The 72,089-nt window shown below is 34.9% G+C and overlaps 2 protein-coding genes and 1 non-coding gene across 4 annotated transcripts; all 3 read right to left on the bottom strand.

The window, feature by feature from the left end:
- Positions 1 to 15,857: 15,857 nt before the first annotated feature.
- Positions 15,858 to 15,964, bottom strand: LOC133820759 (small nucleolar RNA R71). The gene has a single exon (XR_009887159.1). It is a non-coding gene; the product is annotated as a small nucleolar RNA R71 (small nucleolar RNA).
- A 17,733-nt stretch (positions 15,965 to 33,697) lies between these two features.
- LOC133817419 (prohibitin-1, mitochondrial) lies at positions 33,698 to 37,657 on the bottom strand. 2 transcript variants are annotated; one of them, XM_062249931.1, is made up of 6 exons: positions 37,532 to 37,657; positions 36,745 to 36,927; positions 36,332 to 36,448; positions 34,920 to 35,090; positions 34,511 to 34,723; positions 33,698 to 34,259 (listed from the first exon to the last, which is right to left on the bottom strand). In XM_062249931.1, exons 2-6 carry the CDS (start codon positions 36,916 to 36,918, stop codon positions 34,065 to 34,067), a joined length of 870 nt encoding a protein of 289 aa, XP_062105915.1. In that variant the 5' UTR covers positions 36,919 to 36,927; positions 37,532 to 37,657; the 3' UTR covers positions 33,698 to 34,064. The 2 variants fall into 2 exon arrangements, with proteins under 2 accessions (XP_062105915.1, XP_062105914.1); XM_062249930.1 differs by having other exon boundaries at positions 36,745 to 36,942; positions 37,532 to 37,638.
- Positions 37,658 to 50,221: 12,564 nt separating this feature from the next.
- LOC133817418 (fasciclin-like arabinogalactan protein 13) lies at positions 50,222 to 51,241 on the bottom strand. The gene has a single exon (XM_062249929.1). It carries the CDS (start codon positions 51,138 to 51,140, stop codon positions 50,409 to 50,411), a length of 732 nt encoding a protein of 243 aa, XP_062105913.1. The 5' UTR covers positions 51,141 to 51,241; the 3' UTR covers positions 50,222 to 50,408.
- Positions 51,242 to 72,089: the final 20,848 nt, after the last annotated feature.

The raw sequence follows: 72,089 nt of genomic DNA, 5'->3' as shown, positions 1-72,089 counted from the left end.
TTTGAACAAGCCAGTCCTTTAAGAAGGGCTGTTTATTGATAATACTTGCGCAGGTGTTCTCCATTCCAGTAACGCGGAACGAGATCTCCGTTTTAGCGTGCAAGTTTGTAGGTGCCTGGGTGAAGGACTTCTTCAATCTGGTAAGGTCCTTCCCAGTTAGGTCCGAGCACGCCAGCAGTGGGGTCGCGGGTATTCAAGAAAACTCGTCGTAACACCAAGTCTCCGACGTTGAATCTTCTTTCTTTAACTTTGGAGTTAAAGTACCGGGCGACTTTTTGCTGATAAGCAGCAACTCGGAGTTGAGATTTTTCTCGTATCTCGTCAATTGAGTCTAAGGACTCCAGCATTAGCTGGCTGTTTTGGTCTTGATCATACGTTAAGCGCCGATGTGAGGGGGGATCTATCTCGACGGGTAACATGGCCTCATACCCATAAGCTAAGGAAAATGGGGTACGTCCTGTGGCTGTTCGATGAGATGTTCTATACGACCAGAGGACTTCAGGTAGTTGTTCTGGCCATGCTCCTTTAGCTTCTTCAAGTCTTTTCTTCAGGGTGTCCTTGAGGGTTTTGTTTACATCTTCGACTTGCCCATTCGCTTGGGGGTGTGCGATTGAAGAAAAGCTCTTAATTACCCCATGCCTCTCGCAGAAATCGGTGAACAGGTCGCTGTCAAATTGGGTTCCGTTGTCTGATACTATTTTTCTGGGCAAACCATACCGGCACACAATGTTCTTGATGACAAAGTCGAGAACTTTCTTGGTTGTGATGGTTGCGAGTGGTTCAGCTTCGACCCATTTTGTGAAGTAATCAACTGCCACAACTGCGTACTTTACTCCTCCTTTTCCTGTTGGCAGTGATCCAATTAAGTCTATTCCCCATATTGTGAAAGGCCACGGGCTCTGCATCTGCTTTAGCTCGTTTGGAGCTGCTCGTGGGATTTTGGAGAACCTCTGACATTTATCACACCTTCGTATGTACTCCATTGAATCCTCGTTTATCGTTGGCCAGAAATAGCCCTGTCGGAGAATCTTTTTCGCCAAACTCTGCCCCCCAGCGTGATCTCCGCAGAATCCTTCATGCATCTCTTTCATGAGTTCCTTAGCTTTTTCTGATGTAATGCATCTAAGCAGTGGCATTGAATATCCTCTCCGGTACATAACACCGTCGAGCAGTATGTACCTAGCAGCTTGTCTTTGCAGAGTTCTGGCCTTGTTCCTATCTGCTAGCAATGTCCCATTTGTCAGATACTCCAGGTAAGGTGCCATCCATGTATTTTCTATTCGAATTTCCATGCTGGCTTCGGCTGTATCAATGCTTGGTTCACTTAATCTCTCTACTGGGACTATGTTCAAGGTGTCGGCATCTTTAGCACTTGCAAGTTTGGCCAAGGCGTCTGCATTCGAATTTTGGTCTCAAGGAATCTGCTGGAGGGTGTATTTTGTAAACTGTGCTAACAAATCTTTTGTTTTGTTAAGGTAGGCCATCATTTTTAACCCTCGCACTTGATATTCTCCCAGGACTTGATTCACGACCAGCTGAGAGTCGCTGTAAATATCGAGCACTTTTATATTCATATCCCTGGCCATTCTCAGTCCAGCGAGGAGTGCTTCGTATTCCGCTTCATTGTTTGACGCTGCGAAGTCAAACCTGATTGCGCAGTGAAATCGATGCCCTTCGGGCGTTATCAATATCACTCCCGCTCCAGCGTGAGATTCATTAGATGATCCATCCGTGAATAGCTTCCACGAAGAAGTCCTGTCTTGAGGCATGGGTGCTTCAAGCTGTTTGCACAGCTCGTTGCTGGGGAGTTCGGTGAACTCGGCAATAAAATCGGCTAAGGCTTGCCCTTTTATTGCTGCTCGCGGTGAATAAGTTACGTCGAACTGTCCCAATTCGACCGCCCATTTTAACAGTCGTCCAGCCGCCTCAGGTTTTTGGAGGACTTGCCGAAGGGGCTGGTCGGTCAGAACCGTGATAGGATGGGCTTGGAAGTACGGTCGCAACTTTCGGGAGGCTAGAATTAGGCAATATGCTAATCTTTCGATCGGTGGATATTTCAATTCTGCACCGATAAGCCTTTTGCTGACGTAGTAAACAGCTTTCTGCACGCCTTCTTCCTCCCGTATCAGTACTGCACTAGCAGCAACTTCGGTAATCGCCAGATAAATATACAAAGTCTCTCCTTCGATTGGTTTTGATAGGATGGGAGGTTGCGACATATGAGCCTTTAATGTCTGGAATGCTTGCTCGCAGTTTTCCGTCCATTCAAACTTCTTATTTCCCCTGAGTAGATTGAAGAATGGAACGCACTTGTCAGTTGATTTTGAGATGAATCTACTAAGGGCAGCTATCCTTCCGGTCAGGCTTTGGACATCCTTGATCTTTTCTGGCGACTTCATATCGATCAGGGCTTTTATCTTGTCGGGGTTGGCCTCGATTCCCCTTGAATTCACTATAAACCCCAAAAACTTTCCTGACCCGACTCCAAAGGAACATTTGAGGGGATTCAACTTCATATGGTACTTGTTTAACACATCAAAGCACCTTCGCAAATCCCTCACATGTCCTTCAGCCTTCTTGGACTTTACCAGCATGTCATCCACATATACCTCCATGCTTACTCCGATCAGCTCCTTGAACATGTGGTTGACCAGTCGTTGGTAAGTCGCACTTGCGTTTTTTAGTCCAAAGGGCATTACTTTGTAACAATATAAGCCCGTATTGGTCCGAAAGCTGGTATGATCCTCATCAGGGGGATGCATGCTGATCTGATTGTAGCCTGAATATGCATCCATGAACGAGAGGGTCTCATGCCCAGCAGTTGCATCGACTAGCTGGTTGATCCTCGGGAGTGGGAAGCAGTCTTTTGGGCAGGCTTTATTGAGGTCTGTAAAATCCACACAGGTCCGCCATTTGCCGTTAGGCTTGGGGACCAGCATCGGATTGGAGACCCATGATGGATAAAACGCCACCCTGATGAACCCATTTTCTTTAAGTCTTTCGACTTCTTCTTTCAAGGCTCTTGATCTGTCTTTATCGAGCAGCCTTCTTTTTTGTTGCATCAGTGGAAAGACTTTGTTTATGTTCAGGACATGGCTGATCACTGCAGGATCTATTCCGACCATGTCTTTATGCGACCAGGCGAAAACTTCCTGGTTCTCTTGCAAGAATTCCACCAGCGCCTGCTTTGCGGTAGGTTCTAAATTCTTCCCAACCTTTATGATTCGGGTCGGGTCCTTTTCATCGAGCTGGACCTCCTCTAGGTCCTCGATGGGTCCAACATTTTCTTCAAAATCCCCAAAGCGAGGATCCAAATCTATATCCTCACTTTGGGCAACACCCTATTTGGTGACTTTTCCACCTGATTGGGTTTGTCTGTCTTCCATCATCTGCAATCGTTCTGGGGTAGCGCTCCTCGATGCTCCACTTTTTGCCTTTGTGATCGAGGCGTTATAGCACTCCCTGGCTTCTCTTTGGTTTCCCAAAACGCATCCTACCCCTGCGTCCGTTGGGAACTTCATGGCTAGGTGCCACATGGAGATGATGGCCCTCAGTTCAACCAGTATGGGCCTTCCAATAACGGCGTTATACGCTGAAGGACAATCGACCACTACAAAAGTGGCGAGTAATGTCCTTGAGGCAGGCGCTGTACCCGTTGTCACTGGGAGTTTGATCATTCCGGTTGGTGCGAGTCCTTCTCCAGAGAAGCCGTATATGGTTTGATTGCAGGGCTCCAAGTCCTTCACGGACAGCTTCATGCGTTCCAGCGTTGATTTATACAGGATGTTCACTGAACTTCCTGTATCGACCAGTATTCTTTTTACCATCATATTGGCCATTTGGATATCCACGACCAGCGGATCGGAATGTGGGAACCGGACGTGTTGGGCATCGCCCTCAGAGAAGGTTATCTCGCACTCCTCTGAGCGGGCCTTTTTCGGCGCTCGGTCCTCCACAGTCATCATCTCGATATCCTGGTCGTGGCGTAGAGTTCGAGCATATCGTTCTCTAGCCTTTCCGCTATTTCCTGCGAGGTGCGGGCCTCCACAGATGGTTAACAGTGTTCCAGCTACGGGGGCAGGCTGTAATGGTGGCGAGCGTTGACGTGTGGACGTCTGCTCGTTGCCACCTGGAGCTTCTCGTTGGGAAGTTCCCGAGGCCCGTACGTACCTTCTCAAGTGTCCTTGTCTAATGAGGAACTCAATTTCGTCTTTTAGCTGGTTGCATTCATTAGTGTCATGTTCGTAGTCGTTATGGTAACGACAGAATTTGGTAGTGTCTCTTTTTGAAATGTCTTTTCGAATGGGCCCAGGTTTCTTGTAGGGCACACTAGAGCTTGTGGCCTAATAAACCTCTCCTCGAGACTCAACGAGGGCAGTGTAGTTAGTGAACCTAGGTTCATAACGATTACCCTTGGCTCGTTTATTGTCGGAGGTGGAAGGCTCATTGTGTGGCCGTTTCCCACCATTCTTGCCATTACTGTTACCGTTTCCGTTGCCCTTGCCGTTGCCATTTTGTTTGGTGCCATTGGCGGCTTTGGCGGGTTCGGCAGCCTTCTTACCCTTGTTCGAGGGTTTTCCATCATCGGCAATGGCTTCTTCGAGCTTGATATACCGATCAGCTCGGTCTAGGAACTCCTGGGTGGTTCTAACCCCATCCTTACGAAGACTTTTCCATAGGGGCGAACGGCGCCTCACTCCCGCGGTTATACCCATCATTTTTCCTTCGTCCCTGACTGTCTTTGCTCCGGCTGCCGCTCGCATAAAGCGCTGGATGTAATCCTTCAGTGATTCTCCATCCTGCTGGCGGATCTCGACCAGTTGGTTCGCTTCGGTTGGGTGGACACGGCCTGCGTAGAACTGTCCGTAGAACTCCCTTACGAACATTTCCCAGGAAACTATGCTTGCAGGTGGGAACTTAAAGAACCATTCCTGTGCGGCTTCAGAAAGTGTTGCAGGAAAGATCCTGCACCGAGCGTTTTCAGACACTTTCTGAATGTCCATCTGGATTTCAAACTTATTCACATGCGAGACGGGATCCCCGTATCCATCAAAGTTTGGGAGCGTAGGCATCTTGAACTTGTTGGGAGTCTCTGCGTTGGCTATTCTTTGGATAAATGGAGTGCCTTTTCTTCTATCGTGATCGATGTAAGAGGTCCTTCCTCCGACCAGCTGTTGCACAGCCTGATTTAGTGCGTCTATCTGGGCTTGCAACGCAGTAGGAATAGCTACGGTCTCTGCTGCTGGGGGGATGTTCTCACCATGCTTCTCTCGACGATCATTGAGTATGTCTCTTAGATCTTCCTCTCTTCTCCGTTACTCGCTACCTCCGAGCCGGTTGAAGACATTATTTTGCCTGGGTTGCCCCCCAGCATCTTGTCTATTTGGTTGATCATCTTGAGGTATTTGGCTCCTGCTCTTACCTCTATTTCCGTTCCTCCCATCAGCATTGTCCTTGCCTGAGTCAGCCTCATTGTAGCTGTGGCCATCTTTGAACTTTGACTGGCTGTGGTAAGACTGGTTGTTCCCTCTATTCCCGTCTCTGGCAGAAACACCCCGAGCGTTAGAGGGTGGCCTGCGCTGGTCGCGATGTCCCCGTGCATTATCATGTCGTTGGGATCCACGGACCGCAGAGCCTAACTCCGAGTCTCTCATGTTACCAGGAGGGTAGTGACCCCTGTTCGCTTGGTGTGGCCCATCATTCCCGCGGCGTCTAGGACTACGAGGCTGTCGCTCGACCCTATTCTGCCTTTGCTGCGGGGGATTACCTCGAGCAGCGTGGGATGGTGGATCTGCCTCTGGGTCCAGTGGGACGTCGTCATGGGGCATCTGGGGCTGTTCAGGCCTTTGCGGACTTGAAGGATGGATCGGTGGGCTAGGATTGGGACCTCCCTGGGGTGGCCCATTTTCAGGTTGGTTAGGCTGCGAGGCAGGCGCGGCCTGATTTCTGGCCAACAGCAAGGCCGCTTCAAGGGCTGCCATGGCCTCGGTCTGGCGGCGATCCACCTCCGCTTGTCTCTCGCTCAACTCCGCCCGCTGACGATCAAGTTCCTGCTGCTGCCTTGCCATAGCTTCTGCGGCAGTCTCTTGATTGGCTCTCAGACTAGCCAACTCTTCCTGCAACGTGCCCAAGGTGCTCCTCAAAGTCGCATCGTCCATTTCCTCCTCTTCAAAATCTAGTTGCGGCTCATCTTCCGCCATGCTTGCAGGGGGAGGAGGAGGTGGCGGATTCGACGGTGCAGCGGCGGCGGTCTGAGCAGCTTTCTTCCCTGCTTTCGCCATTAGTTTTATCAACAACGATGAATCGTCCTCTCAATGAAAGCACCAGAATGTTGACCCACGATTTAGCCAACTGACACGGAGTCAAAATATGAATGATATAGACGAATAACGTAATGACAAAAGTAAAGGAAACACAGTAATTTATAGTGGTTCGGCCCCAGGATCTGGTAATGACCTACGTCCACTTAGAATGATATTGATATGGGATCAAAAGCGTGATCAGAGAACTTGGGTTCAATGAGTTTCAACACTTCTCCTAAACAATACAAGTTTACTCAGATAGGGGCTCCAAAAGTCCCTTCCCATGAGCCATCTCCTGCTATTTATAGGCTCATGAAGGGTTGCCCAATATTGTTACAGATATTATCCCCTGAATCATGGGATATTCAGAAGATTTCATAAGATAAATTCGGGATTCATAAGATCTTCCCATAAATATTGCTTTGTTACGGAACCATCGACCAGACTGTCGCGAGTCAGGCGGGCTTATCTTACATCTGATGTGTCTCCTGATCGATACTCTAGCAGACGCTCCAGGTGTCAGCCATGTGTCAAGAGATTATTCGCCACATCACAAATGCTAATTTATTGGATAACAGCAGGGTTTACAAAACTTAAGGAAGCCAGTGGGAAGTGAGCGAAACATCTTATCCGGAAACAAGATGGGCTCACATGTGGAGGCTATTGGAACATGTCATTTAGTTTTAAGTAGTGGTTTTATTTTAAAATTAGAAAAGACTTTCTATGTACCAAGTTTCTCTAGAAACCTGATTTCAGTTTTAAGACTTGTACCTTTTGGATTTTCCTTTACATTTTCAGAAAAATCTTTTAATTTATATAATAAATCTGAATGTGTTGGAAATGATATTTGTTTGATGGTCTTTACTGCCTTAATTTACAAAACAATATCGCTTATAATACTGTGTATGTTCACGCTGGCAATAAAAGATGTGTTATAAATGTGAATTCCTCTACATTATGGAACCAGAGATTGTGACATATCTCCATTGAAAAAATTAAAAGATTAGTGCAAGATGGGGTACTCAATACCTTAGAATTTACTGATTTCGATACTTGTGTGGATTGCATTAAGGGAAAGCATACCTCCAAGTCTAAGAAAATTAGTGTCCATATGAGTTTCAAACTATTAGAAATCATACATATTGATATATGTAGTCCAGACATGGACTCATATGGTCAAAAATACTTCATCTCCTCCATAGGTGATTACTCACGCTACATTTATATCTACTTACTTCATAACAAAAGCAAAGCATTAGATGTCTTTAAGATATTTAAAGCTGAAGTAGAGAAACAATGCAACAAGCAAATTGAGATAGTGAGATCAGACAGAGGTGAAGAATATTATGGTAGATACACTGAAGATGGACAAGCACCTGGCCCTTTTGCAAAGTTTCTTCAAGAAAATGGAATTATTGCCCAATATATCATGTCTGGTACACCCGAGCAAAATGGTGTTGCAGAAAGAAGAAACCGAACATTGATGGACATGGTGCGAAGTATGCTTAGAAGCAACCCTAATCTTCCTAAATCCTTGTGGACTGAAGCTCTAAAGACATTCGTGTACATATTAAATCGAGCTCTAAGCAAGACAATCTCAAAAACTCCTTTTGAATTATGGAAAGGTTGGAAACCGAGTTTGCAACATGTACGCATTTGGGATGCTCATTTGAAGTTAGGATATAAATCCACAAGAAAAGAAATTGGACCCAAGGACCATAAATGGATACTTTATTGGATATGCTGAAAGGTCTAAAGGTTACAAATTTTATTGTCCATCTCATAACAATAGGATTGTGGAATCAAGGAATGCAATATTTCTTGAAAATGCCTTGATTAGTGGGAGTGATCAATCCATGGACTTAGGTTCTGAGAAAGATCCGTCATAACCCTCCACCTTAAGAGCAAGATTGATTGTGGTTGATAACACCCCTGAAGTCCAAATGGATGTTGAACCACCACAACCAATTGTTGAAGCTCAAATGGATCAAGTTGTCCAGGAGTTGCCTATAATTGTTGACCAACCAACTGAACCACGCTGTAATGCCTCAAATTTCCTAATAAGGATTAAGACCTTGATTAGGAGGCCGGGAGGGCCATAATTGATTTAATATGTTATAAAATGAATATATGCATGTTAATGTGAATTATATTATTATATGATGATAAATGCATGCATATGGGTGTACTTATAATGATAAGGGCATTTTGGTAATTTGGCCTATTGGGTGCATATTGTAATATGTGAATGATATTTCATTATTATGGAGATATATTCGAGCTATTCGGCATGAGACGGTCATATATAGTGAGTTAGCAGTTTTATCATAACGGGGTCAATTTTGGGGTAATAGAAATGTTTATTTGGTGATAGATTGGGAATATTTGAGATCAGGGTGAAATTCTGGAAGTTTCGACTATAGTGTCCCCGGGGGTGTTTTCGGGACCCCGAGCACTAGGTTTTATTTAAGGTTACTTAAGCTTGAAGTAGCTTGACAGATAAGAACATACGTTAGAAACTTCTCGTTTTCTCTCAAAACAGTCCGTTTTACCGTTTGAGCCTTTTTGAGGGAATCTTGAGTTCTGGGAGTCGGAATCAAGCGAGGGTCGAGGCATAGCGATCCTAGGAAGGATTAGAAGCTTCTTAGCCGAAGGATTTGATGAGAAACAACCCAATCGAAGGTAATCTAAGTTTGAAGTTTTAAGTTTTTAAAGTTTTTAAGCTTAGAATTGGACTTTGTTAATTGTTGAGTTTTTGGTCGGTTTGAGCTTTGGGTTTTGAGGGTTTTGGAGTATTGGGAAGCTTGGGAACTTTGATTTGATGATTGGGGAATGTTTGGGTATGTTTTTGGAGGATTTGGAGTGCTTGAAACGCGTTTGGGAATGGCCCAGGGTTGGGGGCCGCGGCCCTGTTCTTGTGCGCCGCGGCCCTGGTTCGAAGAAGCAGGTGTCTGGAAGTGAGCCTTGCTGGGCGCCGCAGCCCTTGATGGAGGGCGCCGCGGCCCTTGCCTCAGAGAACCCTGGGGGCCGCGGCCCAAGGTGCTAGGGCCGCAACCCTTGCCCTGTTTTCACCCCGTTTGCTCGTTTTGACCTCGGAAACTTAGCTATGGGCCTCGGGAGTGTCCCTACTACTTGGAATAGTTTGGATTGATCTCTTGGGGGCTAGATATTGGTGTGAAACCTTTGATTATCATGTTATTGATGGTGTTTCATACTTGGTTATGATTAGGTGACCGCTAAGGGCTTAAAGGTTGATCGTTCTCAAGGATCGTTCTTATATTGGTACTAGCTCGAATCTGAGGTAAGAAAACTGCACCCTGTGTATATGTGACATGCATGGCTATTATGGATGCATGTTGGTTGATTATTGAGTATGACATGCATGACTATTATGATGCATGTTGATTGACTATTGAGTATGACATGCATGGCTATGATTGATGCATGTTGGATGTTTAAATGTAAACATTGTTAGCATAATGAATGCTTGGCAAATCTTGCCCATTTGCATATGACTGTTGTTGAGGCATGCTGGATAATTAAGTGTGATGCATGTAATGCACGAGAAACATGTGATAGGGCATGCCATGAACGATGAATATGAGATTGGTCAGAGCTTGAGTCTCTGAGTTTGTGCATGATCATGACTGTGCTAGAAACTGTTTAGCAAGCATGTTGAATGCCCTATTCTTGGATAACTAGCATATGATACATATTGATAGCATTGCTTACTTGTGTATGGTACTGACTAACTAGTCAGATCGACAAAAGTGTTAGTATCAGCTGTGAGCTGTGACTTACTTGTCAGGTTCGGCAGTGATACTGGACACAGGTCAGGAAGCGCTGACTTACTTGTCAGAACGGCCTTAGCGTGAATCACGCAAGCCAACAGAGATTAGATCTAATCGATTACTAGCATTGAATGACTCAAGGAGCATTAATGCCTGACCGACCCTGAGGATCGATGAATAAACAGAGCTTGAAGGCTAGTGGCTTACCTATCAACCACTCTCTTGCTAGAAAACAGAGCTTGAAGGCTAGTGGCTTACCTATCAGCCACTCTCTTGCTAGAAAACAGAGCTTGAAGGCTAGTGGCTTACCTATCAGCCACTCTCTTGCTAGAAAACAGAGCTTGAAGGCTAGTGGCTTACCTAGCGGCCACTCTCCCGCTAGAAAAGAGAGCTTGGAGGCTAGTGGCTTATGTAACAGCCACTCTCCCGCTAGAATCATGTGATGTGCACCCATTGGTTTGAAAGCTTTATATTCAGTGTGATTATAATGATAATCATTTGATAATGTTTATGAAAAGTGTTATGTTTTCTTGCTGGGCTTCGGCTCACGGGTGCTATGTGGTGCAGGTAAAGGCAAGAGGAAGCTAGACCATCCTTGAGTTGGAGGGCTTAGGTGATGATGTGTACATATGCAGCTGCTCGTCCGTCACGACCGAGGTTTAAAGTGGAACTAGGGTTGAACCCTGTTTTGCCGCTTAGAACGGCCTGTTGTAAATATTTTCTGTAATAAACTCTGAATTGTATTTTCGGGATCCCAATGTATATGTTAAACGTTCTAGTGAAACATTATATCTTAACCAAAATGTTTAATCCCTAAACCGCTAATCATACTTAGATCACGATTTTGGCCAAATGACTCGATTAGCGAGTTTAGCACTATTTACAAGGCACACCGTAACGGTCCCAGGAGTTGGGGCGTTACACACGCGCTCCCCAAGAGCCTGCTGGTGTAGCCTTAAGAAGATTCACTATGACAATAAAATCGGCGATACCTAGTGACTACGTTGTGTATTTGCAAGAATCTTACTACAATATTGGAGCCGAAAATGATCCAGAAATGTTTTCACAAGCTATGAATAGCAAAGAATTGGAACTGTGGTACAATGCCATGAATGAAATGGAGTTTGGGATCTTGTTGAGTTGCTTAATGGGGCAAGGACTATTGGGTGTAAATGGGTTTTCAAAATAAAGAAAGACTCATTAGGCAACATTGAGAGACACAAAGCGAGACTCGTTGCTAAGGGATTCACTCAAAAAGAAGGAATTGACTACACGAAGTCCTTTTCTTCGGTATCTAAGAAATATTCCCTCAGCGTTATCCTAGCTTTAGTTGCTCATTTTGATTTAGAGCTACAGCAGATGGATGTGAAAATTGCTTTCCTGAATGGTGACCTAGAGGAGGAGGTATACATGAAACAACTAGAAAGATTCTCCTCTAGTGATGGTGAGCATTTGGTGTGCAAGCTTAAGAAGTCCATTTATGGTTTAAAATAAATGTCCCACCAATGGTATTTAAAATTCCATGATGTCATTTCTTCTTTTGGATTTGAAGAAAATGTCATGGATCAATGTATATACCAGAAGGTCAGTGGGAGTAAGTGTTATTTTATTTTATAATATAATGTAATATTATATTATAATATAATGTTTTAGATTAAATAAATGTGACAAAGAGTGTCACATATTGTAACATATAAAAGAGAGTTACAATATTTAGATATATGTGATATATCCAAATATGTAACATATTTGGTGTTACAAATTTGTAACTTCCAAATATTACCCTTTATTGTGTAAATTTGGTGTTACACAATATTGAGATGAATTTCATAAAACTATATGTGAAATGGCTTTTAGAGATGTGATTTTAACCCCAATAATGTGTTTTGGGGGTTACAAAATCAATTGGGAGGGTTTAGAACCGTTTGGAAAACAGCACAAAAATGTGTGCTGAAAATGGTCAGTGGCCGCGGCCACAGGAAGTTGGTGGCCACGGCCTGTGGGACAGAGAGCAGTCGCCGCGGCCACTAATGTCCCTGGCCACGACCACAGGTGCATTTCAAGCCATTTTTTCAGTTTTTTCAATCTTTGTTGAACGGCTCAAAAAACCCAAATAACTCCCAAATCTCATTTTTAATTCCATATTAATCCAATTAAACATTGGTAACAGCCATGGGGGTTGGTGGAATTTGAAATTCAAAGGGTGTCTCTAAACTCTATAAATAGGAGCCTATAGCTCACTAGAAAGACATAACATTTCTATCCATTAGAGCACTTGGCTAGAAACACCTTGAGGCTTGATAATTCCATAAAGCATTTCCTTTAATCTGAGAGAGATCCCTTAGTGCTTGAGTTAGGGGGAAATAAGTTTTTGGACAAAGGTTTTAAACCTTGTTCAAGTTGGTGATCCCCAACCCTCTTCACTTAGGTTGTGTAAGTGAGAGTTTACTTGTGTTTCTGTTCTTACATTTTATTCTCTTGTTCTATTTGCTTGTAACTTTTGTTTAGAGTTGTAATCTTCTCTTTTGTTTCAAACACCTTTACTTTACTTGTAATTTTTTGCTTAAAGTTGTATTTTTCACTATTCAATTCTTCTTCTCTTCTTCTTCTTCTTTTGTTTATTTGTACTTTCAGTTACAGAGTTGTAACCTTATTTAATCAATCTATATTTATTTGTAATATATTGCCTAGAGTTGTAAAATTCTTACCTATTTCCATTGAAGCAAAAACTATTTTTCCTAACATTCAAAAGCTTATCCTTTGTTTGTTTCAATGGAAGGTGAGACCATCAAGATAATGAATCAAGACCTAATGAGGTTGGATAGGTTTGATGGGTCCAATTTCACTAGGTGGCAAGACAAGGTGAGATTCCTTTTGACCACTCTCAAAATTGCCTACATTCTAGAATCCACTCTAGAACCTCTCCCAACGCCATCCGACAAGGACACCCCCGAGGAGGTGGAGAAAAGAAGGAAGAGGGAGGAGGATAATCTCCTTTGTAGGGGTCATATCCTCAACGCCCTTTCCGATAGGCTCTATGACCTCTACACCGAGACCAAATTAGCCAAGGAGATATGGGATGCACTTGAGACAAAGTTCAAGGCAGAAAGGGAAGGTACCAAAAAGTTTTTTATATCTCAATACTTTGATTTCAATTTTTTTGGTGATGAACCTATTCTTCCTCAAATTCATGAATTGTAAATAATTGTTAACAAATTGAAAGTGTTAAAGATTGAGCTTCCCGAGGCCTTTCAAGTTGGTGCTATAGTGGTTAAATTACCACCAACTTGGAAGAGCTATAGGAAAAGAATCCTTCATAAAAAGGAGGATTATTCTTTGGAGAGATCCAAAAGCATATTCGAAACGAAGAGGAATCGATCTGTAGAGATAAACTTGTGGAGGGGTCTAATGGAGAGACTTCCAAAGCAAATGCGGTGTCACAACCAAAACATCCCAAAAACAAAGGGAAAAAGGGTAATGAGAAACCTTTGGGTCCAAAAACCAACTCAAACAAGTATAAGGGCGAGAAAGGTCCTTGCTTTGTGTGTGGGAAAAAGGGTCACTATGTTAGAGAGTGTAGACATAGAAAAGACCAACAAGGACCTAAGGTGAACGCAACTCAAGAGGAAAACATAGTTGCTACCCTTAGTAAGGTGAATGCGGTCCAAGGCAAAGTGAAAGGGTGGTGGTATGATACATGTGCCACTGTCCATGTCACATATGACAAATCATTGTTCAAGACCTTTGAAGAGTCAAATGGAAACCATGAGATTCAAATGGGCAATGAGGGCAAATCCAAGGTACTTGGCAAAGGTATCATTGAAGTATTTTTCACCTCCGACAAGAAAGTTACATTAGAGAATGTACTTTATGTTCCCGAAATGAGTAGAAACTTGGTAAGTAGTGATTTGCTTGGCAAGTCCGGCATTAAAGTCATTTTTGAGTTTGGTAAACATATACTTACCAAATCAAATGTATTTTTGGGAAAGGGGTACTCTTGTGAGGGTATGGTTAAACTGTGCACCAATGATGTAACTTTCAATGTTATCAATAAAAATGTTAATTCTGCCTATATTGTTGAGTATGATTCTTTATTTTTGTGGCATCTTAGACTATCGCATATAGGTTTTTCAACCATGAAAAGTGTTTAACGCCCAAACGTGACTTCCACTTAGCAGTAGTCGTAGTATAGATCGGGCGGTCGATTCCACAAGGAGGCAAGGAAATAAAGTTAATCAATAAATAAAGTTTAAGAGATAAATAATATGCGGAAAATAGAACAAGTGATATTTTTGTTGTTTTTGAATTCAAAGATTAGAAATAAAGATAGATTAAAATGTGATGTAACAATAGGTAACAAGTAGAAAGGATCAAGAATCACCAATATGCATACTTATTTATTTGGATCTTTGATTCACAAAAGTTACACAAATGGATAGTTCACATCCCAACTATTCATTTGGAAGATTTAACATTGAAGCACAAATATATTTCACAAAAATGTATTCAAGTGATTATTATTCTTTACCATGGAAAGATGAGATAAATCTTATGAGAAATCTAAAAATGACATTATACCATTGGCAATAATGCAATAAAAGATTGGACACAAAACCTAACACAAATATTACTTTTACCATTTATAAAATACATAGAAAGAGCATGACTAATTCTAGATATATTTTAGCAGAAGTAAATATATATGGATGAGATGGAGAAAATGATAAAGATATTATCTATATTATTTTCACTAATTTGATAATGGGAATATACTTATTTGGTACCCTGTATTTTTGCAAAGTATTATTTTGGTACCTTCTGTTTTTAATAATGCTCATATGGTACCCTGTATTTTAAAATCGTATATATTTGGTACCCTAAACTCAGATTTGATAGATAAAATTTTGTTAATATGATCAAACTGTCATCAGTTATATGTAATTATGTAATTAAATTTAAATTTGTAACTTACATAATTGACAGCAGTTTGATTAAATTGACAAAATTTTATCTATCAAATCTGAGTTTAGGGTACCAAATTAATTGGTGATAGTGTAATCAAAATCTTTATTAAATTTGGTACGCCATACGACATGCATCAAATTTTTTGGCGCCGTTGCCGGGGAACTATTTAATTCTTTTTATTATTCATATTGGTTTACTTTTACTAACTTGATTTCTCTTGGTATCTCAGAGTTATATGTCTGACGAAGACACTCAGAACAGGTTGGAAGCAATCAAGCAGTATCTTGAGTCTTCGTCAGCTTCTCGGTCTTCAAGAATAATTACTAATAATCCGCTCTTTCAACGTCTTGCTCCGCAAGAAAATCCTGTTAAAGTGCCATTACCGTCTGACAAAGAATCTGATTCTGACGATTCAGTTCGATCCTATAGAACAATGGCTCAACAAAGGACATTGAAAGAGTTGGCAGCGCCAAATCTTGACCAACAACCACTATGCATCCAATATCCACCGTTGGATCTAAACTTTGAGCTGAAGTCGGGCCTCATCCACTTATTGCCTTCTTTCCATGGGCTGCCTGGTGAGGATCCGAATAAACATTTGAAGGAGTTTCATATTGTTTGTTCTAGTATGAAACCCGCTGCAGTGACTGAGGAACAGATTAAGCTGCGAGCTTTTCCTTTCTCTCTAAATGATGCAGCTAAAGAGTGGTTGTACTATCTTCCACCTGGTACTGTTGAAACTTGGAATGGTATGAAGACTATGTTCCTAGAACGATACTTTCCGGCATCTAAAGTTGGAAGCATCAGGAAGGAGATCTGTGGTATAAGACAGAATACAGGAGAGTCTTTGTATGAGTATTGGGAGAGATTTAAGAGGTTGTGTGCTAGCTGCCCTCATCATCAGATAAGTGAACAGCTCCTCATTCAGTACTTTTATGAAGGATTACAATCACTGGATAGGAGTATGATCGATGCAGCCAGTGGGGGTGCACTAGTTGATAAGACTCTTGCTGCAGCCAGGAGCTTGATTTCTAATATGGCTGCTAACTCACAATAGTTTGGCATTCGTCAAGATCCTGTTCCACCGCCTAAATCAGCTAATGAAGTGAGCACCTCTAATGCTAATCAGCTGGGTCAACAATTGGCTCAATTAACTGCAGTGGTACAACAACTAGCTTTGGGCCAACAGGTGCGGCCATGTGGAATCTGTCAAGTAGCGGGGCACCCTACTGATACGTGCCCCACTCTAGTGGAGGGAGAAACTGAAGGTGTTAATTCTGTGGGAAATTTTCCTGGCCAATTACGTCAGATGTATTATGAACCATTTTCACAAACTTATAATCCTGGCTGGCGTGATCATCCAAACCTTCGATATGGGAATCAACAACAAATAGCTCCACAACCAACAGCAGCAAGACCACCTGGTTTCACTACACAACAGAGGTCTCAAAATAATTATGTACCTAGACCATCACAACCACCGCAGGCTGCTCCACAACCAAGTGCCAAAACTTCTACTAAGGATTTAATCAATGCACTTGCTACAAATACTCTTCAATTTCAGCAAACCACCCAAGCTTCCATCAAAAGTTTGGAGAATCAGGTGGGACAATTAGCAGCATCATATAACCGGTTGGAGGCTCATCTGTCAAATAAATTGCCTTCACAACCTGAGATGAATCCCAAGGAGAATGCTAGAGCAGTAACTTTGCGCAGTGGGACGCAATATGATCCACCTAGTCCTCCAATGCCCAGTAAATTGCCATCCAAGCCACAAGTTGATTGCTTAGTTAATGAAGATGTTCCTCCAAAGCCAACCACCCCTACACAACTCAGCCCTAAGCCTACTATTGTCATTCCACCTCCATTCCCAAGCAGACTGAAAAAGACTAAAAAGAAAGAGGTTGACAAGGAAATTCTTGATACATTCCGAAAGGTAGAAGTGAATATTCCTCTTCTTGACGCTATTAAACAAGTGTCGCACTATGCCAAGTTTCTGAAAGAGTTGTGCACTAATAAGCGTAAGTTGAAGGGTAATGAAAAAGTTAGTGTGGGGGAGAATGTTTCCGCAGTTCTACAAAAGAAGCTTCCACCAAAGTGTAAGGATCCTGGTACTTTTACTGTCCCTTGCACTATTGGTAATAAAAGAATTAAGCGGTGTATGTTGGATTTGGGAGCCTCTATCAATGTCATGCCATTCTCCATTTATGCTTCATTGAATCTCGGTCCACTTGAAGAAACTGGGGTGATTATTCAACTTGCTGATAGGTCGAATGCTTATCCCAGGGGTGTAATAGAAGATGTTTTAGTTCAAGTAAATGAATTGGTGTTTCCGGTTGATTTTTATGTTCTTGATATGGAAGATGAATCTATTCCATGCTCCACTCCAATTTTGTTGGGGAGACCATTCATGAAGACTGCGAGAACTAAGATTGATGTGCATGACGGTACGTTGACCATGGAATTTGATGGGGAGACAATTCGATTTAATATTTTTGAGGCTATGAGGTATCCAAGTGATGTACATGTTGTTTACTCTCTTGATGTGTTGGATATTCTTTCTCAACGAGTTTTAGATTTGCATAGTGAAGATGATTTGGAGGTTGCGTTGAGAGAGCATCTTGTGTTGACCGATGAAGATTTGTCTCATGAGATCATGGATGTCATAACCACACTCAATAGTGGTTTTGACAAGACCTTTAAGAAGGTCGCATTTCTTAATTTGCCGATTTCTAATGAGAAATTGCAGCCATCAATTATTCAAGCTCCTACACTTGAATTGAAGCCTCTTCCGGAGCATCTCAAATATGTTTACTTGGGGAAGAACGAGACACTTCCTGTTATAATTGCAAGAAATCTTAACCAAGGTCAAGAAGAAAAATTAATGAGAGTACTCCGAGAGTATAAAACAGCCATTGGTTGGTCTATTGCAGATATTAAGGGGATTAGCCCTTCCATGTGCATGCACCGAATTTTACTTGAAGAAGGGTCTAAACCAACACGTGAGGCGCAACGGAGATTGAATCCACCTATGATGGAGGTTGTGAAAAAGGAGATATTGAAGCTCCTTAGTGTGGGTATTATTTACCCAATTTCAGACAGTCAATGGGTGAGTCCTGTTCAGGTAGTGCCAAAGAAGTCTGGAATCACAGTGGTAAAGAATGATGAAAACGAGCTGGTACCAAAAATAATGCAAACCGGGTGGCGAGTTTGTATAGACTACCGAAAGTTGAATGCGGCAACCCGTAAAGATCACTTTCCATTACCGTTCATTGATCAGATGCTTGAGAGGTTGGCGGGTCATCCTTATTATTGTTTTCTTGACGGTTATTCAGGATATAATCAGATTGTTATAGCTCCTGAAGATCAAGAGAAGACAACCTTTACATGCCCTTTTGGTACATTCGCTTTCCGACGAATGCCGTTTGGGTTATGTAATGCTCCGACCACATTTCAGCGATGTATGATGAGCATTTTTTCAGAATATATTGAAAACATCATCGAGGTTTTTATGGATGATTTTAGTGTTTATGGTGACTCATTTGATCGCTGCCTTCATAATCTCACTTTGGTACTCCAGCGGTGTATTGAAACTAACCTTGTGCTCAACTGGGAAAAATGCCATTTTATGGTAAGCCAAGGTATAGTTTTGGGTCATGTGATTTCAGTCAAGGGAATAGAGGTTGATAAGGCAAAGATTGATTTAATTCGTTCTCTACCATCTCCGACTAGTGTGAAAAAAGTAAGATCATTCCTTGGGCATGCAGGGTTTTATCGGAGATTTATAAAGGATTTCTCTAAAATTTCTACACCACTATGCAACCTTCTCCAAAAAGACGTAAAGTTTGAGTTTAATGAGAAGTGTTTCGTGGCTTTCAACCTATTAAAAGATTCTCTAACTACAGCTCCTATAATTCAGCCACCGAATTGGGAGTTACCATTTGAACTCATGTGTGATGTAAGTGACTATGCCGTGGGCGCTATTCTTGGGCAACGAGTTGACAAGCTTCCTCATGTTATATATTATGCTTCTCGCACTCTTAATGATGCTCAACTTAATTATTCCACCACTGAAAAAGAGCTCTTGGCAATCATTTTTGCATTGGAAAAGTTTCGGTCATACTTGATTGGAACTAAAGTGATTGTGTATACTGACCATGCTTCTCTTCGCTATTTATTGGCAAAGAAAGAAGCCAAGCCTCGGCTAATCCGGTGGATTCTACTTCTTCAAGAGTTCGATTTGGAGATAAAAGATAAAAAGGGTTCTGAGAATAGGGTGGCGGATCACTTGAGTCGTCTTATTCGGGATGAAGATAATTTGCCCATAGAAGAAAAATTTTCGGATGAGCAACTCCTCGCCATGCAAGAAGCTATTCCTTGGTATGCCGACATTGTAAACTACCTTGCTTCAAAGGAGTTACCAAGTGATCTCACACAAGCACAACGGAACAAGATTAAGCATGATGCTCGCCACTATATATGGGATGAACCTTATCTTTGGAAGCATTGTACTGATCAAATCATTCGTAGGTGTGTACCGGAATCTGAATTTCGTTCCATCCTTGCTTTTTGTCATGCTTATGCTTGTGGTGGACACTTTGGACCTAAGAGGACAGCTCGTAAGATATTTGACAACGGTTTCTATTGGCCCACAATTTTCAAAGATGCTTATGCTTATTGTAAGGCATGTGATCGTTGTCAACGAGTTGGTAACATAACGGCCAAGGATCAAATGCCCCAAACTCCTATTTTAATTCTTGAGATTTTTTATGTTTGGGGTATGGATTTTATGGGACCATTCCCCTCCTCTTTCGGCTATGAATATATTTTATTGGCGGTAGACTACGTGTCTAAATGGGTCGAAGCAATTGCAACTAGAACGGATAATTCAAAAACAGTAGTGGACTTCATTCGCTCCAACATTTTTGTGCGTTTTGGTACACCTAAGGCTATACTTAGTGATCGAGGCACTCATTTTTGTAACAAGAGTATAGAAGCATTGTTTCGACGCTATAGTGTAACTCACAAGGTGACAGTTGCTTATCATCCACAAGCCAACGGGCAAGCGGAGGTTTCTTATCGTGAAATTAAATTGATTCTTGAGAAAAGTGTAAATCCAAACCGGAAAGATTGGAGTACAAGGCTTGATGATGCCTTGTGGGCGTATCGAACGGCATATAAAACACCTATCGGTATGTCACCTTATCGGTTGGTGTATGGGAAACCTTGCCATCTACCGGTGGAACTAGAGCATAAGGCGTGGTGGGCTGTAAAGAAGTGTAACATGGACATGGTTGCTATAGGACAACAAAGAATGCTTCAATTGCATGAGTTAGAAGAAATACGCAATGAAGCATATGAGAGTTCGAAAATCTACAAGGAGAAAACCAAAGCTTTTCATGACAAACATATTCTTCGGAAGAGCTTTGTGGAAGGTCAGAAAGTTCTCATGTATCACTCTCGCCTTAAACTCTTTCCTGGGAAGTTGAAGTCTCGCTGGTTAGGTCTGTTCATTGTTACCAAGGTTTTTCCTCATGGAGCGGTCGAAGTTGTAATTCCAAGTACCGGAAAGTCATTCAAGGTGAATGGTCAGCGATTAAAGCCATACTATGAGTCAATGGAGGAGGATGAACAGGTTCATGTGATGTACCTCGAAGACCCAGTTTATGTGGGCGAAGATTGAAGTTCACAGTCGAGCTAGCGACATTAAACGTAGCCCATTTTTTTATGTTTTTTTTTAGTTTTAGTTATTTTATTTTTATTTTTGTTTTTAAGTTGAATATTTAGTTTATTTAAAATTTTATGTATTTAGTTGAACCGTGAAAAACGTGAAAAAAAAGAGGCAAGGCAGAAAAAGGCAATCTGGCCGCGGCATAGAAAAAGTCTTGCCGCGGCACACAGGCAAAGAGCCAAACCCGAGACCCACTGGCCGCGGCACAGAAAAATAGTTGCTGCGGCAGGAAGCCAGATCCCCAAAACAGAGAGTCTCCTGCCGCGGCACGTGAAGAACCCTCCAAGTCCGAGACCCCCTACCGCGGCACATAAAAACTCCTGCCGCAGCACGCCTCCCAGAAAATGCCTAAATACCATTTTTCTTCTCCTTTTCTCACCCATCACTCTCCCTCTTACCTTTTCAACAATACCCACCGATTTTGCCATCCCCATTCTCCATCTTCATTCCTCTTCTCTCAATCCTTAGAAACAATAACCCCATTCCTAAATCCCTCATCTTCCTCATCAATCTCCACCATACCCATTCCTCATTCTTCCTCATTCTTCAAAGATCACCCTATCATTTGCCACCCACTCTTCTTCTCCTCAATTCATGGTCATTTGGAAGTTTTTGCAAGGGATCAAAGCGTAATCAAGCACACTTTCACAATTTTTTGATTGGATTCATCAATTCAAGGTATTATTCTCACTTTGCAACCTTTGCTTGAGACTTATTATCTTTCGAACCAATCTTAGAGTGGACGGAATTTGTCGGGTCTATCTCCTTCATATTGAATTTCTGTGGTGAATGTGCTTGTCTATTGAGTGTATCTGCATATTGGGGGTAATAGTTCAAGCCACAAGCTTTTGATCTCTTTGTTCTACATTCTGCACTCTACGTGTTTGATAAAATGTCACATCAAGTTGACTCTCCAGAATTGAGAGTGTAGAATATTCTACTTTGTGCTGTGACCTTAGTTACTTCTCATAACCACTTTGAAGGAGTGTCTCATCAATTATTGCCATCGATACAATGGCTAGCAAAATGGCATTAGAGGGGCGCGGTGGAGGACGACTGAGAATGACACCGCTCATAAACTTGAGTCCAAATATATGGACTATGAACTTAAGGCTTGGCACCGTTTTGTTGGGGCAAAATTATTCCCCAAAAAACATTTTGGAACAGTGGACTTGGCTTGTGGGAACTTGTTGTATGCCATCGTAACAAACAAGTCTATAGACGTTGGCAAGATCATTCATGCATCAATCCTGAAGAGTATGTCCAGTACACAGAATGGGTTCTACCATCCTTCATTAATCACAGACCTATGCAAGAAGGCTGGTGTACGATGGAATGATAATGAGGAGGTAATAAAACCAATGCATATCATTGACAGGAATACTATTCAGCGGTTTGATAAACCCACAGCCACATCTTCTGCGCAACCTGCATCTTCTTCACATGCACCTGTTCAGCCTCACACTGGCCGTAACAGGACACTTACTGATCGGGTTGCCACTGTGGAGAATGAACTCTATCATTCTCGTCTTGACATTCGAACATATCATGAAGAGATGGTGGCCCACAATCAAAGAATGATGGAGTTTGCTAGTTATCAAGACTTGTGCTTCAGGATGCAGCAAACCAATTTAGGGGCGGATATGTCTGGATATCCACCGGCCCCAATGTGGTTGCCACCTTACCCTCCATCTGTTCCGATGCTTCCTAGCCATACCAATGACTATGATGATGATGATGGAGAGGGTAACACAGAAGAGTTTCAATACACTGATGCGGATGACACCTACAGTCGAAATTGATGAGGGAGTTTTTTTTTTCTTATTTTCTTTTCTTTTCTTTCATTTTCTTTTGTTTCTTCTTTTCTTTTCTTTTCATTTTATTTCTTTTCTTATCTTTTTTAAATTTGTACTTATCACCATTGAGGACAATGTTTAATTCAAGTGTGGGGGATGGGTAACAAATTGTTTGTTTGTTTTGTCTGTCTCATTGTCTGTGTTTGTTTATAATTGTTTGTGTTGTTGATGTTGGTTTTGTGTCTTGTGCCGGTCTTATTGAATGCAATGGTCGATGATGAGTATCTGAATGATACTAAACTTGAATGCTAGATGATGATGGATGGATTGTGATTCGTGTGCTTGACTTTTGTTTTGATGACTACTTGAATTTGTGCTTTAAATCTTAACGATTTATTACAGTTAGATTTGCTACTTACTGTTTGAGAAATAATTTTATGCATGTCGAAAAAAAAAATATTTAGATATATACAAATTTAGTCCCCACCACTCTAGAACACATTGGTTGATTGCTTGAGGCGAAATCATAAGTGCACAGAATTAGGGAAATGATAAAGGCAATTTTCTTTGGATCGTTTGAGCCGTTCAAGCCTACCATATTAATAATGTATCCTTAGTTCCCTGTTTTTGAGCCTTATTGACCATATATTTTTTCATTGAGAACTCATTACTTAACCCTAAACTTCTTTATTTTTCTTTATCTATGTTGATAACCCATTGCACCATGGCTTAGCTAGTTAATTTTCTACTATGGGATGAGAGGTTATATGTAAAAAAAAAAAAAAAAGAGAAGTGTAGTAAGAGTTTTTGTACATGATGTACTGATAAGTGTAAAGATCTCATATTTATCCCCGAGGAATATCTTAAAAAGAAAAAGAAAGAAAAAGAAAATTTTCTTGCATAAAAATAAGTGTGGGGGAAAATAGAGAGATCAATAATGTATGAAAAGTATGTGGGAATTGTTGAGGAAGATCCAAAGTAGAAATAGAGAAAAAGTATATATTGGGTATGCTATGGTGCAATATGAGCCTAAATGTATCCTTCTCATCTACCCTGCACCTTAGCCATACATTATAAGCTTATAAAGACCTTTTGATTCTTGAATCTGTGTGTTTATATTAGTGGAGAGTAATTAGTTAATATCTATGGAGTGGTTGATACTTATATATACATTTTTTTTTATGAGGGGCTAGTTTGCTTTTATGAAAAAAGAACATTAATAAAACGACATGTATGGATTAGTCTTGATTCAAGTAAACTGGTAAATATGACTGTTATAACTCGTGATTTAAGATGAATTTCAAGTAGTTCATCAACTTAGGAGTTGAAAATCTGATGATTATGAAATTCAAAGTTATTATAGCATAATATTTTAGTGTAATTCTCTGAGACAATCATCGTATTCAATAAGACCGTCTGTTGTGTTAATTTTCAATTTTGTTCAAAGTTTAGTTGTTTGCTAAGGGACTAGCAAAGTTTAAGTGTGGGGGAATTTGATAAGTCTATTTTTGTATAAAGTTTATTTCTTATTCTTTAGGGTTTTATGTTAATAAGTAGTGTGTTTGAGGATGGTTAGAATCGTTTTGCTAATTTGTTTCATTTAAACTGAATCGTCATTTTTGAGGATAATGTATATATTTTAATGAGTTTTTGGTTTGATGATAATATTGTAGGGTTCTAATCATTGGAGTAAAGTTAAAGAGGAGAAAAAAATCGAAAAAGAATGAAAGCATAATCAAGCAGAGAGCTCGCCGCTACAAGGAAAAATCCTTGCCGCTACGAGTAAAACAGAGAGATTCTTGCCGCGGCAAAGGAAAATGCTTGCCGCGGCACGAGAACCCAGAAGTTGCCATTCGTAATTCTTGCCGCTACAAGGGAAAATGCTTGCCGCGGAACGAGTTTAAATTTTGAATTCTTTTAGATTTTTCTGATTATTTTAAGAGAGATATACAAGGGGATTAAGAGGGGAATCGGGAATTGAGTTTTTATTTTACGTTTTTAGAAAGAGAAACTCAGAGAGAGCCTTAGAGGGGAAGGAAGATCGCAATCAACATCTCAATAGTTTTCTTCTTCCCCTACTCTATTATTCTTTATCTATGTTTATGTTTTTAATCATGATGAAGATTATTGGCTAGTTTCTTTTAGGTTAAGGGTTATTCAAAACCCAGACATGATTGTTTGACTTCAGTTATGAGTATTATTTCTTGATTTCCTTCATATTAAATTGATTCTATTCTTCTATGCTTATCTTATGAATTTTGTGATTCCTTGTTAGGGTGTACAACTAATTAGGGTTTACATTATTTCATTATCATCTTAGAATTTCTATTCACCTAATAGTTTAGGGTTCTAAGTATTGGTGATAAATTGCAATTGATGATATGGTCAAATATGTTGTTGATTGTGATGAAGGATAGAATCTAGGTTAAATGAATTATATGCTAAGTTGATTTATTGCCTAGATTAACCTATCTCCATTGTTCTTAATGCTTTTACTAAATTAAATGAATCATATGCTTCATAGGTTTGTTATTTGGTAAAAAGAGTTAACTATTGAGCGCTTCGCTGTGATTGATTGTAATAGGGAGATTGGGATAATTGACTGCTTAAGCTTTATCTACGGGGTTCATAGTTTAATTGGGAATCGGAATAATATTCAATATTGATATTCATGCATGATTGTTTGAGGTGGAGAATAATTCTTAACTGTTCTTTAAAAATCGTTATAAATCCTTATTTGTTAATCGTCTTATTAGTTTTAAATTTCAAAATCCCCTTTTCCTTTTAACTTTGTTAAACTTTGTGAATAATAAATTGAATATAGTTCCCTTGGGTTCGACCTCTATTTGCCATTGTACTAAATTAATTGGTGATATTGTAATCAAAATCTTTATTAAATTTGGTACGCCATACGACACGCATCAGGCTGCTGGAGTTGTTTGGGCCGTTGGACTTGGAGGGCCTATGGGTCTTTGCAGCTGGGTCAACGCAGGTGGGCACGGGCAGTAGGGAAGGAAGATTACATTGGGCCGCTGGATGAAGCTGAAGAAGGCGAGTTAGGCTCGGGCTGGAAGCGTTGGGCAGATGAGGGAGGACACGTGGCACAATGGGGTGCGGACAACTGGCAGCTGGGCAAGGAGACAAAAAGATAGATTTTGCTGGGCTTGGGCCTTTGGATTGGGCCTTTTGGCTTCAAGAATGCCATTTTTCAATTGATTTTCAAATTCATCTCTTTGTTTCTTATTTCTTTTTCTCTATGCCAAAACCTACAAAATAACAATAAATTAAATCATAATCAAATATTTTCATTTATAAAATAAGTGATATTAATTCCATGAAAATATTAATTAAACTTGATTTATTTTAACCATTAAAATCAATAAATATGCATTTTTCACCACTAATCAAAAATAGTAGTAATATGTGGTATGATTGCATGCAATATTAAAAACTATGGTAAATGTGAAGCATGTGTTAAGGCAAAAATGATTAAGAAACTATTTCCTAGTGTAGAAAGATTATCTAATTTACTAGATTTAATCCATAGTGATCTTTGTGAATTAAATGGTGTTTTAACTAGAGGTGGTAAAATGTATTTTCTTACTTTTATAGATGATTTTAGTAGATATACCTATGTGTTTCTTTTAAAGCATAAAGATTAAACTTTTTATGCTTTTAACTTGTATAAATTAGAAGTTGAAAATCAACTAAATAAAAAGATTAAGGTGCTATAAGAAGTGATAGAGGGGGAGAGTACTTCTCTAATGAATTCAATACATTTTGTGAAGAAAATATTATAATTCATGAGTGCACCGCACCTTATACACCACAACACAATGGTGTTGCCGAAAGGAAAAATATGACTTACCTAAACATGATAAATTCTATGTTGGTATTTTCTAAGTTGAACTTCAACTTATGGGGTGAAGCGTTATAAACCGCTTGTCACATTCTTAATAGAATACCGATGAAGAAAAATAAGATATCTCCATATGAGTTATGGAAAGGAAGAAAACCCAACATAGGGTACTTCAAAGTATGGGGGTGTCTTGCATATTGCAAGAAAAATGAACCTAATAGAACAAAGTTAGGTTCAAGAGCCATAAAGTGTGCTTTTGTTGGTTATGCCAACAATAATAAAGCTTATTGGCTATTAGACTTAGAGTCTAATATTGTGATTGAATCTAGAGAAGTTGAATTTTTAGAGAATATGTTATGTGACAACAATTCTCAAGCTTCAACATCTCTAAAGGAGAATTTGTTATATGAGAACAATTCTCAAGCTTTTACATCCAAAGTTGATTCTCAAGAGGAGAATTCTCAAAAAGATGTAAAGCAGCCCTTTGAACCTAGAAGAAGTCAAAGGCTTAAAAATCATAAAAGTCTAGTAGTGGATGAGATAGATTCTCAACGAATTTCATTCTACATGGTAGAAGGAAATAGAGAGGAAGTCATTAGGAAAATTCTTATTGTACTTCTCGTTGAGGATGATCCTAAGACTTATATAGAAGCTATGCAATCGAGAGATAGTGCATTTTGGAAAGAAGCCATCAATGATGAGATGGATTCCATTCTTTCCAACAACACTTGGGAATTGGTAGACCTCCCATCGGGATCTAAGCCAATTGGGTGTAAGTGGGTATTTAGGAGAAAATACCACACTGACGGCACTATCCAAACCTTTAAAGCTAGATTAGTAGCTAAAGGGTTTAGGCAAAAAGAGGGTATCGATTATTTCGATACCTATGCGCCTGTTGCAGGAACAACTTCTATAAGAATTGTGTTCGCTTTAGCTTCCATACATAGCTTGTATGATCATAAAATGGATATCAAAACAGCATTCCTTAATGGTGACCTCAATGAGGAGGTCTATATGGAACAACCCGAAAAGTTTGTCCTACCAAAATATGAACATAAAGTGTGTAGACTTGTAAAATCCTTACATGGATTGAAACAAGCTCCTAAGCAATGGCATGAGAAATTTGATCAAGCCATCATGTCTAATGGGTTTAGACATAACAATGGAGACAAGTGTTTGTATTCAAAAACGTGTATGGGATATATGATCATTGTTTGCTTATATGTGGATGACATGCTTATTCTAAGTGATAGCATGAAAGGGATAGAAGAAACGAAGAGGTTTCTTAAAATTATCATGAAAATTATCATGCTTATTCTAAGTAATAGTGACTCAAAATTATCATGAATGATAAGGTAATTAAAATTTACTTAAAATTTATAGGCCAGTTTTTTTTAAAAGTTGAACTCAAACAAAAATAAAAATATTTATATAAATTGATGAAGTAATTTAGAAAAAAATACAAAATAATTATAATTATAATAACATGATGTATGGCCCGGTGCTTTTTCATCTAGAAAAAAAAGGTTTCTGCTAAATCAAATAAAAAGAAACACAAGATAAAATAATGATGATGATAATAATAATAATCAAATCGCAACAAATAGTTTGTGAAAAAATATTTCACAAATATTTAATTGCACATTTATTGTTGAACAATAAATAAGTAACAAATGTGTTTAAAATATGTAAAACAAAATTATAATAGTATGTTCATATAAATAAATAATTAGATTTTCTTTCATATTTTAGAAAATTATTTGATTTTATTGATATACCTAGTGTATATTCAATTTTTTATATAAAAAATAGCAATAAGTTCACTTACTATTTGAAACTAAAAGGATTTAAATAATTTCTCACAAAATGTAATATATTTTCAATTAATTAATAATTATAAATTATTGAAAATTTGAAAGTTGATTAAACAATACATTTTGATTCACTTTGCGTGTTTAAACAAAGCATAGACTATATTTTTATGTGTTTCAATAATCATATATTTTAATTTGACTTATATATATATATAACATAGTATAAATTTTTTTTTATGATTATATACAAATATGAAAAATAAAATCATTTAAGTATGTACAAAGTAAATTCAAAAAGGAGTACTCTATGGTTAGGCTTCAAAAAGGGCCACATCGGTGGGAATTTTTTGTATTTCCAACTCGTGAACAATTTTCAGCGTGATTTTTTTTATGATCGTGTATATTATAGTTATTTAAAGCATTATGTAAATTTTCAGAAAATTTCGAATAATTTACAGTAGCGAAAATTAGGTTCAAACATGCTATTTTCTACGCTCATAAAAAAATTAGTCATGCGTGCAACAATCTGTTTTTAAACTAGTTTTCGGCACTGTAAATTATTCAGAATTTTCTGAAAATTTACAAGATACTCTAAATAACTACAATATATATGGTCATAAAAAAATCGCGTAAAAAACTATTCACAAATTAAGCATACAAAATAGTCCTACTGGTAGGGCTCTTTTTAAAGCTCCTACCATTAAAATTTCCAAAAAGATAAAAATAAATGTGTTTTTGTTGGTAAATTTAATTAGTTCAGGAAAATATATATAGCTTTTAAAAAAGTGAAAAAGACAAAAAAATAATAATAATAAAAGTAGAGGTATGGAAGAGATTAGTATTACATATAATTAATTGTATTTCTCTAGTACTATGAAAATGACAAAATAGGGAATAATTAACAAAAGTTATTCACATTTGTATAGATATAATGAGATCATTTCTTCATGTTCATTCTTTTAGATCTACAATCAACAAAAGACAAAATAAGTTAGAATACATCATAAATCCACCTTATTAACAAATAAATTGATAGATATCTAATTAATCGTATTAAATAAATCATGCTTAAAATAGTTTAAAATATTGTTAAGATATCTCTTTCGTGGGTACACAATTAATAAGAAAAGATTTTATAATCCAAAAGGACGAAAGGAATAAATGAAACTAAGAAAGATTTTTGATAGCTGAAATAAATATTACAAATCTTTAATTTTGAATGACTAAATTACACATAGTTTCACTCGATTAAGTAGAATTAAATAATTTTGTTATTAACCAATTTAATAATCTTCCTAAAATAACTTAATTTTATTAAAAAATGTGAGATAATATAATTTTGTTTAATATCTATCTTTATGTAATCAGTAATTTTATGGGAAGAAAAAAAATGTTATAATTTTGCATTTAATTTATTGTTAGTAAAAGATCAATTCATCAATTTTCATTATTTTTTTAGTAATATTTAATGTAATCCTATCCAATACTTTTTCAAACGTGAACAATATGTATCTATACACATGAAAATATAAATAAAATTGTGAATAATAGGTATTTATATATAGCCAAATGATAGATTAATTGGCACCGTAGATACATTTGGCTTTTCATTTTCGTTTTCCAAGAATAAGAGATGGATATATTTATATAGTTTTTTCTTTTGGAATAGTTGTCATTTAAATAATACTAAAATAGAAAAAAAATCAAGAATGGGGAGTCAAATTATAACACCGCGAGGTTCTTTTTTTTATTATTATTATTTAACTAAAAATTGAAGAAAAAATGAAAAGAATATGGTAAATTTATTTGTTGGAAAAAATCAAAAGTAAAATAGGAATATTACGTGTGATATACTCATATGAAAATTTGGAACAATATAATTCGAATCAAGAATAGTAACAATCATATAAGATAATTTATTTTTAAAGTGAAAAGAAAACGGAGATCATTTTGAGTTATTGGTTGTTAAAAATAAGTTGTGAACAAAATAACAAACAAAGATTCAATTGGTAATAAGTATGTATTTTGTTTTTATTGTATAATGCTATGACTGATTTGGAATGAGTCACAACATCCAATCAAAATAAATATCTCAACTAGAGCTTTTTTTTTTCAAGAATGAGACAATAAATAAATAGAAAAAAGTGGCCAAAAGAAGGCGGGCGATGTATGCAATGGATATGGAAGACAAGAAAAGGAAGCGTATGAGCCAATTGGCATTGGCAGCCACCGACGTAAGCTAAACTAAAGGATATGTTTTCCCAATATAACATATCTAAACTGGTCTTTGCGTCATATCTAATCCATTTTTTTACACTTTTCCTTGATTCTTCTAATATATATCACACGTAATGCGGATAACATAGCTCATATATAGTTGACATTATATTTTATATCATACTTGTTTTATTTATATATATCTATACACTCATTGTAACTAACTTTGTCGCATGTGATGTATACTTCTTATCCTATTTAGTCTCCAATAAATATATATATTTTTTTATAACCAAACCGGAAAGTGAGGAAAGGAAGAATTTCATTTTAGTGAATCGATTTTTATAGACTATGGTAGAATTTTATTTGTCTCCTATATATGGTAGATTATACATGCATGTTACGTTTAATATTTGAACGCATTTGATTGTTTATTGTACGGAATAAAATTATGAAACAAAAAATAATCTAAAATATAAACAGAATTGTTCATAAGTTACCTCTCTTCAAAAAAAAAATCCTTATATAATTAGAAATAATAAACGAATATAATTTTGTTGTTTTCCATTTGGCACAATCATGTTATGGAATTTTGCATGATTCGATAAACCTTAATTCATCTTAATTAGTGCCAGCTGTATATAAAATATATTAATCTATCTATTCTGCAGTCGAAAATATACTTTATAGAGACTTTTGCATTAATTAAAGATGATAAAATAAAACAATTATTAAGCAAGAGTCGAGGGTCAGAACTGGGCACTGCTGTAATCAAATCAAACTATTACTTTAAAATTTAAATGAAGGCAGCACACAGTATCGTGACATTTTTTTTTTCTAAATTATTAATATTAATTAATTAAGTAAGAAAGAAATTAAAATGTGTCAAGATTTAATTAATATTTGTGAAAAAAAATAGAGAGAAAAAGAGAAAGAAGCCGCGGGAAAGAAGACTAGAAATAGAAAACACGTTAATAAAGCCGACACAGTGGCCCAAATTCATCATCAGCGTGAATCACAGACATCACTAATAAATGCCATGCTGAAAAAGTCTTTTATTAGCCGAAGACTTGTGATTTTATTTATTTATTTTATCATGATCTGCCGATCTTCGTATTTGAACTCAACAACATTAAAGTTCAAATGGAAAGATTGTACTATTAAAATAAGAGCCAACCACGTAATATTGACTAAAACTTTTAACGTACCACTATTTTTTGTCCTCAAAGCATCAACCCATCCCATGATCTCCTAACCTTTTTTAAAACATATTATTTATGCGGTTTTAATTACGAGAAAATTATATTTTATATGAGATTTTTAATAGTGTGAGCAAAAATATGGTTTTTTTTTTAAAGAAAATGTTAATCTATGGTTTTCTTTTAAGAATTTTCAATTTTGTAGATTTATTTTCCCATATTTTTGTATAAAAATTGGTTAATGTCATCGTTTTACTCTTAATCAAGTTTTATTATTTTGATAGAGTATGTTTATAATTTGATTATTATTTTTTTAGCTTATTTGTTTTTTTATATTAAATTTTTCTTTGGTTGTTTTGCAATATTTTTTTTTTGTAATATGAATTGTGTTTACAATTATTTTTTATTTATTATAAACATTTTTTTCTTTTTTTTTTAGATTTTAGATTTATATTTTCAAATACTGGGTAAGGTAACCAGTTACTTGATTGATCTTTGACAGTTATGTAAATAAAATCCTAGAGCTAGGTTAAATAACATGTACCAGGAGGGGTAACCAGTTATCCAGAGATGAGTAGTTTTCTGTCATAGAAGGGGTAACCAGTTACCATGAAAGGAGTGACGGGTTACTCATATTAAATATGAAAAAAAAAAACATCAAATTTGAAGGAAAAAGATGAAGAACACTTCATTAAAAAAAGAAATAAGAAGTAACTATGATTTTAGTAACATAGATAACCAGTTACCATAAATACACACACATCAAAACATGCAGGTAACCAGTTACCCCGATAAATATACACACAAAGAACATGAAGGTAACCAGTTACTCCCAGAAATATGCACACAAAGAACGGGAAGGTAACCAGTTACCACAGATCTGAAGATTAAAAAAAATCATATCCAACCCCTTTCCCTTCTCTCTCATCTTCTTCATATAATTTTTTTTCCTAGATTTGAATGTTCCCATCAAGGTAATTGGTTACCCATTCACCTTTTCATATTTTTATTAGTTTTATTTCTAAATTTTGGTGTTCCTATAAGAGTTACAGTAAAAAGAAAATGCTGAAAAAAATTGATTTGAATTTTTTTACATATAGTGAAAAAAACTATAAAAAAAATTACAATAATAAAATATAATAAATAAATAAAATAGTAAAATAATTATGTAATGTTAAAATATGTGTGAAAAAAGGAAAAAAAAAGAAAGAAAATAGAATGATAAAAGAATAAGTACAAAAAACTGAAGAAAAATGAAGGGAAAAAAACTTAGGAAAGAAAGCTAAAAACATATGGAAAAAAAACAAAACAAAAGAAATGATGAAAGAAAAAAAAACAGATGAATGAATAAAAATAAAAATAAAAATAATGAAAAATTAGAAAGAAAAAATATATGAATGAAAAAATTAGTAGAAAAAAAAAAGAAAAAAAATTCATGTGTGAAAAAAGAAAAAAAAAAGAAAAGAATAAATACAAAAATGAAGAAAAAGTAGAATGAAAAAAATGAAAAAAAAAATAAGGAAAGAAAACTGAAAAAATATGAAGAAAAAAAAACAATACAAAAAAAAATAGATAAATGAAGAAGAAGAAAATGATGGAAAAATGGAAAGAAAAAATAAAGATGTTAAAAAAAAATAAGGAAGGAAAAAAAGAAAGAAAAAATAACTAAAAAAATAATTAAAAAATGATGGAAAAAAATAAAATAAAATTACTTTCAAAATAAAAAAAAACATAATTATGATAAAAAAATATAGTATTTTCATATTTTAGTTTTTATACTTTTATTTTTTCTTTAATAAATTTTTCCGTACAAATTAAAAAAATATAATTACCGTATTTTTGCAATGGTATAAAATCCATATTTTTTAAAAAATTCTCTTTAATTATAAAACTACTTGTGCATAGCCATGTAAGAACCATATGTAAATATACAAGGCATTTTGTTTTCTTTGCGGGGCATGAAATTTTAGTAGAATGTTGTTTAACAACATTTACAGAAGATTGATTGTTTTAGGAACCAAAGTAGAAGAAAAATTCCAGCTGTGAAGTTGGCTCTCTCTAATATTATTATTCATTTAGTTTTTATCTTTACCCTTAAAATGGCAAAAATAATGTTTTAAACCGGATTGTCCGATTACCCATCAAAACAACTAAAACGAAGAGCTGAAAACAATGATGAAATTGATCTCCCAATGGAATGTCATCGAGTTCCATAGTTACTTTTGGGTTCTCTACTCACAGTAGGGTTGGTGCCTTGTAAACTTGATTCCCTTTGTTTCACACTGTCCTTATAAAATGCAAAGTAACATGTTCACCTTTACCAAATTGAATTTGATATTCGCATGAACAGTATTGGAAACCATGGAAATTACACGTTCAGGCCGGTTTTTCTATTTCTTCCCCGCGCTCTCCAGATTCATCCCCTGAAGATTCAACAACAAATCTTCCGAATTCAAGAAAACTTTGTTGCCGGAGTTGGAGATAGTATGTGCAATTTCCCTAGCAGCTTCTATCTTCCTAAGTGTGATAAATGCCGGATTGTTTGAAATGGCTTCACCAATCAGCTTGGCACTCGTGGCTTCTCCCTATACAAGAGTCAAAGTCAAGCACATTGATTTTGGAGAAAAAAGGAAATGTTCTATAAACCAAGAATTAGGAGACACGAATGTCATGTTCATGCATAAAAAGCTTGAAAAGTACTAAAGAAATGGCAAGGCCGATCGAGTAAATATTTCATGTAAAAGCTTTAGCGCTCCAGAAAACTTTGAGCCCCTTGACCATATCCAAGTAAGTAGAAAAAGAAACGAGGGCATCGAGTAAGATTTAATAAACTGACCTCTGCTCTGATAATAGCACTTCTCTTGTCTTGTTCAGCTTTTTCCACAACAAATTTAGCCCTCTCAGCTTCTTGTGCGGCTACTTGTTTAGCTTCAATTGCAGCAGTAAATTCCTTTCCAAAAGTTAGGCCAGTGATTGAAACATCATCCAATGCCATGTTGAAATTGGCTGCCCTCTCAGTTAAAACCTTACGTATTTCCCTGCTAACAGCCTACAATCAGCAAAATGTAAATTTAACCATAGATCAGAGCATTTTAAAAGCCTCAAAGCTTAGAATCCATGAATAGGAACAGGAGCGCTATTATCAAGTGAAAAAATGGCTTTGCACCAGATCAATGTCCTGATCATTTTATCATCTCTATTAATATTTACAACATATTAATTTAGGAATATTCACTGGTGCCTACCTCTCTCTGAGTAATGAGCTGGCTAGCATTGTATTGTGCAACAACAGTTTTCAAAGTTTCATGAATGATTGAAGGCAGCACTCGTTCATTATAGTTTTCTCCAAGAGTTCGATACACTGTAGGCAATTGGTCTGCGATAGGACGCGTAAGAACTCGAAGACCAATTTTTACCTGTATGAAATTAATAAAAAATCTTTATTAGCTAAAATTTAGGAAAGAAAAATTTAAAAACAGAAACCAGTCTAATAGTGGACTGGAGGGGCCAGTACTTGCCGATGAACAGCGAAGGCCACATTCAAAAAGAGATCAGAGTAATAACTATAAGCATTAGCTAAAGAAAAATGTCCTCCAGATGAATAAGGAAGATGGAATTAGGAAAATAAAGTTCGGAACAAGCACCAAAAAACTTAACTACGATGTCATTCAAAATAGTGAGTATATATTGAGGGCACACCAACCACCAAGAGAAGAAAAATTATAGTTCAAAGAACAAAAAACTTTACTCAATAGAATTCTCTGGCATTATAAAATGAATCTACTCTAATTGGTAATATACAAAGCAGAAAGTATGAAAACTAATAACAGAATCTAGTTTTTATCAGCAACCAGGTGCCACATAGCCCAAAAATCCTGAAAAGTTCTTCATAAATTACTTAAATGGCATAGTGACATATTATAATGTTATACAGCTTTCATTTAAATTTTCATTAGACTTGATCAAGCTTACCCCTCAAGAATTCAAGTAAGCGTCTAGAAGTATCTTAAGAGTTAAGATATCAAAACACATAAGCTAAATAATGCTATTAAAAGCAAAGAAAAGTAATAAAATTAGTGAAATCCCTTAGGCCCCGTTTGGTTGGGGAAAGGATTGAAATGGAAAGAAACACATAGCCCAAAATTAGTATTGGAATGGTATTATAATGGAGTGGTTTTTCCACCATTTTGGTGAAACAGCTATTCCAGCCAAAAATAAAATCTCACGCACAATTAAAAAAAGTATTAATTCTTTGCAACTGTATTAAATTTCATTCTTTTCCCATTCCCATTGTTTTTTTTTAATCTAAGTTCCACGCCTAACCCTACAATATTTGAAGAGTAAGAAACTATAACAATTTGCTATGTAGGTACCAAGGAAGAACTCGAACCTACCTTGTGAGAGTGTACCACATGCCTGACCATTTAAACTACTGCACTAGGGTATTCCCATTTCCATTCTCATTCTTCTATTTTCATTACTCCCAACCAAACATACCAAGTATCCAGGGAATGCAAATGATTTGGCACACGAGTGAGTGATATGTAATGCTCTTTTATGATAACTCAATACATTAATAGATGTAACCATGGCAATAAGAAAATGTCAAATATCTTATAGCAGCTCTCTGTAAAATAAATGTATAAAATTCACTAACCATTTGGAGATCACGGCTTCCTGAAGTACTTTCCACTAGATGAGGTCGGGCTCGGACGTCATAAATGACTGGCCTCTCAAACCATGGAATTATAATGTGGGTCCCTTCTGGATAGACCTGCATGCCCAATATAAAGTTAAGTACTGTAATACTAGTATTTAACAAAATAAAAAACTAGAAAAATATAATCAAAGGAATACAAGTATAACTGAGCACCGATAACAGGTATAAGGCCTAAACAAAGAAGGAAAATAGTATCGAATATGAGGTAGAACATCCAACCAATAAAACATAACTGTTTTTTCTATTCAACAATCTCTATTTTTCTTAAAGAGTAAGTTTCAGCATGAAGCAACCTACTAAAAGAGAATAATACCAAATAGAAAAACGAAAAACAATGGAAAGTTAACAACCTTGTCTTTGACACCAATTATACGGTTGAAAACAATTGCTCTGTGCCCTCCCTCAACATTGTAGAGACTGTTAGTTGCTACATACAGACCAATTCCACCAATAATGCCAATCTTAAGCAAAGCTGAAGCCGCACCACCTGGAACCTTAGGAACTTTAACGTTCTTCAAGTCCATCTCTTGTTCCTGTATGTAAACAAACTTCAATATTTTCGCATTACAAGTTAGAAAAACAAATTTGTTAAATAAATACCCAAATTGCAGCTGCTGAGCCCTTAGGAGCTGTTAGTTGCTCCTCCTGGGCTCTTACTACGACCATCAGAAATATGTTCTCAGAATTGAAAAACCCAATCCTTTCTAAATAATAATGATAAACTTTAAATTCTAATTCATAAGAAATTAATCAAAACTTAGTAATCCCGGCCTATATGTACATCATTTAAACAATGTGGACTTGTAACTACCATCATTTGAACTCCAAAAGGTTGTAAAATCATAGGGAATATGTCATATAATCAAGGGTTCGTATCAATAAGGTTATTTATCTACTGAAACAGACCCAAATATTAATTGGTTTTGCTTTCCAACACTAACACCAAAATCAAGCATAATAACAAACCTAACTTGAAATTGTCGAATTATGTCCCACAATAGCGCATAAGACACCTAAAACTTCATATATTCAAAAAATAATTCTACAGCTTTCGTATCATTAGATCCAACAGATGAAGTAGATGGCTTTTCAGAAAAATGAATAGGGAAGAGAGTGGCAATGAAAAGAAAAGATTACCTTCCAAGTCTCAAATGCTCAAATTGTCGGAGACAAAAGGGTTTAGGTCGACGGATTACAGGCACGGCAAGAAAGCGAAATGAAAGGGTTTAAGGTACAGACAGAAGGACTGGAGGGAAAGAAGAGGGCTTTAGGTCGTTTAAGGTTCTAATGGGCCAAACGGAGCCTTGTCCAGAAATCTCATTTTGACCAATCATAATAGGCCCATTTAAAAAAGGTAGAAATTTACACAAACACCTTAAAAATGCAAACTTATTCCAAAATAACTTATTTACACATATATATCTATACGTTAGTATAGTATACCAGATTTTGAAAAAAATTGGGAAATCCTACTTCTCAAATTTTTTTTTTTATTTTATGTTTTGTAAAAAATTACAATTTGATTACTTACGATACCGATAAGATATCAATTAGTCACTTTTTTTTTTTTTATAAAAAGCTTTATTTTTATATCATATTATTTCAGTAACTTTTGGTTACCTCCAAAACTTATTTGTAGACATCATACCAATTAGTTATTTTTAGATTATATTATAGTATTTTATTATTTAAGATACATTTTGGTAACCTTCAAGTTTATTTCAGAAACTAATAAGTTGTCATACAGGATAACGAGTTATCATATAGTTTATTAATAAAAATTAATTTAGTATAATACACAATAGCTTTTAAATGAATATTTTTAATTAACTTTTTTAGTCACTCGTGTAATTTACACGTCTTATTATTTAAGATACTTTTATGTTACATTCAAGTTTATTTTAGAAACTAATTAGTTATTATATAGTATAAAAAGTTACTCTTATAATTCTAAGTTACTATAAATTATTATAAAATGATACTATTTAGTATACTGTATACTTACTTTTAAAAACTACATTTTGTTGCTTTTAAAATCATTTAAGATATTAATTGGTCACATTTTGATATATGACTAAATTTTGGGGTATGACACAAGTTTAAAGCAGCCAACAAACTTAGTGAGTTACCAAAAAGAGTATTCTTATATTTTATTTTAAAGTTATCAAACAATATCCTAAAGAATATTTTTAAAAAAAATTCTTGAAATATTTCTAAAATAGCTTTAAAATTATTTAGAATACTATATAGTATCTTTTAAATGTAAAATATGAATAAACTTTTTGGTATAATGAACTTTGTTTTAGTTTAAATTTAGTTAGTTTTTTGTTAACAAAATATAAAAAAGAAACTGAAATGTTGCTTTTTATTTCGGTCATTTTCTCTAGGGATGGCGAAAAAATATATGCTTCCAAAATATCAAAATGACCACATTGAGGTCATGATGGTACTATTATTGAGCCCAACTGACTAACGGTATAGCCATAATTTTTCTTTGAAGTTAAGGAGAAGAGAGAGAAATTGAGAACTCAGTAAACGTGAAGGAAACAAAAGGCAACAAAACCTGAAAAAATAGCTAAAAAAATGGCATTAGTGTAAATTAAAAATATCACGATATTTTTGTAAATAAGATACAAAATATGGTGCTAGATGTAAATTTTCCAAAAAAGAAAAAAGAACTTTTGGCAATTATTATTAGGGATTTTATTTTTATAAATCTAGAATTTTTAATAAGGTTTTACGTGGATTTTTTTAGAAAATTAATTGAAATATGGAAATAGAAAGTAAAGATTATAAATCTGGAAAATTTTGGACTCCTTATATAAGTAACTTTTTCATAATGCATAATGAATTTAAACTAGGAAATTAAGTTAGTTTCATCATCCAAAATGAGAGAACCCCAAATTCTCATCCTCTCATCAAAACACAATCTCCAACAACTCCATTTTTTTTTTATTACTGTCTGAAATTAGTTCAACATTGTTTTTTATATCTCCAGCTCAGCTCCACCCTCATCGCAAGATTAATGGTTCCTTCACCTTTGTAAGTCCACTAAGCAGCTTGTTTTATATATATATATGGTATTGGATTATATTACGTTCATATAACGATTCAGTAAAAATAAGTCAAAGTGGGCTCCAATTAATAACACTATTTTGTTGACATTGTAACACTATTTCTGTTAAAAAGTAAGGCTAAATAGTAAAGTTTGTCCCATCGCACAATAATTATTATTGTTCAAGCCACCGGGTATAACCGGTTTTATACTTTTTTATGTGAATAGTTACATGATGTAGCTGATTTTCTAGTAATTGTACATCTTTAACTTTTGATCTTTGGGTAATTTACAGCTACAATACATAATTATTATTTTTTTACATTGACTCTAGATTTGGCACATTGTTTATGAGAATTTGCAACACACACAGCTTAAAACAAGCTCATGGGGTCGTTTGAGTCCATGGGCATGACCCAACCCAAAAGGGTAGAGTACAGTGAAATAAATCATAAAATTGACACATTTTTTAAGCTATGTAGGATTTTTGTCTCCCTAATACATTATTGTGCCCTGTAATTTTTTCGAGTCGTTAAAAATTACCCTCGAACTATACACAGTGTTGTAAAGTGAGACTTTTATTAAGTTTTATCCTATGTGGCTAATAAATTGATGACATGGTTATTTGGTCATTGCCACGTCAACACTATGTGTATAATTTAAAATTAAAAATATATATTTCTTTAAAAAAATAAAATTCAAAACAATTCAAAAAATATATTTTTTAAATTCTTAAAAGATTAATTTTTTTGAATAAATTCTTATTAGATTAATTAAATAAAATTTTCATAAATTTTGAAAATTTTATTTAAGAGTTTATTAAAAAAATTAATTTTATTTTTTTATAAGAAACATATATTTTTTAATTTAAAATGATTTTTTACTTTAAATTATGCACATGGTGCTGACGTGGCAATGACAAGTCAGTGGTCAAATAGCCACATCATCAATTCGTTAGCCACATGAGATAAAACTTATCAGAAGTCTCAATTTACAACACTCTGAATAGTTCATGGATAATTTTTAACTGCTCAAAAATATCATGGGGCACAACAACTCATTGGTTATAGTTTGGGGGACAAAAATTCTAAATAACATTTTTTTATTAGGTCTAAATTTATGTTTGGGTCAACTAAGATATATGTTTGTAATGAAGATATTATATTTAATATAGAGAATTTGTTTTATTTTTACAACAATCAAAATATTGATCAACTAATATATTAGTGTACGTAATATTAAATATTGTAGTCAAAATTTAGTAAAACAATGAACACTTATTTTATTTCCTGATTAACAACAACGATAACAATATTATTAGTTTACGCAATAAAAAAATATTGCTCAATTTATAACAATAATAAACATGTTTGGTGAGTTGTAGTAACAATGATGTTTTTGTTTTTTTATTCCTAATTAATTACATAATTCATATTAATATTATGCTTTAAACATGGTTAAAATGATTTTGTGCCTATTTGGTGACAAGCACATATATTTTAAGCAATCAATTAAAAAAAACTAATAAAGTTACTTACTATTAAAATCCCTTAATTATTGATAGTAGATACAAATCCACGCGATATGTATTAAGTAATTGTAATTGTTTTAAATTTTTTTAATCTTTCATTTTAATTTTAAAGATGACTTTTTTTTATGAATTTATTTGTTAATGTACAATTAATGAAATTTGAATAATAGTGATACACGTAGTATATAATGAAGAGAAAGTGCACAAGATGATTACAGTCAATTTGTTATCCAATTTTTTCAATTAGAGTGAAGCGTCGCTAAAAAAAGGAACATATATTTAGCATTGGTCATTTGATCAACATTAATCTACCTTCTTTAAGACATTACAAATATGATTGAACTATGTCATAATCATTAGTTTTTTTACCATTGAAACAAATCTACTATGTAGCTGCTCTTAGCCACTTACATTAATGCAATTGTTATACTAATTCAGTAGCCTAAACCATTACAAAACACTTTAATTGTTAAGTAGGACAGGAAGCCTACGAAAATAGACACTTAGTCACTTTCCACTATCATTCTGTCAGAAAGTTCGATGGTCATCTAGGTTTGTCGAACTTAACCGAATGTTCTGTTCTCTTACTTAGTGAAGGCTCTTGACTGTGAGAAGGCAGTAGACCGACCAGCCGGGGGCATGTTCTTCAATTGTGGTCGGCAGAATAATAGTTCGAACACTTCTTTTTAGTTTTAACGGCTCCATCCGACATTTCTATCGAAACATTGTCCTTAGTGTTTCTTGCATATGCTGATCCTTTAGTTCTACAAGGTATTGGGCCTCTGGTAATGTTTTCATTTTCTTGATAGGTTGGAGATGGTCTCGAGTCGTTACTAGTGTTTGATTCCAATGGAGTGCTTCCTTGAACATTGCAGTTAGTCTTGCCACTTATTGTTTCGCTTTGGTATAAGATCGCTCACACTTGGAAGCATAATAGCTTAGCAAGTTTGTATCAAAAGCGAGGGATGTTTGCCTATCCATTTCAAATAATTGTTACTTTTCGGTGGAGTGTTGATTTAGTTCGAGAAGTAGGTCTGCTTTTGCATTCTTACTCCACCATTTTAGCAGGAGAGACTGTGGTACTATCTTCATCTGATAGTATTTCATTACAACCCAAATATGTCTACACGGATAGTCGTCTTTCTCAAAAAGCAAGCAATGGCATGTGAATTTCTCCTCTTGTGGCTGGTAATGAACATTGTACACTCTATCCTCATGTTGGAACTTTGAAAAACTGTACGAGAATGATTCGCCGTTGTCTTCACAATTGTTGACAAAATACATATGTTCTGCTTTTATTTGATGAGCCACTTTATAGTACATATCTCTTGTGTAGAATTTGGCTCATTGCTCATGGTATGTCGTAAGAGCATTTTTGGGACCTAGTATTAGAGGACTACTGTGTCGACTATTGTAATCATCTTTTCTCTCCACATGCCTCAACTTTGTCATAGCAGTGTCAATCGAGGTAACGAATTTCACAGAGACTATAACTTGCATGTAGGAATTTTTTCATACTTGAATTCATGGACTCACATCTTTGGTTTATCCTCATTCCGCCCACAAATTTCCCTCTTAGGTATGTCTCTGCCCATGAATGACCACTTTTATAAGTGTCGGTGCACCATTGGCTAAAATGGAGGTCAAAATTGTGCATTAACCCCCCCCCCCCCCCAATTTTTTGAATGAATTTCTCTATTGCGTAATAGTTGTACATGACATCTCGAAATCCTTCTAAGAATCGCAGGTCTTTTGAAATTTTTAAAGCATTGGTACACAGGTGCCACACGCATAACCGATGAGTTGCATTTGGGAAGTACTCCAAGACAATATTTTTGATAGCTCCATCTCCATCTGTTACCACAACTTTTGGTGTTACATGATTGTGGTATTCAATAAAAATTTTAAGCAACCAAAAGTAAGTTAGCTCATCCTCATAGTTAAGCAACGCCATTCCAAATATTTAGGTCTTGGAATGATGATTGACGCCCATAATAATTGTCAGAGGTTTATTATATTTGTTTGTCATGTATGTTGTGTCAAATCCAATAATCTCACCGAATGTGACGAAGTCCCGTCGAGAAAATCTGTCTGCCCAAAATAGGTTCCCTAATCTATTCTCCATGTCATATTGATATTGAATGAATAAATTTGGATCCCTCTTTGACAAACAATCCAAATATCTCAAAGCACCTTCTAAATCTGTACATCTTTTCTCTTTCCTTTTGACGTGGGCGACCTTATTGTAAACGTTTCGTAGTTGGCAAGACATCATTTCGTACCCACCAGACTGCATTACCAAGTGAGAGATGATGTGTAAATTTCTTATCCCAACTTGGTTCATTGACCTCACTTGAGCAACTAGGGATTCTGACACAGAACAATTTGATCTCAGAAATTGCAACTCATCTAATGCGGTCGTGTCATGGTTGTGCAAAGTTTGGAATTCCTTGCTAATCCATGGACCAACATCTCCCATCACTACCACCTGAAAACTAGCTTGGAAACCTGTCCTAGTAATAGCAATTTTTCGTTTGCTCCTACTGGCCTTGTCAATTTTCGTGTCTTTGCGAAAACCTTCTTTTGAACATACCCATTTTCACATGGTGATGTTCCCATTTTTTCCTTACATTTGCTCTGTGGACGTTGAAGCCTACCCACAAAGAGTATATGTAATAAAATTCCTCCCACTCTTCAAGGGATTTCAAAACCTTCCCCTCGACATCACTTGTCTCAATATCACGTGCGAGTTTCTCAATCCCCAAAGATTGTAGTATATTTTCCCAATTTGATGTTTCGAGCAAACTTTCTATGTCGTCCATATTTCAGTTTAATATGAAAAAAAAAAAACTATCTTTTAGGCAATATATTATAAATAGAGTTATTGTATGATTTTCATAGCCCATTATACATACACTTTGATATTTAAACTAAATTGTTGTTTTTGACAAGCTTCACATTGCAAAGGTGTGTAAAAACATGGCACAAATGTGAAATTGCATTTTCAAAATATGCTAAATTCCTATAATTTTAATTCTGATGTATTTGGTTCTCATAGAAAATAAGAGACATACTCAAATTAAAGGAAATGTGAACATAAATAATAAAGACCAATGCATTTTCAAGTGTAAGAATTCTTTTAGGTCTTCCATTCGTCAAGAAGAAATATAAGAATAGACCCAATTGAATGTGATGTATTATTTTTTTCTTTCTTTCTTTATTTTCGTCCTTCTCTTTATTCTTATTTGAGTTTATACCATTTTATGCTCCTAAGTTTTTGTTAAATACCATATATGACCCTAAATTTTTAAAAATTACACAACAGATAGACCCTGTGAGTCCTAAAATGTATAAGAGATAACCTTTAAAATAAATTAAAATTCAAGAATAAATTAAAATTTACAAATATAAAACCATATTATCATTTGGTTATAATTCGATCAAAGAGTAATTTAGGATTTTAATAAAAAATCTTATAATTTTTGTTTCTCTAGAATTAGGTCCAATGTTATCGCTAGTTTGTTTTGACAATCACAAAGTCTGTTGTGGTATTTTTAAAAATACATAGTTATATCTGGTATTTAGTTAAAACTTAAGGGTTTTAAATGGTAAAAACCCTTCTGATTTCCATTTCTTGACATTCTTTCATATAAACATGCATTTACAACTTCTAAATATATTATAAATGTAATTTGGTAGAGGAATCTTCACTCAAACTTGCACTTAGAATAGTTGTTCTTTGATATCGAATCTAAGATATGTAATTCTATGTTTTTGAATCACAATTTTTGATCATACATAATTGTTGGATTAGTTTATACATTATTGTTATGCGCTTGTTGAATACATTATATGGTGTGTATTTTTACTATTTTAAAAAAAAATTATACATACATTTAATGTTAATTTCAAACTACAATAATCAACATTAAAAGTGGGGCTATTACATCGATTTTAGTACAAAATTGATGTAATAACCTAAACTATAACATCATATTACAGTAAAAATCGAAGTATGACGAGCTTTAAGAGTTTTTTATGTCACTGACATAAGTTTATGAAAAATAACAAAAAATCGATATCTTTTCAACATAAAAACCGTGGTAAATATCCTTTCTTTTTTTGTAGTAATGATGCTAAGTAATTCATAGAAATTTTTTACCATGCAAAATAATTATAACATCTTTTAATAAGAAAATTACAATCAACACTGTTCACTTCTACCACTTTCATGTGTAATAAGAGAAAATACATTCTTTCTAACAAAGAAAAGAGATGAGTATTATTTAGGAGAAACATCACTTTCAGTACTCTCTAACACTTTGTTATTTGCTGTAAATAGTATCATGGCAGTGATTTCTTGGCTGGAAAGAATACATCTTAGTTACCCCCTAAGAAAGCTATGAATGAGTTGTAAATCAAAGACTAATATATATTCAAAGTCTTGATGAGCAAGCAATAATGCTTCCTCAATTAATTGCCCTGGGCCTAAATTTAATTCAAAGCCCAAAAATACTAGTGTCATATATTTTTTTGGGATTTTTTTTTTTTCATATTTACAATATTTTAAAGTTTTTTTAAAAAAATATATACATTTAATTTTTTATTTTTTATGTCTTTTTAATTTGAAAGTTCATATTTATGTAATTTTTTTCTCATAAATTTTAAAAAATATATAATTATGCCATATTTTTTTATCATAGTTATGTTTTTTTTCAATTTTTTTTCTTCCATTTTTTTCTTTTTCTTTTTTTCGTTTTTTCTACCAATTTTTTCATTCATTTTTTTTTTCATTTTATTTTTCCATTCTTCTTCTTCTTCTTCTTCTTCTTCTTCTTTATTTATCTATTTTTTCCCTTCATTTGTATTGTTTTGTTTTTTTTTTTTCATATTTTTTCAGTTTTTTTTTTTCATTTCTTTCCATCTATTTTTTCTTCTTCCATTTTTCATTTTTTTTTTCATTTATTTCCTCTGTTTTTTTCCATCATATTTTTTCTTTCCACTTTCCATTATTTTTCTTCTTTTCGTTTTATTCATTTATTTGTTTTTTTTATCTTTTTTTCCCTCATCATTTCTTTTATTTTTTTCATCATATTTTTTTAGTTTTCTTTCCTCTGTTTTTTCCTTATTTTTTCTTCATTTTTCCTTCAATTTTCCTTCTTTTTTGTACTTATTCTTTTCTCTTTCCATTTTTTTTCACACATATATTTTAACAATACATATTATTTTACTATTTTATTATTTATTATCTTTTACTATTGTAATTTTTTTATAGTTTTTTCCACTATATGTGAAAAAAATTCAAATTAATTTTTTCATAATTTTATTTTTACTGCAACCCTCATAGGAACATCCAAATTTGAAAAGAAAAATAATAAAATATGAAAACATGAATGAGTAACCAGTTACCCTGATGAGAATATTCAAATCTAGAAAAAAAATTATATGAAGAAGTGAATGGGTAACCAGTTATCCTAGTGCAAACATCCAAATCTAGAATATATGTAGATATATATTGTTATCCCCATTTCCTGGAAGGGCTTTGGGCCTTCGCCCTGGCCCGCGGTCAGTGGTCCAACTCGGCATTTGGGCCTGGCCCAGGAACTCCAGATTGGGCCCGTTTGGAAGGGTCCGGGATGTCCCTCCGGGTTCATCTTCAGCTTGGAATGTCCCGAGGATGTCCGGGGCGCCCGGAGCGTCGCGGGTTACGCGTCCCCGTCCCGGAGCCTGGAATGATCCGGGCCCGAGGTAAATGTAGCAGGCCAAAGGTAAACGGACCTGGATCGCCTCCTCCCCAGTTGAAGGCCCGGGCGCCCAGGATCCTGAGACCGCCTCAATTTGCGTGGGCCTTGTCCCCCCACTTTTCGCCTGCAGAAAAGGCAGCATTGGGATTGTCCATTGATGTGTCAGGACTGCGCAGCCAAGTACTCTGACCGGTCTTGTCTCCTGAATCAGCCTCGTGACTCGAAGTGATCAGAGCCCAAGCGCAGTTTTTTCGGGCGAAGGCTTGTGTCTCAGGTCAACTAATTGGGCCTTAGCTGGTTTGTATTATGTGCATTGTATATCTTTTTGTATTGGGCCTTCACTAGAAATGGCCCCTCTACACTTTCCTCTGATGGGCCTGGGTCGGATGCGGCCCAGACCCGATGACCCCCTCAGCTTATAAATATAAGCTGAGGACAACATGAAAGGGGGAGAGAAAAAAAAGGGCAGAGACTCTGTCCAGATATAGTTAGAAAACTCCATTGTAAAAGCTTCTTCTCGCTCTAATATATGGACTCGTGGACTAAGGCTAGTTAACGCCCCAACCACGTAAAAACATCGTGTTGATTTCCCATTTTCATTATTATCACTAGCAAATAGTATTCATTAATATAGTTGCCGAAAATATCGGTTAACATATATATATATATATATATGAAAACTTGAATGGGTAACTAGTAACCCTGATAGGAACATCCAAATTCAGAAAGAAAAAAATAGATATGAAAATGTGAATGGGTAACCAGTTACCGTGATGGAAACATTCAAATCTGAAGAAAAAAAAATGACGAAAATGTGAATGGGTAACCAGTTACCCTAGAGGAAAATCCAAATTTGAAAAAAAAAAAAATTAGATATGAAAACTTGAATGAGTAACCAGTAGCCCTGATAGGAATATTCAAATTTGGAAATAAAAAAATAGATATAAAAAACATTGATGGGTAACCAGTTACCCTGATGTAAACATTCACATTTGAAGAAAAAATTCTGATATGAAAACGTGAATGGGTATCTGGTTACCATGACGGGAACATCCAAATTTAAAAAAAAAAAATTATATATGAAAATGTGATTGTTATTAATTACTTAACCCAAACAAGGAAAAAATAGTCATGTTCTTTAAAAATAATGTAAAAAAAAAGTTAAAACAAAAAAATTGATTTGATTTTTTTAATGTACTAAAAAAAATGATAATAAATAATAAAATATTTTGAGTTGAATGAGAGACAACTTATAATAAGAAGTTTTCTCCAAAAAAGTTTGACAAAGAGGAAGGAGAAATAAGACGTCAACGAGAAGAGAAGTTGAAGAGATAAAAACTAAAAAAAATAAAGTGAAAATATATTTGTGATTTTAAATTGTAACACTAAATTATGAAAAATAAACAATAAACAATATAAAAATGATAAAATAGATTAAGTTCCATTTTTAAAATACTAAGTCAATATTGTATACTTAAACTAATATAAAAATAATCAAATGAAAAATACTTAAATGACTAAAATAATCTCCTAATTTAGATAAACTTAATTAATAGTAAAATTATGGCATACACCAATTTTTATACAAAAATATAGGAAATTAAATGCATAAAATTGAATTTTTTAAAAGCCATAAATAAGTTCATTTGAAAAGAAAAAAACAATATTTTTGTAAACTTGTTAAAAAAAAAACTTATAAAAGATGTAATTTCCTCTATTTTTATTTTATTTTTATAAAAATTATTGATGACTGTTAGATCAATAATGTAATTATTTGATTGAATGTCTCGAATTTTCATTTTATGTACGAAGAACTAATTTTTCCTAGTGGACATCGCTCTGAACCTACACATAAAGCATCAATATTTAAAGAATATATATTGCTTTTAGTTTCTCTACAGCTAATGGTGCCAAATAGAGAACAGAACTTTGACAACTAATTAAATTATATAATTTATTTGATTGCTCATGACATTATTAATGTTTAAAATTAATATATATTATATATATATATATATATATATAACTAAGAAATAAAATAGGAGTGGCTTCACTTGGATTAGAAGTCAATTCTAATAGGGTGGATACCACTGACACAGGCACGTGTGGGATTCAAGTTTTAAGAGTTTGGGGTCGACTTAGCCAACCTTTTATTAATATTTAAGTTCTGTACTCATCTCATAATAATAAGCTAATTTTCTAGCTATGACTGTATTATGAGTTGTAACTTGTAAAACTGTGATGTGGCACATCTAAAAACCACAGTTGTCCTTGAAAATGGGGTTTAATTAATTGTTAAAATTATCACTCATTATAGCTAGTTAGGATCCAATCCATATTAAACAATCAAAATTAATTAAGGAGTTGTTTTCTCGATTGGATCCTAACTCACTTGTGCCTAGTTTCATAGATGGTGCATGATTTAAAGTTTTTAATAAAAGAAATAAAAAATCAATTAATAATAGTACGACAAGTTTTGGCAATTCATGTTTAACTATTTTTTACCAAAAGTTAATAAGTGCAATATAATAAGGTAGATGCTGCCATAAAACACCATGAATTAAGGCCTTTTGTTGGTTTGTGAAGGCTGATCGAATATTATACTGGGGGCAAGAAATTAAATTATAAAGACAAAGGGAAAATAACTTACTACGGAAATTGGGATAAAAATAACAAATTTGTCTAAAAAAAGCATTTTTAAAGGCACATTCTTAATTTCCTTTTTCTACCTTATCTGATCTCTCTCTATTAATATTTTTTACTTCACAAAAACCCAAAGTTTTAGATATAGCTACACATTTGGCTAAGGTTCTTCAAACTAAATTTTAGTTTTTAGGGTTAAAAAATTTATTTTGATGGTATTTAAGTAAAAAAAATTAAAAATCATTTGAGAAGGTATTTTCTAAATTAGAATAATTTTTTATAATTTTTAATTTATTCATCGTTTTTTTTTCATTGATATCCAAATAATTTGAAAAGTTAAAGATATTTATATATATTATATATATCGTTATCCCAACAAAAAAAATTCCAAAACTTTTATTTATTTTATGAAATTAGCTAATATAGTTATAAGTTTTAATAGTATATTAATTAAAAACGAATATAAAATTAAAAAGTAGATCATAATTGGCTATAGTTAATTTGAACTCTCTTTTTATTTTCTTCCTATTTTATGTTTGACTTATTGCCCAGCACATTAATTTCAATTAATCATTTTTCAAAGGTCATAACTACTATTTTTATTGCCTATATTGTACGTTATTGAAATATGAAATAATAATAAAAAAATTGTCCAAACACTAATCATGGTCGTTTGATCAAAATATAGTCTTTTTATTTGTCGGTTCAATAGTTAATGTATATACATGTAGTACATTACAAAAACAAGCATTTTGTCACTATTTTTTTTTTCTCTCTTTATAAATGATCCGGCGTTGTTGAACTTAGCCACCCTCTGATTTGTAGAAATTGATAAATAAATTAAAACATCAAAAAAGAAGAAAGAGTATTCAGCTCATCAATAAAAAAAAAAATTCACAATCAAATTCAAAGAAGAAGAAAGAAAAAGAATACAAAACGACAATGAATTTTAGATACAAATATACGCCAAATTTCACACGAACGGCACAAAAGAACTGTTCGATATCTTATCTTTTTCTCACGTTAAACTGATCATCATCTTCAAGAAAGAGCAGCCATGCAAGCAATACCAATCCCAACAAACAATCCCAACCCTACACGTGTCTTACTCGAATCCCCGGTACTATCATCGGACGATGGCCCGGAGGCCTTTGTCTTGGTATTATTGCCGTCCTTGGCTGCTGGAGTACTCTTCGCCGGAGGAGGAGCTGAGGCCGGTGGCTTAGCTCCAAAAAGACTTGGGGGCAACAAAACAGCGTCGACCTGGTAAACTGCCAAGGGGGACTGCATCCTCAGAGCATTGTTGACCTGAGTCTCGACCATTCCGGATGTGACGTTGACTTGGCGGCCTTGACCGGTGAAGTTGAGGCCGTCGGTGGAGAACTGGGTCCTGACGGGGTTGGGCACGGTGAGGAGGTCCGATAGGGTGTAGTACTTGGGGCAAATGTGGAAGAGAATGAGGTTAACTTGGTCCTCACGGGAGAGGCCATTTAGGGTTCCGGCTTTGAGGTTGTTGAAGGCATTGTCGGTCGGAGCAAAGACGGTTAGTCCCTCGGACGAGGTGTTGAGTTGGTTGTCGATTTGGTTTGCTACTTGGGTGTCGGAGAGAAGGCGGAGGAGGGTGGTGTATTGGCCACCTTTCTCAAGGATTGCGGTGAAGTTGAGGGGGCCGGCGGCGGCGGGGCCCGGGGCTTGGGCGGAGACTTGGTGGGAGAAGAAGAGGAATAATGGAGTGAGAGTAATGAGGAGGAAAGAGAGAGGTGTGAAAGCCATGAGAGCGATGATGAGTAGTAGCTTTGGTAGTGTGAAATATGAGAATGAGAGAGCTCTACCTTGATTTTGTGGTGTGTTATGGGGTGTGTGGGGCGGGGTTTTATGGGATGAGGGTCTCTTGAGAGGAACCTTCCTTGTTGGAATTATGAGCTGGCTAATCATTTTTTAAAAAAAATTATATATATATATTGGAGTAGAACTCCAAAAAAAAAAAAAGTTATTATGTGTGAATATATAGTGAAATTATATTAATTAATTGACTACTTAAGTTTATGTTATTGTTATTTATGAAGAAATTAATTAATGAATTAATAATGGGAATGCATTAATAGTTTGTGGGAGATTCCTTTTGGTGAGTAAAATATATATGCAATTACCAGTAGATCTCAACTAACAATTTACGTGGACATTTGGGGCCGTGATGCACATATATATATATATATATATATATATATACCCTACTGTTGTTTGAGATTATTACAAATATATATTTTTAATTATTTTCGGTATATAGATAAGTTGTAATTTTTATTTTACATAATGATGTATAATGTAGTCATAGAAGATTTTCTACAAATTTTCAATAAATTCTAAATAATTTAAGATGTCAAAATTAAAGTTCAAACAATTTGTTGCATGCATATTTGTTTCAACATTTATAAGTACATGCAATAAGCTGTTATTAAATCTTAATTTCGACATCCTAAATTATTCAAAATCTCTTAAAAATTCATAAAAAATCTCTTGTATATACCGTATTATAAAAATAAATATTGAGTTACACCTTATTTATATACTAAAAATATTAAAAATACTTATCCATAATAATTAAAGACCCCAAAATTTTCCATATATATACATATGTATATATATATATATTAGATAAGAAATGATAAAAACAGAGTATTGAACGAATGAAATCTCAGCTCAATGAGCATGAGGCAATTGCATTGATATTTAAGGATTACAATTTGGAATCAGACCGTTGTACAATTTACAGGTGCAGGTACAATTTACAGGTGTAGGAAGATTACAAAAAGAATATAGCACAGAAAACAATGATAACAAAATCATAACAGAATTGTACGATTAGTACACAAAGAATATTATGATAATATTACTCCCAAGTCATAGGACAGCTTAGCAGTGCCACACAGGCAGCCAGGTCACCAATCATTTCTTGACACCACCCCTCAAACGGCAGGGTGATTCCTTCACCTGAAGTTTGTCTCTCAGAAAGTGAAATCTGGTTGGTGACAATCCCTTGGTCAAGCAGTCAGCTATTTGATCATGAGAGGGAACATATCTAACATCTAACTGCCTTTGCATTACTTTGTCTCTAATGAAGTGCACATCAAGCTCTATGTGCTTAGTTCTTGCATGGTACACTGGATTGGCAGTCATGGCATTTGCACTCATATTATCACACCAAATAATAGGAGTTGCAGACAAGTGTATTTTCATTTCTTTAAGAAGTCCTTGCAGCCAAGATAATTCTGCAGCAAGTTGAGCCAATGCTCTATACTCATATTCAGTACTTGAGCGGGCTACAACAGTTTGCTTCTTTGATGACCAAGAAATGAGAGAGTCTCCCATAAAAACACAATAGCCAGCAATAGATTTTCTGTCATCAGGACAGCATGCCCAGTCGGCATCAGAAAAACCAATTAGATTCAGATGTTCACCAGGAGATATATGCAGTCCATGGTACATGGTACCTTTGAGATACCTCAGAATTCTTTTTGTAGCATTCCAGTGAGCTGTTGTAGGAGCTTTTAAGAACTGGCTCAATTTGTTGACAGCAAAGGATATATCGGGTCTGGTGTGACTTAGGTACTGCAGGGCCCCTACAATGCTTCTGTAGTTTGTTGGTGAGTTCAGAGGTTCTCCATCATTCAGTGACAGTGGTCTTCCTGCTACCATTGGTGTGGGACTTGGTTTTAAATTCGCCATGTCTGCCTTTTGCAAGAGTTCAGCTATGTATTTTCCTTGTGAGAGATAGATTCCAGTGCTGTCTCGAAAAACGTCTATACCCAGAAAATAACTCAGTGGACCAAGATCCTTAAGAGAAAACATTTTGTTAAGTTTGGTGATGAACAGATCCAGTTCACTTGTGTTGTTTCCAGTGATGATTATATCATCAACATAGATCAGTAGCATTATGACAAACCTTGGTCTTTTGAGAATGAAGAAGGAAGTGTCTGCCTTGGAGTTTTCAAATTGCCATTTCAAAAGTGTGTTCTTGAACTGATCGTACCAAGCTCTTGGAGCTTGTTTCAAGCCATAAATTGATTTGTTTAGCTTGCACACATGGTTAGGAAACTGAGGAGATTCAAAACCTTGTGGCTGCATCATATAAACATCCTCTTCCAAAATGCCATTGAGAAAGGCATTATTGATGTCCAACTGTCTAATCACCCAATCTCTAGTCACAGCTAGAGTGAGCACAACTCTCACTGTTGGAGTCTTAACCACTGGACTAAAAGTTTCCCCAAAATCCAAGCCTGGCCTTTGATGAAACCCCTTTGCCACGAGTCTAGATTTGTACCTTTGAAAGGAGCCATCTGCATTGTATTTGATCCTGTGAACCCATTTGTTACCCACAATGTTGTATGCATCAGAATAAGGTACCAAGTGATAAGTCTTGTTTCTTTTCAAAGCCTGAATTTCATCATTCATTGCCTTATTCCACTCGTCATGTTGAAGAGCAGCTTCAACAGTAAGAGGCTCATGGTGTGTGAGATCAAACTTGGCCTGGCTCATATAGACTTTTGGCTTGAAGATGCCAGCTTTTGCTCTGGTGATCATGGGGTGAACTGGTGGAGCAGTTGGCTGGTGAACAGCCTGTTCTAGTTCTTCAGCAACAGACGACAGTGGTGAACTTGCATCTGCTGTTTCACAATCAGCAGCAGGTGTCATGGGAAAAGTTTCAGAGTTGTATGGGATACTCACCAGAGATTGTGCAGAGGATTGAGAAGATGATGCTGAGGAGAGTGCATTTGATTCAGATGTAGATGCAGTGTTTGATATGGTGTCAGAGTTCTGATGTTGTTTTGTAGTAGAGGCATTAGGAAGCACAAACCAGGAGTGAGGAGTTTGCATGGTAAGAACTGTTTCTGGTTTGTAATTATTGAGAAAACCTGATTCAAAAGGAAATTCATTTTCATTGAAAATGACATTCCTAGAGATATAAATTCTACCGTGTGGACTCAAGCATTTATAACCCTTGTAAACTTCACTATACCCCAAATTTACACATTTAATGGAGTGAAATTGGAATTTATGTTTTTGGTATGGTCTAATGCAAGGAAAACAAGATACTCCAAACACTTTTAGCAGTTTGTAATGAGGTATTTTTCCATTAATGATCTCATAAGGAGATTTGCCTTTCAAAATTGCAGTTGGTAGTCTGTTAATCAAATAAACAGAGGTTTGGAAAGCTTCAGACCAATATTTCAAGGGCATATGAGCTTGAGCTAATAAAGTTAACCCCATTTCCACTATGTGCCTATGTTTCCTCTCAGCTCTGCCATTTTGAGCAGAGGTGTGAGGACAAGAGTGTTGAAACTCAATACCACACTCAATAACCAGATCTGAAAATGCCTCATATTCACCTCCCCAATCTGTTCTAACCATTTTAATTTTCCTTTCAAATCTGTTTTCAACAAGTGCTTTAAATTGTTTAAAGGCAGGTAAAGCATCAGATTTTTGTTTCAAGGGAAAAAGCCATGTAAACCTACTATGGTCATCAATGAAGTGAATGTAGTATTTATAATTGGTGTGTGATGCAATTGGAGCTGGACCCCAAAGGTCAGTGTGTATTATGTCAAGAATGGAAGTTGCTCTACTAGTGGAATTGTTAAAAGGTAAAGCATGTGATTTCCCGAATTGACAAGCATCACAAAAACAAGGTTTTTCATTAATAGAACTTTTGACATTTGACAACTTTAGCACTTGATTTAGAACAGGTAAAGATGGATGACCTAGCCTTCTGTGCCAGGTATCCTTTAGGGAAATTGAAATTGCATTTCTGGATGGCTGAACTTGAGTGGAGTAGGTACTGACATGTGACTGATAGCAGGAATTGGAAGGAGACAAAGAAGAATTTCCAAGCTGGTAGAGACCATCTTTAAGCACTCCTCTCAGAATCACCTTCCCTGTTCGATCCTTCACACAACAAGAACCAGCAAAGAATTCAATGGATACATTGTTGTCATGAGTTAATCTTGAAACACTAATCAAATCTTTTGTTATAGCAGGTACATGTAAGACATCTTTTAAAATTAAATGAGAGTCAAATGAGGTGTTCAGTTTACTATTTCCAATTTGAGAAATAGTCAACTGACTGCCATCACCTATAGTGACTTTATCCTTACCACCATAATCACTTTTTCCTGTCATCTTTCCAGCTTCAGAGGTAAGGTGATTGCTGGCCCCACTGTCAGCATACCATCCTTCATCATGGAGACTTTCAGGTGTAGCAACTAGAGCATACTGTTGTTGTTTGTCTTGAGGAGGATCTGTGTTTGGTGGATGACCAGTGTAGGTGTCATCATACCTGTTGTAGCACACAGCAGCTGAATGACCATATTTCCCACACACCTGACAAGTAGGTTTAGAGTTGCTGTGTCTACCTCCTCTGCCTCTACCACGTGGTCCTCCTCCTCCTCTGGGTGCTGAAGGATATTGGTGATTCCCACGGCCATGAGAGTAGTTGTGTCCAAATCGTTTGGTTTGATTTGAGTTGGAACCAGGACCAAAAGATTTTTGTGCCATGTTGACGGTGGGATTATCCAGCTGTTTGGAATTAGATGAAAATGAGCTTAGCCTCTCAAGCTTGCTGTCAAAGCTGAGGAGAGTGCTTGAGAGTTCTTGCCAAGACATGGTGGTTCTAGCCTCCAGAGGGACCACAATTGTGAGATATTCAGCACCCAAACCAGATAAGACATTACCTCTAAGCAGATTATCAGGATATGGCTCACCAGCCAGAGCTAAAGTGTCTGCCCATAGTCTTTTCTGTTTCAGGTATTCTGCCATAGACTGAGACCCTTTTCGAACAGTTTGAAGCTTGGTTCTGAGATCCTCCATGTTGGCTCTGGAGTGAGCTCCATATAGGTCTTCAAGAGCTGTCCACAGGCTGGCTGCAGAGCTGCATCCTATGACTTCGGAGGCAATGCCTTCAGTCATAGATCCGAAGAGCCATCCCATTAGAAGCTGGTCATGGGTAATCCATGAGTCATAATCTGGATTTGCAATGGGGATTCCTCCCTCGACACCATTTGCAGAGGTGAGAAACTCTGTTGGACATGGTTTTGCACCATTGAGAAAGCCCTCCAGACGATGCCCGCGTATAATGGTTAGAACCATTGTTTTCCATAGAGGAAAGTTGTTGCGATCTAACTTCACAGTGAACGGTTGGCTGAGCGTATTGTTGAAGGGGGTTGCCACCGTTGAGTTAGTCACACTGGATCCAGCTGTGTGGATTCCTGAAGCAACTGTGCCTCCAACTGCTGGTGAAACTTGCACTGGAGTCGTCACCGGAGTCTGAGAAGAATCATCTGTTGCCATGGCGTTGGCCAACCTGGCTCTGAGATACCAAGCTAAGAAATGATAAAAACAGAGTATTGAACGAATGAAATCTCAGCTCAATGAGCATGAGGCAATTGCATTGATATTTAAGGATTACAATTTGGAATCAGACCGTTGTACAATTTACAGGTGTAGGAAGATTACAAAAAGAATATAGCACAGAAAACAATGATAACAAAATCATAACAGAATTGTACGATTAGTACACAAAGAATATTCTGATAATATTACTCCCAAGTCATAGGACAGCTTAGCAGTGCCACACAGGCAGCCAGGTCACCAATCATTTCTTGACAATATTTGGGGAGTGAATTAATAAAGTAATCTCATCTCTCGGTTAGTGCTAATTTTGTATTTATTTTCCTAATTTACAATCTCTTTCGCTCTACTTAATATCCCAGATGATAAATTTTATCTAACAAAGAGTACAAGCTAAATTTATTAGTAAATGAGGAATAAGTGTTGCTAATATTATGAAGAAAAAAATATTATTATTTGAATTTCTCACATAGATTATCAAGTCTGGTTTTTAACTTTTAGATATAAATTTGCTCAAAAAAAAAAAAAAAAACTTTTAGATATTGAGTTGGCATGATGTATTAATTTTTTTTTTAGTAAATTACAAAACTGATCATACTTAAATGAATAAAATTTATATAACTACTTTTACGTACATATCGATGACATAATTATAGTGTATCTATCTATCTATCTATATATATATATATATACATGAGAGTTTCAAGGAGATTATGTGGCACTCTAAAATCTCTTCAAATCACTCTTTCTATTTTCTCATTTAATCTAATTTTTTTATTCATTTTCTATTTTCTAAAATATCTTAACAATTGAAATATTTACATATAATAATAATAATAAAATCTATCTATTTATATTTTAACTTTTTGTCAAAATACAGTATCCAAATGTTAACTTTTAATAATAAAATATTCATATTTTTGAATATATCTTTACATTCATATTTTTGAATTTTTGACAAAACATAAGGTCCACAAGTTAATTTTAAAAAAATTAATGGTCAAAATAGGTAAACAACTAAAATACAAGGTGAAAATTACAGTCAAGATGTCTTCATGTGTCCATATAAAGAACATGTTGTACGAGTATGGTGAAAATGAATCACCTCCCCACAATGTCCCAAAAAATATTTTAAAATATATATGTTTTAATAATTACAAAAGAGTGCGCGGAGCGCGGTTATATTTTCTAGTTTATATATAAAAATCATTCTAATATATTTTTTTATTGGTAGGTTATTAATTTGTTTCATACATTCACATTCCATGATCAGTTGGTTGATCTTGATATAAATATATATATATTTTCTTGAAAGACGATTCTAAACTTTTTTAATTACAGGCAAAATAAGGAAAAAAGAGATGGTGGACAACCCTATATATATATATTGACATTACCAAATTCCGACACAGCCAACGAGCTCACTGCCCAGAAACAATTAAACAATTTCAGAAACTAAATTAATTATATTTTGAAACCATTATATATATATATATAAGAATATTATTGGAAACTATAGCTTTCCATGTTCATAGATACATATACTTGGTGGTCAAGTACAGATCCAACAAAACTACATAGTAGGGCCCTCATTTAGCTAAGAGTATATATATATATATATATATCCGTTATAGCAAGTTGCACAAAATGCAAATCTTGATCAGTCTCCATGAATAGTTTAATCAATTAATTACAGACTAATCGTATATATATATAAAAGGTTATAGGGCTATATAAAATATATATGTTCTCTGTTCTTGGCAGCCTGGAATTTCATTTCATGGCATGTGGGTTACCCTTATCAACCCATATTATCAAACAGTACATGTTAACCACAAAATATATATACCAACGAAAAATAAAATTCATAAATTAATAATATATACAATACATTATTGTATTGTTGAAACAATAAAGTGCTACATGGTAGGTCCTATCATCATTGGTCCAATTCTTTCATCACTATCTATAATTTATATATTGTACTTTAAATATAGCTAGGTTGTATAATGTACTATACATATATATATATATATATACACGTTGGTATATAATAAATAAGTTTTACATTATTTCTAATAATATTTGAAATTAGCACCAAAAATATGTTATATTGCATACTTTAATTCTCTACCAATAATCCTTGCTCCAAATTCATGATCATGATTGTCATTATTATCTATTTTATTAAAATATATAAATAGAATGAGAAAATAAAATCAACCACTAATTAAATTATATATGGTTGTACTGTACCTGATCAGCTGGGCTATCATTTTCTATACAGATCCATATACAAAAACCATTACTCTTTTAAAAAATAAATCTCTTCTCTTCGGTCGTACATCGCATCCCATTCATTATTACATATAATCGGTTCAAACGTCCCTATTCTTCTTTGTTTTTACTCTATTTGCCATTTTTCTAAATATATGTTCTCTTTTGCGTTAATTTTTCTTCTGTCAAAAAATTTGTGTACATTCAACTACAACACATATATATATATATATATATTTAACTACTACATATATTTATACGTATATTAAGTGATATAATGTAACATTCACTTTACCCCTGTTATTAGAAAACAAAAAATGATGAAAAGATCTTATGGATTTAGGGTCAAAATTAGTATCTTAAATAATTATATGTGTTTATTAAAAAAAAAACTTATTAATTTATAATAAAAAGCATTGAACCTCCAGACTTTCGTACAATATTGTTAGGGATGACCATATTTTTATGAATATTGTGTTTAAGAAATTAATGAAACTACTAAATCAAATTAAAGAATTGTGTAAGAATATTATAGTTGATATATATAGGTATATGGGTTCTCTGTAGCTCGGTTGCTGAAGCTATAGGCTATGGCAGTAGTACTTGCCACTTGGTGGTGTATTATACGTGAAATCAACGTTCATTTCTTCTTCGTTTTACGGATTGAGCAGACATTAATAATGCCGCTCACCTACTCTTCAAAGCCATTAATTATTATTCGAATTACACAGAAATTAATAATACTATTGAAACAGTAGTACTATTAAAACTAATAATAATGTATATGAAACTGGTTGTTTTTTAGAGTACATGTTTTACTTGTAATGGCTCATTTACTAGCTAAATATATATGCCTGAAGTGAAAGCATCTGCTGTGTGAGAGAAAGGAGTTAGTTTCCTTACCTACTCTTCAAGCTGCATTGCTTGCAGCTCATATGCCCTTGGCCTTTCCTTATAGTCTTATTGGTTTAGTGTGTTTCTTGTAATCTTTCCTAAAAGAAGAAGGGTACTACTTTAATGATTTGATAGGTAAATTTAATAATGGAAAATTATTGGGTAATATTTTATTTTAATCATTATAGATCGATAGGTACAACATATACCCCGAAAAAATTCATTTGTGTAAAAGGAAATGGTATATTAATACTTTTAAAATTAGCTTTGAACTTTACAACTATAGATAATGAGAAAATTTAAAATGAATTAAAATAAAGTTATTTTACTTTGAATGTTTCAACAGTAGATAATGAGAATAAAGAATTAGAAAACTTTATACTAGGTAATTTATGGGTGGACATCCGATCCAATCCAATCTAATTAAATGTTGGATTTTGAAAATTATCATCCAATCCAATCCAATTAGCATCAAAATCTAATCCAATTAGTGATTTGGTTTTTTTAATTGAATTTCGAGTTGGAATTTGATTTTTTTTTCAAAATTGAGATGAAACTTGATTTTTAATATTAACTTAAAAATATACAAAAAATCACTTAAACAACACCATTTATTTAAATTCAAACTACATAAAGTTATCAACCTTACAAGTTTAGTCTAATGAAAAAACTTGAAGTAGATTGAAAATGAGAGAGAATGATGAGAATAGATGCGTATTTTTAGTTTTTTCTCCTCTAATTAGGTGTGAAAGTGTATAGGGAAAAACTAATAGTTGATCAATAATAATGTATTAAAAGAAATATAACTATATTTACAAAATATATAAATAATTAAATAATTTTCAATGTATATTATATGTAATTGGATCAGCTTTTAATTGGATTTTGACAGTGTCATCCGCCAATTCGATCCAATCCAATTAAAATCAAATTATTCAAATTCAATTTAATCCAAATGTAATTAGATTAGTTCGGTGTAATTGGATTGATTTGGATGTTGTACACCAAAGAAATGAGAATATGGAAATGATGAAGATTCAATTTTTTAAAAAATAAACATTAAAAAAAATTCACTATTTCTTATAATCAATCAGGTACACTATTATATATATATATATATCAAAATATTCTATGAAAACAAAAATTGGCATATGATATTTACAAAATTATTATTAGTTTAAATTAACTCAAATAGTTATATTAAATAATGATAAAATTATCTTATTGAATTTTTTTTTATTAAAATGAAGTGGAAAGTTAATTTTGATAAATTTTATAAAGCATAGAGTTATTATTGGAATTTTTACAATAAAGGGTTTAAATTGGTATTTATCTAAAATATAAGGGGCTAAAGTGATATTTTTCTTATATAGTAATTAGTGAAAATAGACTATTTTTTAATGTCACTTTGCAAAATGGTCTTCTTTGGATGATTTTGGTATTTTTTAGAAAAAGCTAGATAGGGTTTATCGAGAATTTTCAATAGAATATCGAATATATTAGATAGAGCATCGAGTGTGTCTAAAAATCTTATTTTACAAAAAATTATATATATATAATTATTGTACAAAGTGATTAAAAAACTATTTTGCCATACACTTAATCCATATTATTTGAAATGTTATTTTGTAAAGAATTATAGATAAAATTATTGTGCAAAATGATTAAAAAAAACAATTTTATCAAACATTCCTTATATATATATTTATATAAACATTTGGTATATTTATAAAATTTTCATACTTGGCTCTTTAATAAAACTTTTTAAAAAATAAAATAAAAAATTAAAGGGGTTATTTGAAATCAAAATTATTTCAAGTTAAAACTAAATTCCTAGAGCCCAATAATTTATGTTTAATCAAATAGTCATTCTAGTTTTCACATAATAAGATAATTGTCTATGGGAATTTTGAGTTTTAATGCATTATGAGGGGACTAAATCAAAAAAATACATCACACTTTACACATAAAAAAATAAGGAATTGTTTGTCATTCTTCCCAAAATAGCCCTCTCGTATTCCTCTCTTCTTTCTCTCTCTCTCTCTCTTTCATTTCTCTTTCTTTCTACCTACGCCAGCCATCTACTCATTGTTGTAAAAATATTCAGAATCATCATTCATTCTTCACCATGAGGAGGAGCTCTACCGTTAATGTGGAAGGTAGACCTCCATTAAAGCCATCTCCTATCACCTCGAAGCTTCCATTTCATTAACACCATAATTTTTTTATGATTCAAAGCTTAAACTAAGAAATTTTTTAGTTAAAACACTAATCTATACATTTCAAACAAATCTAGTCATGATTTTTATGGTTTTTTTCGCAATTTTTTTTCAAATTTAAAACTCTAAAAGTTGCTGAAAATCGATGCACATTGATAGACCTCGATGCGCCTCGATTCCTAGCTCGATAGGGTCTTAAAATTCAAGATTTTTGTAAAAAAAACAATCTGCCTTGATGAAATTCGATGCCATCTCGATGCACCTTGAAAAATTACTTTTTGAATTTATAAATTAAAGTCTTGATTCAATCAAAAGAATAAAGAACAAGTGCTCAAAAGCTTACAAGTTTAGTCTGGTGAAAAGCTTGAAGTAGATTGAAGATGAGAGAGAATGATGAGAATAGATGCATATTTTTAGTTTTTTCTCCTCTAATTAGGTGTGAAAGTGTACAGGGAAAGACTAATAATTGGCCAATAATAATGTATTAAAAGAAATATAAATACATTTTTAATATATTTACAGAAATATAGATAATTAAATATTTTTCAATATATATTACTTGTAATTGGATCGGTTTTTAATTGGATTTTGATAGCGTCATCTGCCAATCGATTAAAATCAGACTATTCAAATCCAATCTACTCCAATTGTAATTGGATTGGTTCTGTGTAATTGGATTGATTTAAATGTTGTACACCAACAAAGAAATGAGAATATGTATATGAAGATTATTTAAAAAAAAAAAAAAAAAAAAAATTCAATATTTGTTATAATCAATCAGGCACACTATTATATAATAAACATATTCTATGAAAACAAAAATTGTCATATGATATTTAAAAAATGGTTATTAGTTATATTAAAATAAGGATAAAATTATCTTATTGAATTTTTTTTATTAAAACGAAGTGGAGAGTTAATTTTGATAAATTTTATGAAGCAGAGAGTTATCATTGGAATTTTTACAATAAAGGGTTTAAATTGGTATTTATCTAAAATATAGGGACTAAATTGATATTTTTGTTAATTTGATATTTTTGTTAATTATATAGTAATTAGTGAAAATATACTATTTTTTAATGTCACTTTGCAAAATGGTCTTCTTTGGATGATTTTGGTTTTCTTTTAGAAATAGCTAGATAAGGTGTGTCGAGAATTTTCAATACAATATCAAATATGTTAGATTGAGCATCGAGTATGTCTAAAAATGTTATTTTACAAAAAAAATATTTATATATATAATTATTGTGCAAAGTGATTAAAAAAAACTATTTTTCCATACACTCACTCCATATTATCTGAAATGTTATGGTGTAAAGAATTATATATAAAATTATTGTGCAAAAAGATAAAAAACGAACTATTTTGTCAAACATTCCTTTCATGTATAAGTTAAAACTAAATCAGTAGAGTCCAATAATTTATGTTTAATCAAATAATCATTCCAGTTTTCACATAATAAGATAATTCTCTGTGGAAAATTTGAGTTTTTATGCATTATGTGAGGGGCTAAATCAAAAAATACATCACACTGTACACATAAAAAATAAGCAATTGTTTTCCATTCTTCCCAAAATACTCCTCCCGTATTCCTGTATTCCTGTATTCCTCTATTCTCTCTCTCTCTCTCTCTCTCATTTCTCTCTTCTCTCTTTCTTTCTACCTACGACAGCCACAACTCATTGTTTTGAAAAAAATATACAGAATCATCATTCATTCTTCACCATGAGGAGGAGCTCCACCGTTAATGTGGAAGGTAGACCTCCATTAACGCCATCTCCTCTCACCTCAAAGCTCCCATTCCATTAACACCATAATTTTTTTTTATGATTCAAAGCTTAAACTAAGAAAACTTTTAGTTAAAACACTAATCTATACATTTCGAACAAATGTGGACATGCTTTTTTGGTTTTTTTCGCAACTTTTTTCAGATCTGAAACACTAAAAGTTGATGAAACTCGTTGCACCTTTATAGACCTTGATGCACCTCGATTCCTAGCTCGATAGGGCCTTAAAATTCAAGATTTTTGTGAAAAAAAATAATCTGCCTCGATGAAATTCGATGTCGTCTCGATGCACCTTGAAAAAGTTACTTTTTGAATCTATGAATTAAAGACTTGATTCAATCAAAAGAATAAAGAACAAGGGCTGGACAGTAAAGAACACTAGCAAATTTTTATAAGGCTCTCTGATAAAAATCAGCTACTCTTTAGGTCACAAAGATCAGGGTAAATCACTTCACTATAGTAAACTTTATTTCTTTTCAAATTACAAAACCAAAATGTCAATTTGCTAAAGAACAAACTAAAACACACAACAAGATTTACAATTTACCCTAAGTAGAATCTCCCACTCAACTTTCTATACTTCTAAGGGTAAATCACTTCATTATAGTAAACTTTTGTTCTTTGCAAATTACAAAACCAAAATGTCAATTTGCTAAAGAACAAACTAAAACACACAGCAAGATTTACAATTTACCCTAAGTTGAATCTCCTACTCAACTTTCTATACTTCTAACTCCCTTTAGAATAATGGTTGAAATCCCCCCAGCACAAAAACTCTGAAATCCCTTCAGAAACATTAAGAACAGATCCCTCTATTCATCTCCTTGAAGAATTTGGAAAACAAAGAACTTCTAACCAAGAAACACGCAACAAAAATGTTAGAGAGAAAAACAACAAGAACAAAGAAACTCTCTACAACAATGGAATGGTTAGCTCAACTCTCAAAATAAAAATCTGAGCAGTATTTAAAGGCAGGTAAAGAACCTAACAGAAAAACCCATTAACAAACTAAATAGAATTAGTTAAGACATAACTAAACAAACTGATCACACGTGGCACATGAAACCACGAATATCTCAAGATGCAACCAAAGCATAGCCCATATGCATCTGGTGATTTTCCAAATAAAAATACATGCAGTAAAACATGGTTATACCACGCCTCAATAGATTTTGATGCCCAACTCGATGGGGCCTTAAAAATCAAGATTTTGGTGAAAAATAATGATTTGCCTCAATGAATTCGATGCCACCTCAACAGACCTCAATTTTATCTCGATACAATTCATTGAACATGCATAACTTTTCACTGGAGGGTCCGTTTGAGGTGATTTCTTTTTTGAATTCGGGTATTTTTTTCGAGAAATACATGTTTAAGACATTTATATAGACATTTGGGAAGTTGAAAGCTTAAAAAATACCCCAATTCAAAAAACTTGGGGTATTTTTTTGAACTTTAAAGTGTTTTAAAGCTTTAAAATTCCCAAATGTATATATAAACATCTCAAACGTGTAGACCTTAAAATATACCCAAAATTTAAAAAACAAATCACCTCAAACGGACACCCAATTGAAAATTTATGCATTTTTATGAATTCCATCGAGTTTTATCTTGGCCCATCGAAGTGTGTCGAGGTGTGTCGAATTTCATTGAGACATATCCTTTTTTCTCATGAAAATCATCATTTCTAAGGGCCCATCAAGTTGGACATCAAGGTATATCGAGACGAATACTAGATGAATACATTGATTAGGATTACTATCCCCAAGACATCCGTTAGATCTATGTCTATAAATTTTTGTTATTAGAAATAATAATTATTTTTTTGTTATTAGAAATAATAGCAATTATCACTATGTGATAATAACTATCATATCCTTAAAAGACCCTATCCCGACCCTGACTCTATAAGACCCTATCTTGACCATATAAAGACCATATCCAGACCCCCGACCTTATCCTGACCCTATAGAGACCCTATTCCGACACGCAACCCTATAAAGACCATATCCCGACCACCAACCCTATAAGACCCTATCCCGACCCTAGAAAGACCATATACCGCGCCCCGATCCTAGAAGACCCTATCCCGACCACCAACCCTATAAGACCCTATCCCGACCCTAGAAAGACCATATACCGCGCCCCGATCCTAGAAGACCCTATCCCGACCCTCGACCCTATAAACATCCTATCCTATATGTATAACAAAAAATTACAAAAGTCAAATATTATGTCATTTTATGATTTGTTATGATGATTTATAAAGTTGAATACTATCCCTAACCCCTAACCACAACCCTATAAAGGCCTTTCCCGACACCCAACCATATCCCGACCCCCAACCCTATCCCTGACCCCATTTCGACCTTATAAAAACCTTATCTCGACCTCCAACCCTATAAAGACCTGATCCCCACCATATAAAGACCCTATCTCTTTCCTAAAAAGACCCTATCCCACGATCTCGACCCACGACCCCGACCCATGACTCTATCCCGACCCTATCCTCAATCCCATTTCGACCCCCGACTCCATCCCGACCCTATCCCTGATAAATTAATACATAAATCTACAAAAAAAATTGGGCAACATCTCCCCTTTACTAATGACAAAGCCATATGTGAATAGTTAAAAAAAACAAATCAAACAACACACAATAAGTTTTTTCCTTATATCTCCGCAACACACAAACATTTCCCAGAACCTACTTCACTAATACATATAAGTTCATAACCTTCCGTTATCATCACAACACACAATATGTATCTCACAACCTACTTCAGTATGGATGAATATTTAGGATATTCAAACTCCTCTAACAATTGTAAATTATAATAATATTAAAACAAGAAATAAGAGACACCTCTTTCAAATACAACCAAAATTAAATTACAAACAATGAGCAAAACTTTTACCTAAACTAAACTTAACCAAATTATTAATTGCAATGTACCAAATTAAGTAAAACAATGATAAAAAATTTCAATTTTAATTTCTAAATAACAAATTTATCAATAAACACATAAACATAAGGGTGAACATTTAACATGCAAAACCCAAAAACCCGACCGACCCGAGCCCGCCAAACCCGGTTCTACCCAAAACCTGAAAAATTCAGGTGCACCCAAACTGATTCGAACCCAAATGGGTTTAGGTTCGAGTTTGGGTTCAAGTTCGAGTTTAGTGTATGAGTTGCGTGCGGGTTTGGGTTAAACCCGAAATCTGAAAACAAAAAAACCAGATTTTTTTTTATAAATTCCTAAGTCTAAGTGTCTATCTAAACTAAGCCCTAAGCCCCCCCAAGCCTGTGTACCTCTCTGCCTTACCTTTCTCTCTCTCTCTCTCTCTCTCTCGACTACTTTCTCTTCCACGACCTCGTCCCCAGAGGACAGCCCCATCGACCGGCCCCACAGCACCACCATCCCTAACCCCAGCCGCCCCTCTGTGGTTCTGTCCCAAGCCTATCCTGATTAGTTTCTCTTCCCCAATCCCATCCCTAGCGGACAGCCCCAGTGGCCCCACGACGCCATTATCCCTAATCCCAGTCACCCCTCCATGGCTTTGTCCCAAGCCCAATCTGAGCCAGCCTCTCTCCATCCGTCTCCTCTCTCGAGTCTCGACCTTCTCGCCCCACTCTGTCTCTCACACCCAGGCTTAACTGCCCCTCCGTCCCAAGCTCTCTCGTATCTCACCTCTCGTCTCTCACACTCAAGTAGATCGGAGGCACGAAAATATGCACAGGAGGTCGGAATGGCAGGCAACACCAACACCACTCATAGCAGCAACTCATATTCAGGCAGAGGCAGGTATATAATATATACTATACACTCTTATCTCTTAAACTAATATGAAATTTATAAATATTATTGTTTGTGTTTGATATAGGAGTGAACATTAATAGATTGTGATTATGTTAATGGTTTTGAAAGTTTTTTTGGTGTAAATAATACAAGAACGTTCATATGCGGTCATTATGTTCAAATCAAATGGACATACTATGCATATCATTATATGTGTGTTTAAATCAAAGGCAACCACTATAATAGATCCTATTTTTTTTGTTTTGAATTTATTTAATCTATTTAATTAGTTGGTATGTATATATTTTTATATATATATATATATGTCTGAGGCCATATGCTTAAAAATGTATGTTTATTTTTGTAGCGAGTTTGAGAAGAAGGTGAGTGCCGAGTGGTCGATAAATTTGAAGAAGTTGCGACTCGCTTCTACTAAAAATCTTTAGGTAAATCTTAATCTATTATCTTTCTTTTAGTGGATTCTAGGCTTGTGTGTGAATGTGTGATGCTGTGTGTTGCTCAGTTGTAGTTGATTCTAGGCTTGTGTGTGAATGAGTGCTGCTCAGTTTTAGTGGATTCTAGGCTTGTGTGTGAATGTGTGCTTCTCAGTTGTAGTGGATTATAGGCTTGTGTGCTAATCTGTTGATTACATCTAGTTATGTATTTTTGTTAAGTCATTTGTATTAGGTGATAGATACTGAGGAAGTCAATGAAACTCATGTGGAAAAAAATCAAGATCAACCTCCTCCTGCCACTGATAACCCCACAAATAAAGGTCAACTTAGGGGTAGAAGGAAAATGGGTAAACCTTCTTCTACTACTAAGCCTCCCTTCCCTACGAAAAAGGCAAAATTGTCTTCCATTTGGAAACATTTCACCTAGGAAGACCTTCCTTCTCCCCCGACCGCATCAATAACCAATCCTTTGGAAAAGCCTCCTCCACCTAAGTGTATGTGCAACTATTGTGCATCTGTTTTTTTTTTTTTTTTTTTTTTGTGACATGAGAAAACATGGGACAAGTCATCTATGGAACTATTTTAGGAATGTTTGTGAGCTTAGTCCATGGAGGATAAACGACCAAAAATAGAAGATTTTAAGTTTTGAACAAGTTAAGGGAGGAAAAGAGGGGGAAACAAGCTTAGTAGCATTGGCTTATAACAAAGAAGCTTGTAGGATAGCCCTTACACAATATATTGTGTTAGATGAGTTACCATTTGACATGTTGAGGGCGAGGGCTTAAAAAAATTTGTGAAAAATATTCAACCTAGGTTTGTGATCCCTTCTCGAATGACTGTTGTTAAGGATGTTTTGAAGTTATATGAAGAAGAGAATGTGACATTGAAAAATGTTTTGAGCAATGAGAGGCTATCTATTACTACAGACACATATGCTTCCATCCAAATTATGAATTACATGGTCATCACAGCTCATTGGATTGATAATAATTAGGCATACCAAAAAAGAATTATTACATTTTGTCAAGTGATAAATGATAAAGGGGAAACTATTGGCAAAGAGATCTAGCGATGTCTAAATGATTGAGGTTTATCTTAAGTTGTTTACCATTACGGTAGACAACGCTTCCTCTAATGATGTTGCCATTAGGTACTTGAAGAGGAAGTTCAGAGATATAGGGAAATGACTTATTTTGGAAGGAAATTTCTTACAAATAAGGTGTTGTGCTCATATAGTAAACTTAATTGTCAGCGAAGGATTGAAGGAAAAACATGAGTCCATTGTTGCAATTAGAAATGTTGTGATATATGTTATGTCTTCCCCTTCTAGGCTTATAACGTTTAAGGAATGTGTGAAAGAGGAAGGGATCGAATGCAAGAGACTTCTCTATTTAGATGTCCAAACAAGGTGGAGCTCGACATTCCTCATACTTAATTGTGCACTCAAATTTTGAAAGGAAATTGAAAGAATGGAAGGTGATGGAAATTATTCAAAATATTTTAATTAGGCTGACAAAGATGGGAAGCCAAAGGAGGGACCACCATCTGTAAAACATTGACAGGATGCGTAAGTTTTTGTAAGATTTTTGGAGACATGTTATGATGTAACATTGAAGTTTAGTGGGTCCACATACGTCACCGCTAATAAGTACTTCATTGAAATATGCAACATGCAACATGAGTTGAATGACTTAACACTTGATGATGAGTTGTTGCGTGGCATGGCAAAGAATATGAAGCAAAAATATGACAAGTATTTGGGAAAGCTTGATGAATGTAATGAGGCACTTTTGATTGCCTTGGTTCTTGACCCCAAATACAAGCTTGAATATCGCCATCATTACTTTAGTGATATTCATGATGATGTAACATGCACTATGATAGTTAAAGGGGTGGAGCAAAATATACGGGCAATGTTTGATCAATATCATGAGTCAATTGATACACATGTTGATCAATCAATGACTCAGTCTCAAGCTATTGTTTATGGTTCATCTTCATATGTCATGTCTGCTCGACCTACCACCACTAGTACCAGTAGCAAGAGTAAGAGGTCACGTAACTTGCATGATGAGTATGTGGCAAAAAAATGGAGAAGGATGACGGTAAGAAAAAAAATGAGGTCGATAAGTATTTGGAGAAGGCAGCAGAGCTACCAAGTCAGAATTTTGATATTTTGGGATGGTGGGCGAGTAGTGGATGCAAATACAAGATCTTGTCGCTCATGGCTTGTGATGTGTTAGCTATATCAGTTACCGTAGTTGCTTCTGAGGCGACATTTTCAACTGGGGGTCAAATTTTGGACCCTTTTAGGAGTTCACTAAACCCAAGGATGGTTGAAGCATTAATTCATCTCAATAATTGGTGGAGCGATTCACATCAACCTATCATTGTTCGAGACTACATGGATGAAGTAGAAGTGCTTCAAACCTCTGATGATCTTGAGTCTAGTAATTTTATTAGGATTTTTCATTATTTCAATTCAAGTGTCTAAGTATTTTATATTATAATATTTATCTTTATTTTAATAATATTCTAATATTTCAGTTCCCTCTGTTCATGCTCCATCTTCAGTTTCAACCTCAACAACCTCATCGTTTGAATAACAATCTGGGAATTGAAAAAGTAAGAACTTTCTTATTTTCTTAAGTTGCTATTTATTTACTCTTTCATTTATATTTTATTTTGAAAAGGTTTGGATTTGGATATTGAAGTTTCAAAATTTGAAAGGAGAACAAAAGAAGGACAAATAACTTTGTATTTTGGAAGAACTAAAGTTTGTTTAGGGAATTATGGTTGTATTTTTTGGACTTTATGAACCAAATCTTTTAGTGTTTACTGTTTAGTATTTAGTATATACCATTTGGACGTTTATACCTATTTTGGACTTTATGACTTATTTTCTTTTCTTATGTTTGTATTTTAAATTTGAACTTTTGATGGACATTAGTTAGGGAAGAGACTTTATGAAATTTCTAACTTTCTATAAATTATGTTGAAATTATGTTTGTTTTTATACATTATGTTTGGCATGATGAAAATGTGGCACGAAAATTATGTTTGTTTTTATACATTATGTTTATTTTTACTTTTTATACATTATGTTCAAATTAGGTTTCTAAAAAAACATGAAAAACTTGAAAAAAATACAATACAAAAGTAAAAAAAACCTCAAAAAATGACATTTTTGCAAAAAAACCTGTCAAAGCCCATTGAAGGCCCAAACTTGAAAATTGACCGTTTGACACTCGAACCCGAGCCCTCCCGACACTCGAAACCTGAAAACCCTATAAATCTGAAATTATTTTGGACGAGTTTGGTACCATTTTCTTACACCCGAACCCGACCAAACTCGAACCCGAGCACTCGAAAACCTAAAACTTGCTCGATGTTCAGCCCTACATAAACAAACTAATATACATATATGCATATACATAAACATAATAATACATACCTAGAGAGATCCAAAAGAAAAAGCTCCAAAAATTACACCAAATTGTTTTCTTTTAAATAGAAAACAAAGTTAGTAAAATAAAAAAATTATAACAAATATAAAAACACACATAATGATATATATATACATATATATGTTATTCCCGTTTCTTCCAAAATGTACAGATGCACACTCTAAGTCCATGGGCCACCTTCGAGGGAGTTAAAGCCCAGATCGGGCCCATTAGACGAAGGGAAAATGAATATTGGAAGCCCAAGTCTTGACAAGGCCCAAAGGGCATCCGGGAGTGTAAGTCGGGACCATCGTTGGGGCTGGTTGTATATACCCGGGACCGCATACCGGGATGTCTCCTGAGATGTGATAGAAGAGGTCGCTCCCAAGTCCAAGATTAGGTCGGGATCGCTGTGGATGAACCCGGGTCCCGGTAAACGG

This window comes from Humulus lupulus, chromosome 2 (assembly GCF_963169125.1).
Source record: "Humulus lupulus chromosome 2, drHumLupu1.1, whole genome shotgun sequence".
NCBI classification, from domain to species: Eukaryota; Viridiplantae; Streptophyta; class Magnoliopsida; order Rosales; family Cannabaceae; genus Humulus; species Humulus lupulus.
This window is presented reverse-complemented; position numbering and strand designations above follow the sequence as displayed.

Excerpts from the sequence above, each read along its gene's own strand:
- LOC133817418 (XM_062249929.1), bottom strand. The coding sequence starts at position 51,140 with ATGGCTTTCACACCTCTCTCTTTCCTCCTCATTACTCTCACTCCATTA.
- LOC133817419 (XM_062249931.1), bottom strand. The coding sequence starts at position 36,918 with ATGGACTTGAAGAACGTTAAAGTTCCTAAGGTTCCAGGTGGTGCGGCT. Across the intron at positions 36,449-36,744 it reads TAATTGGTGTCAAAGACAAG|GTCTATCCAGAAGGGACCCA; the intron begins GTTGTTAACTTT and ends TTGGGCATGCAG. Across the intron at positions 35,091-36,331 it reads GAAGCCGTGATCTCCAAATG|GTAAAAATTGGTCTTCGAGT; the intron begins GTTAGTGAATTT and ends AATTTCATACAG.